The following is a 72,089-nucleotide window of genomic DNA, read 5'->3' as shown; positions in this document are numbered from 1 at the left end:
TATTTTTTGCATGAAGTGTTTTATTTTGTATGACAAGGTTATTTGTTGTTTCTTTTTAAGCCCTTTTAAAGACAGTGCTTTGTAATTTAGATTTTAACTTGGTGTGTGTGTTATTTAAACTCTAATGCAGGAGGAGTTCAAAACACAAATATTAGAAAGACTTGCAACATATGAAGGCCCCGTTTATTTGTTGGAAAGTAGTTTCTTTTTGGAAAGTGAATTCTAGGAAAGTATTTTCCGATGTTTGGTAGTGTAATGAAAAATAAGTTGGAAATCACTTTACAGTGTTTGGTTATGTCATGGAAAATGAGCTGAAAAATAACTTATTAATGTTTTATTTTTTTCAAGTTTATAAAATAATGAGGAACAAATCTTACAAATTAAAAAGTTGAATGAGAATGAAATTGAAAAAAAATATAATTTCATAAATTATCTCAAATAAAATAAATAATAATCAAAATAATAGAGATCAAATAAAAAATAAAAAAATTGAAAGATAAAGAAATTAAAATAATAATAATTAACATTTCATTAATTATTTCAAATAAAATAAGTAACAATCAAAAGAATAAGGATCAAATTTGATAGATAAAAAAATTCAATTAAAAAATGATAAGGGAAAAACAAAATAAAAATGAGGACCAAAGTTAATATAAAAATTAAATTCCAAGGGATGAAATTGAAAAACAAATATTCAAAACAAAAAATATATATATATAGCAATCAAAAGTTTAAGGACCAAATTTGATATAATCGGCAAATAATATGACATTTCTAATTTTTTCACAACTTTCGGAAAGTGTTTTCCGCCCAAAATAAAAGGAAAACACTTTCCTGCAAACCAAGCCAAATTTTTCTTTGACTGTAAAGTGTTCTTCGTTGACCAACTTTCCTAATGACAAACAAACACAGGAAAGTTTGGAAAGTGGTTTCCCGGAAACCACTTTCCGGGAAACAAACGCCCCCCGAAAACAATATTAGCACTAATAATTTAATATAAATTAATATTCAGTGACAAAAAAAGTTAAATATATTATAGAATCTTGTAACAAAATTAGATAATATTAACATCAATTACAAGCCCATCAGAAAGAAAGAAAAAAAAGTCCAAAAACAAAATACAGGTTTTTCCAGTTTTTATGGTAAAAAAACCGAACCGGACCGAAACCGGTCGATTTGAACTAGTTCCAATTTGAATTTTTCAGTTTTTCAAAATTTTATTTTAATTATTTTTTTAGATAAAAACCGAACCAAACAAAAAAATAATCACCCTTAAACAGACCTAATGGTTCTTATGAAGAGCATAGTAAAGTTTCAATAGAAAGGAATCGACTTGGGGATTCGTTGGCTGGAGGTGAGAAAAAAAAATGAATGGTCTTATAGACCAGCAAGCTCTCGAAGATGGGGAAGTGAAAATGAATTGCATTTTTTCTAGGGTGCTTCACAAGAGATAAGGAAAGAAAAATGAGCGGCCTTGTGGACGAGGAACTTCAAAAGATGGGGAAATCAAACTTTTGCTCTGAAAATTATATGCTCTAATTTAAGATTCAGAGGCATCAGGAGGCCATGAAAACTATATGCAAATTATAAGCTCTGATTTAAAATCTGCGATCGAAGCTGCTAAAGAACTGAGACAGCAGGAAAATCCATGGCTCAATGAGAGTACCACCGATTTTATGTTTTCCAATTTAGAAAATGCATTGCATAACATTACAGTTCTTTAGTCTGTAGCGAGCCCCTCCCTGTCTGCTGTCTGTCTGTCCGTTTGGCTGTCAGTAACAGTTAAGACCCTGTCCTTGTAATTGCATAACATTACAAACAGACCGCTAATATAACAAAACAATTCCCAACACACAAAAAACGACACCGTTTGATCTCTTCCCAAGGTCTTCCTAAATCCCTTCACTCGCTCACTCTAGATTTTCAACAGTCATCACTAATCATTTCTGTTAATGGCGCTAAAATTATTTCCAACCCCGTTCCCAATCTTTGCACCACCGTCTCCGAACCCATCCCACCGTCCGTCCACCGAGGTCCACTTCTCTCGATGGTTCAACGCCAATGCAGACAAATTCAACCAACGCTACCGCTCCCAACAAGAAATCGAAGAAGATATCAGCCGCCGTCGCCGCTTCACTTCCGCCAACAACATCGTCACTAATTACGACCCGAAAAACGCCGCTGAAGTAGATATCTCTTTTTTCAAATCCACTGGCACACCTTCCTCTCCTTCCTCTCCTTCTATCCCGGGTAAGAAATCTAAATACTCCAAACCCTTGAAAAAAACCCACCCAGCTTTTCTTCCCAAAATTACCAGAGTGCCCCTACCGCGAAACAACGCCAAACCCCCCATTGACAGGAAAGCAGACATCAAGCTAAGCGAAGACGGCGTCTCCTATGTAATAGACGGCGCACCGTTCGAGTTCAAGTACAGCTACACGGAGACGCCGAAGGTGAAGCCGTTGAAACTAAGGGAGGCGCCGTATGCGCCGTTTGGGCCCATCACGATGCCAAGGCCTTGGACTGGGCGTGCCCCGTTGCCGCCCAGCAAAAAGAAGCTGAGAGAGTTTGATTCGTTTGTTTTGCCCCCTCCGGATAAGAAGGGAGTCAAGCCGGTTCAGGCACCGGGTCCCTTTTTGCCCGGGGCGGGCCCTAGGTACGCAAAGACTAGAGAGGAGATATTAGGTGATCCTTTGACACAAGAGGAGATTCAAGAGTTGGTTGATGGATGCTTGAAAGCGAAGCGACAATTGAATATGGGTATGTTTCTGTGTACTTTTGGTGCCCAGGATGAACCATGCGGAATTCTTTATTCTTTTGTTTGTTTGTTTGGTGTGGGCAGGGAGAGATGGTTTGACGCATAACATGTTGGATAATATACATGCGCATTGGAAGCGGAGGAGAGTGTGTAAAATCAAATGCAAAGGAGTATGTACTGTGGATATGGACAATGTGTGTCAGCAATTAGAGGTGTGGCTCTTCTTCTTTACGTTTAATTTGGTGTTTGATTCAATTGTTTGTTTTGGGATTATATATGTCTTGTAAAATGGACAGGAAAGGACTGGAGGGAAGATCATTTACAGAAAGGGAGGGGTGTTGTATCTTTTCCGAGGAAGAAACTACAACTATCGATTTCGACCCCGCTTTCCTCTTATGTTGTGGAAACCTGTTACGCCTGTTTATCCAAGGTTGATTCAACGAGCTCCGGAGGGTCTAACATTGCAAGAAGCATCTGGGATGCGGAATAAAGGGCGGAAACTGATACCAATATGTAAACTAGGTAGCATGCTCAGTGGTCATAGCTATTCTTTTAATTTGATTTATCATTTAGAGGATGAGAAGATAAATAAAATTGAGCTTCCATGAACATATTGATGACATTACATTGTTTTGTATGGCGTGCAGGGAAAAATGGTGTGTACCGTGATTTAGTGAGAAATGTCAGAGAGGCGTTTGAAGAGTGTGAATTGGTCCGAATAAATTGTCAAGGGATGAATGGAAGTGATTTTAGGAAAATTGGAGCCAAACTCAGGGTCTGTTGAGTAATTATGTTCGGTTGCTTTTTTTTTTCCTTGTTTCTTCAAATTCATTTCTAAAAACTTATGACAAAGATTACCTTGATTCTTCAAATTGCAGGACCTTGTCCCATGTGTGCTGATCTCATTTGAATGCGAGCACATCCTCATGTGGAGGGGAAGAGATTGGAAGTCCTCCTTCACAAAACCAGTAAATGATGGTGATGAAGCTAAGAATTCTAGCATTGACGGTGCAACTTCTGCCACACCACTTTTGGAGGGCCTACAAAATGAAACTTTCTCAGTAAAGGATGCCAGCACACTGAATTTAAAAACGTCCAGGATGGATGCTGAAGATCAAGGAGAGGATCTATCCCAAAAGGACATAGATGAGACATTTGCAGCTAAGATTTTTATTTCAACCTCAACAGAAATCTATGAAAGTAAAACCACACCAGATAATGATGACAGTTCTGCTGTTACCAAGTCTGAAGCCATGAGAATTGCAAGTGGCAGTGAAGTAATATTGGATGATAGAGGGTATATTGATGAAATGCTAATTACCACGTCGGTGGAATCTGATACCACACTGGAAAGAATTGGGAACATGGAAAAGCTCCAAAATGTTTCAGAAGGTTCCCATGTTAGTGAACTGGCAAAATTGAATGAATCTTATACGCAGGGAGTTTTAGAATTGTTGAAACAAGCTGTTGAGATTGGGAGTGCAGTTGTCCTAGATGCAAATTTGGATGCTGATGCGGTTTACCAAAAGGCAGTTGCCTTTGCACAGTCTGCTCCTCCTGGTCCTGTTTTTAGGCGCCAACCCAGGAACACAGTGGTTCAAAAGAGCGAGATGCAAGAAAACGGGGAATTGGAAGTTAAACAAGTCACAAGCTTTTCCAAGATGGGAGGAGGTAGCGAGAGGAAGAGTTCTAAGGTTAGAAGAAAATATTTCAATGAACAATATGTAGATTCTGTACCACAAGGAAGCCTAAGAGTGGATGAACTTGCTAAACTGTTGGCATGATATCTAGCATAACTTTATAAATCCTTGTAGTTATAATTGGCTTACTTGCTAATGCATAGTCATATATATATATATATATATATATACAACCACGCATATTCTACCTCGATGTTTGGTGAGATTGAAACTAGTATTTGATGCGATATTAGATTTTGAAATAGAGCAAAATTTCACAAATCCTTTATTTTGATGGCGGTTTTACTTACCCTCCTGTCCTTTGAAAAGTTTCATCAGCCATCCTCATTTGAATGGTTTGTCCCACAACGGATTTGCATATATATTCCATTACATATGGTGCATTGTTTTTCCCTTTTTATATCCTTTGGTAGGAGTTTGTTGACTTGGGGATTAGCTTGTTATTGATCATTGATCAAGATCAATTGGCAAATCCTATCACATGTTATCACCTTAAGTTGAATATTGGTTTCATTTTGATACTAGTAACTACTCTTTTTCCTTGACAAATAAGAGGGGTTTAATTAGGCTAGTGTACATAGGCAAGAACTTTAGTAGGGAACGAAAGCAACAGATAATTGGTAATTTAGCAGTATAGAAACACTGACATTTCTGAAGTTGAGTTACATTTGAGAAGAATGATAATTATTGCCCCACTTTTGACTAATGGTTTTGACAATGTGCATTCAAATTTGAAATAGAGGCGGCAAAATGCAAGGTTTTCTAAGTGGAACTGCCTTCAAAATGTGAAATTATTAATAGTATATATACATGGACGCTGAACATTCCTTATAGAACATTATCATTAATAAACACCAAGTTTCCTCATTCCGGCAGATCTTACAATCTATACTTGTGATGAGCTCGACCCGTTTCCCACTGTCCTCCAGAACCAGTGATTTTGCCAGTGAAGATACACCTCCTCAATTGGTACTTGCTTTGTTTCTGGAAGCAAGAAGTAGATGAAGGCACTCATGATGAAAACCAAACTACCAAACAGCAAGACAATTCCAAATTTAAGGTGGAAGAGTGAGGCAAGGAATAACTGTGCAATCAAAGCTGGGAAGATGATGTTGACGCAGATCGCAAAACTCTAGCCAGCAGACCTCATTTCCAAAGGGAAGAGTTGACTTGAAACCAGCCATCCTAGAGTATCCCCAAGACCTTCCATAAGCCACTCGAAACAAACAAATGACAATCACTAGGAAGAAGCCAAAGCCTGTGGGGATGGGGGTCCCAATCTCCAAACTCGATGGCCCATGCTACGGCAACAGCAATCTGCAAATTAATGGAACAAAAAAACTGTTAAGATATTTTATGTCCTATACATGTATTTTTTTTTAGAGTTGGATACAAGGGAGTGAGTGAATTACTATACCATGACGCAAATCATTTCAGTCCCAACCTCCAACAAGAAAGCTCCTCTACCAATTTTGTGTACTAAAATTAATGGTAGGAAAAACTTCAAATCTATGTTTTTTTATGGCTCTTTGATGATTTTTGATGAATTTTTAGGTCATGGTTCATATATTAGTGTAAAACAAGTTCTTTTTGTGGAATAAGAGATCTTCAATGCTTAAATTAGCAAAATACAAAGAAAAATATAGTGTATATAAGAGAAGGAGATTGAAGATGTCATTGTCAGAGAATTTAGGATTCTTGAATCGTGTTTTTTCAATGATTTCTGCTTAGAAAGGGATGGAGGTTTTATAGGGAAAATGTGACATGATCCTAACTTCAACACCAAGAAATCCATCAAAGGTTTCATTGGGTCTAGTCACAAGACTTAGAGCAAAAAAGTTCAAGAAAGTAATTAATGGACTTTTCCAAGATACATGAGCTACGAGAACTTTGAGAGGATATCAAATAATGAAGAACAAGCCTTGATTAATTTTATTTATGTTTAAGAATGGCTTGTAGGGGAGCATCCAGACATTAAAGAAATATTAAAATAAAAAGATTTAAATATACCAGTTTTAACTTTTCGGTATTGTTTTGGTCATAACTGAGGCTACATAATGAATTTTGAAGTTGCATTGAAAAGTAGACATCCACAAATATATGATAGACCTTCTAATATGTTAAGAGGAGGGAGAAATATTCATTTGAAGTTGGGCTTCAATTCTGCTAATAGATTATGAAATTCAACTTTGATCTTGTTTTAATTAATTAGGCTATTATTTTTTTATCTTTTAGTTTATTTTAGGGCTTGCAGCATTTAAAAGTTTATTTGGGTTAGGTATTATTTTATTATTTTAAGCTTTTAATGTGTTAAGACCTATTTATCAAGTTGGGGTACATTAAGTCAAATTAAGGTTAACTTAGACTATATAAACCAATTGTTAACATTATTTTTTAGTTTATGAATTTTTTCCTTAAAGTTGTTTCATATTGTGTGCTTTGTTTCTCTTTGTGTGATTTAGTGATTCTCATACTAAGTTCTTGATTGAACTTGCAAACTTTTTGAAGGATTGATCAACTTTGTTGTGATTTGTACTTCTCCTTCGCATCTCGTTATAAGAGTAGGGTAGCGCAGATCAATTACATATAACTTTGGTTCTCCGAGGCAAGGTTCTTGTTGGGTCAAGTTGCAAACTTCTCTTCTAACCTCAAATTAACAATCTAAAAGACATTCCACGTCAAGGTGAATGAGCTAGGTGTTTGATCACAAAAGTAGTGAATAAACATTTTAGGTTGCACTTAAATGAATCCTAAGGGATGTGCTTAAATGCTAAAGCAAACATTGTTTTTGAAAAATAATAAATTGTCCAACGTTTTAGACACATTTAAGAACACGGTTGATATTTTTGGATGAACAATGTCACTTGCCACAACATCAATTTAGTATAAATATGATAGGATATATTCCTTTATTTGAGAAATAAAGGAATATGGGCGATATTGTTTACATTAAAAATAAATGCTCATGTGTCAATCAATTGAAAACAATTATTGTTCATTGTTGTACAAAGAAAGATAAACTAAAATCGATCATTAATAATGTGATCGCCCAAAAAGTCTCATGATCAATTAGAGGCAAGGGAGACGTGACAATGATTGACCATGAGGAAACAATTAACCATAAGAAGGGAGTCCATGCAATTAACTATGATGAATTGATTGACCACAAGGAAAAGGTTCGCGTGAGCAATTAGAGTATCCAAGCTTATGTAGAATACGATCCTCATCCAAGCTTATGTAGAATACGATCCTCATCCAAGCTTATGTAGAATACGATCCTCATCCAAGCTTATGTAGAATAGGAATCCTCAACGTGTATAGCTAATGTTACTTAACAAGTTAGGATTTTAGTGTTTTATGTATCATAGTAAAAGATTTGTCATCATGCCACTTAAAAAACAATCTCATAAAAGTTTCGTCATTATGATTGATGAACAATTAGGCAAGCAATTAACAAAGGTCAATTACATGGTCATGAAGAATATGATAGTTAATCACCAACATAGGGCTAATTGAGTAACCCTAATTAGATGTATTATGCAATGTTCTTCATCATGTAAAAACAAGGAGTTATATATGGACAAAGTCATGGTGCTCCTATACAACCTATACCTTTGCTACCATTCCTAATGTTATTGCCTTCACCAACTTTTAGAGGACACTGATTAGTACTTAAAAGTGCTTTTTATCAAGGTTTTATATCATCATTTTGCATTTGAAGTATCAATAACTCCTTAACTAGAGCATGTTTTATAATAACAAGTCTGATAATATAAGATACCTTTAATTTATGGTAAATTTAAATGCAGGCCTATCACACAAATCAAAGGATTGATTGATGAGTTTAATCACTGAAATTGAGAAGACAAAGAAAGGGTTAAGCTTAGAAAAGAGATGTTGGTTCAGTCCAAACTGGAACACCATTCGGTTATTGGATCATAACTGGAGCTGTAGAACTTGGATTTAGGTCTGGTTTATATGTATGGAAAGCTAAGACATAGGCCTAAAACTTTCATGAAGAGTCCAAGATTTAAAAGTGCCATTTTCGAGTTCAAATGGTAGCAACAATGGAGAAGTCGGAATCTGTCCTGTAGCTTAGACACTATTTAGTGTTCAGCCCTTATCTCCAGTTCTAGAAGTCAAAATGCACCGATTCTTGTTTTTTGGAAAGCTGAGACAATTTCCCAGAACTTTCATGAAGACTATCTGCTCAAATTCTGATGTTAGCAATGACGTTTTCTGCAGACAAGAAGATAATGAGGGTTACCAAGTCAAGAGGTGGCCACCCACTCAACAATTAGTCATCAAATCAATAGTTTCGAATTTTGGCCTATAAAAGGAGGCATTTGCCATGCATTTAGGCATCTTGGTTTTCAGATCAAGATCATGTTCTTGCTCTCTCTTTATATTTTTGTAATGCTTAAGTTTTGCTTTCATTAATCTCTTGTTTATGCCTTTCATTTCCTTTATTATACTTATATAATCATGTTCTCCTCTTGTTTACCTATGTTTGTCTTATTCATAATGTTCAGCTAAGTTTATTATGTCAAGGTGAAAAGGTTACACTAATGGTGTAAGAATAAGTATAGTATAAACTCAACATGGACTTTAATGTTTGATACTAACATGTTTTGTATTTGTTATCTTGTTCACTTTTAATACTTTGCTTGTTAAATGGTTAATCTAGATTTATGTTGTATAACCCTTGGTACAACAAATACTTGACACTTTCATAGCCCAACCGTATGGTATAACCGACACCTGTGCTATGACAAGAACTTGATTTGTTGTTAACATAAGTTATAATCATGAATACCTGACAACATTTACAAGTATTAGCATTATTCAAATAAGATAACTAATGTAATCATGTTAACAATTTATAATCCGATTGGAACCTTCTTTGTGTGTGGTTTCCAATTGAGTAATAAAAAGAGTTTATACTATACTTGTTTGAAATACCATTAGTGGATCCTCTAACCTTAAAAATTATTTTATCCTTGTTTAATCCTTATATCAATATCACATCTCAAAGCTCTCTTCAACTCCTTTTCTGTTATTATCTATTTCTTTATTTGTAGTTTATACAGTTAACCTCCCTGTGGTTCGACCCCGGTCTTGCTGGGTTATTTATTACTTCGACACTCCTACACTTGGGAGAAGACATCAAATCTTTAGTCGTGTCAAGTTTTTGGCGCCGTTGCTGGGGAGGTAAGTTATTATATAAATTATATATTTTCTTTTATATTCACTTTTATTTGTTTTTCTAATCTTTGTTTCTTCTTTTTTTTTTTCTTTCTTCACTTGCATGAGAGTTTAAACACGCACATTAAATGGTAGACTTTTTAGGAAATCCTCATCATTTTCAGAAAACATGGCTGAAGAGAATATTCAGTCACTTCTTAATGAGAATAATGAGAATAATCATGTTAGAACACTGAGAGACCACATGAATCCCACAAGAACAAGTGCACCCTCATGCATAGTTTCCCTCCTGATGCATCTCATTTTAATTTTAAGCCAGATATTATTCAACTTTTACCTTCTTTTCATGGCTTAGATCTAGAAAATCCATACTTGTATTTGAGAGAATTTAAAGAGGTCTGTAACACCTATAATGACTTAAATTGTAGCATGAACACCATCAGATTAAAACTTTTTCCTTTTTCATTAAAAGATAAAGCTAAAATATGGCTACAAAATCTTAGGTCATGATCCATTCGTGCTTGGGATGAAATGCAACAATAATTTTTAAAGAAGTTTTTTCCATCTCACAGAACAAACTTTTTCAAAAGACAAATCACCACTTTCACTCAAAAACCAAGAGAAACATTTTACCAATGTTGGGATAGATATCGAGACTTGCTTAATACTTGCCCTCATCATGGTTTTGAAACATGGAGATTGGTTTCACATTTTTATGAAGGGTTAACACCTAAAGATAGACAAATGGTGCAATTGATATGAAATGAAACTTTTGAAGATAAAGACCCTAATGTAGCAATGGAGAACCTAGACTTGCTAGCCGAAAATGCTCAAAATTGGGACACTACAAGCACTTATGAGGCACCAAGTAAAACTTAACCTCATACATCTAGTGGAGGAATGTACAACCTTAGGGAATATCAGGACCTCCAAGCCAAATTTGCATCTTTAGCTAGAAAAGTCGAGGCACTAGAATTGAAAAAGAGTAGTCAATTAAAATCTGTTAAAGAAATTGTATGTCAACTCTGTGAAACCAATGAACACTCAACAAATGATTGTCCAACTTTGCCTTTTTTTAGGGAATGCCTCCATGAACAAGCTCATGCTTTAAACAGTTTCCAAAGGCCCAATCATAACCCATACTCACAAACGTATAACCCTGGTTGGAGAAATCACCCAAATTTCAGTTGGAAGAGTGATGCACAAACTTCACAGCCACCGTTTTAAGCACACCATAATTTCCAAAATTCTCATAGATATGCACCTCCTTATGCTTCACCTCCTAGAAGAAATCTTGAGGAAACATTGCATGCATTCATTGAAAAGCAAGAGACAATCAACACTCAACTTGCTCAAAGCATGACAGATTTTAAAGATACTCTTGAAAAATTCACATCTGCTCTCAGTTTTCAAGAGAAAGGTAAGTTTCCATCTCAACCACAACAAAATCCCAAGGGGAAATGCAATGCAAATGCAAGCAGCTCTGGAAGCCAACATATGGATCAAGTCAAATTAGTCATCACTCTTCGTAGTGGTAAGGTTATTGAAAAACCCACTCTTGAACCTTGTGAGAAAGATGACGAGTCAATCTCTGAGGGTAAGGAAGGGGTTGAATCTGAACATTGCAAATAAAAGACTGATTCCCCGCCATCACTTTCATTTTCTCAGGCATGACCAAACAAAGAAAAGTCAATCACAACTCTAAAATCTTTGAAACTTTCAAGCAGGTAAGGATCAATATACCTTTGTTGGATGCTATTAAACAAGTACCTTCTTATGCTAAATTTTTGAAAGATCTGTGCACTGTGAAGAGAAAACTGAATGTGAAAAAGAAAGTCTTTTTAACCAAACAAGTAAGTGTTATTCTTCAAAACAATAATGTTTGAAATATAAAGACCCTGGTTGTCCTACAATTTCATGCTTTATTGGAGATCATAAAATTGAAAAAGCTTTACTTGATCTTGGAGCTAGTGTGAATTTACTTCCATATTTAGTTTTTCAAAGTCTCAATCTAGGTGAGGTAAAACCAACTTCTGTAACTCTTTTACTTGCTGATAGATCTGTAAAAGTGCCTAGAGGAATAGTTGAAGATGTGTTAGTACAAGTTGATAAATTCATTTATCTTGTGAATTTTATTGTCTTGGATACACAACCTGTTGAAGCATGTAATTCATTTCCTGTTATTTTAGGACGTTCGTTTCTTGCAACTTCTAATGCATTGATTAATTGTAGGAATGGACTGATGAAGCTATCATTTGGAAACATGACATTGGAGATGAATATTTTTAACATTTGCAAGCAACCTGGAGATGATAATGATTCACAGGAAGTAGATGTTATTGAAGAATTAGTTTATGATCAATTTGAATCCACCGTGAGTAAAACAGAGTTTGACGAATATGCAAATTTGCAAATGATTTATTCTGAAGAAGAAATCGAGGACAAGAAAGGCACTGAAAATGTTGATACAGATCTTTTGTCAAGATTGACAATAGATTCGACATCCGACATCACACAAATCAATGATTACTTTCCTGGCGAATCCTTACTTTCTCTTAGTACATTGTCTTGGTTTGCTAATATTGTTAATTTTCTTGTTTCAGGACAATTGCCAGCTCATTGGAGTACCCAAGACAAAAGAAAGTTCTTGAACGAAGTGAAGAACTTTTATTGGGATGACCCTTATTTATTCAAATATTATCCTGATCAAATATTTCGAAGATGCATTGCTGACAATGAGGTAAGTAGTGTCATTAAATTTTGTCATTCTGAGGCATGTGGAGGTCATTTCTCATCAAGAAAGACAACTATAAAAATCTTACAAAGTGGATTTTACTGGCCCACAATGTTCAAGGACTCACATGCATTCTGCAAGACTTGTGAAAATTATCAAAAGTTAGGATTTATTTCAAAACATAAGGAATCTTTAGGTAATCTTCTATTGACTTTTAGGACATATCCTAGTGGCAATGTGCATTGTGCATTTCATAACTTATGACCCTATTTTCATAAAGAACATTCTCGGCATAGTCTTGGGAATCTGACTATAAAAGACCCTATTTGCTAGTTTTTAAGAAAACTGGATAGGAAGCCTATCCCCGACCCATAGAGGGCGTTTAAGCCGTTCTTGGATGTAAAACCAAGGAAAGATGTGAGCCACAATCACAACTACCTATACATACACATGCTTTTTCAAAATAAATAAATAAAGAGAGAGAGAGAGAGAGAGACTCCAGCTAGCCTACATATAGGTGGTATGATTGCATTTTCAATTTCTCATCTATAACATCCTCTCTTCCTTCCCTTCATTTCTACTCAACCCATACATTCAACAGATATAGAAGTGTGTAGAAATGGCAGGTTCCTCAAGTAATCATATAAGAAATATTTGTGTTTTCGGTGGATCCAGTCCTGGAAAAGAAAAGGAGTTTTTAGAATCAACAAATCATCTTGGTCAGGTACTAGCTGAGAGAAAGATTCATTTAGTGTATGGAGGAGGCAGCCTTGGGTTAATGGGGGTGTGTCAATAGCTGTATTTTTAGGAGGTAGTCAAGTTTTGGGGGTCGTCCCCAAAGCTTTAGCAAAAGGGGACATCATTGGAAAAGCAATTGGAGAGGAACTACAGGTCTCCACAATGTCTGATCGAATGAATGCGATGTTTAACCATGCTGATGCCTTTATTGCTTTACCAAGTGGTCTGGGAACATTGGAAGAGATCTTTCATATTTCCTCTTGGGCCCAACTGCACATTCACCATAAACCTATAGGTTTGTTAAATGTTAATGGTTTTTATGATAATTTGTTGTCTTTTCTTGATCAAGCTATGAAACAGGAATTTCTAACATCTTCGGCACGACAAATCATAATCTCTGCTGCTACTACTGAACAATTGATTGACCAATTACCATCTATCATCCCTGTACTTGATCCCTCCATGAGTCGCATAAATTGGTCAACTATGGAAAGCCGTAAAAAGCTTAAATTGGATTTGAGCCTTCGTTTGTGAAACCTTGTGTCCTTTGGTTTTATTAATAGCATTTTATTTTATTTTGTTATTTCTTATATTTGTTTAAGTGTGTTTCGGGTTTGTTCGCTGTTTCAGGTGATGTCTTCTATACTCTATCTTTCTACCTTAGGACATTGAGGACAATGTCGTGTTTTGGTTGGGGGGAGAGAGTAGTAGTTGACATAATAAAAAAACAAACTTACTAACTCTGTTTTCTATTATTAAAACCATTTGCAAAACTGTTGTTACTAGGATGGCAGAGTAAATGAGGAATTTTAGTGACTCTTGAGACGCATCTTAGAAAACATTTTCCAATGGTTATTTGCAATATTCATAACAAGATCTATCAGAATACTTCTTAAAATATTCAGGTTTACAAACTTTCGCACTATTATCACTTGATTCTGCTCATATATTCATTTAACAAGTATTCTTAAACCTTTATTTTCACACACACTTTAACATATGATTGTGGGTTGCACATTTGATTATTACATTATTTATGTTCTTTTGTTAAAGGTAACAACTGAAGGAAAGGGATAGTATATAATTTGCAAAAAAAAAATTAATAATATTGATGATAATAAAAACGTAGATAAGTTTGGTTTCGTAGCCTCCCTAACCTAAGCAATTAAGCCCGAATGGGTGTTTTAACACCTAATACCCTAAGGTCAACTGATTTGGGAGCTATTGGCCCAAAGCTTGTTACATGGGTTAAGGAGAAAAGCTTAAGGGAATCAAACATTGCACTATCTACGTATCAATATCTGCAACCCGAGTTACTAAGCTCGTAGGGGTGTCTTAACACCTAATGCCCTAAGACTAACTGGTCTGGGAGTCATTAGCTGAAAACTCGTTACATGGGTTAAAGATACATTGTGTTTTAAGTTATATGTATACATATAAAAAAAAAGATAATAATCCCAACTTAAGGAGGTTAACCTTAAACATTAGAAATTTTTTTTGTTTTCGTCCAAGTAAAGCCCCATAATTATGTATTGATTTATTGAGCACAAAAGAAAGGTTTATTAATATCTTGGTAAAGAGGTATTGAGCAGATATATAAATTTAATGAGAGTTTGTTTATCTGAATAGATTAATGGAAGTTGAATGATGAATGCCTTGCTTTGTGGAACTTGCAAATTGTTTTTCTATTTTAACGCTTTGATTACTAGGGACTAGTAATAAGCTGGTTGGGGGGGTGATTAGTACTTAAAAGTGCATTTTTATCAAGGTTTTATATCATCATTTTGCACTTGAAATATCAATAACTCCTTAACTAGAGCATGTTTTATAATAACATGTCTAATAATATAAGATACCTTTAATTTATGATAAATGTTCATCTTAAATGCAGGCCTATCACATAAATCAAAGGATTGATTGATAAGTTCAACTACTGAAATCGAGAAGACAAAGAAAGGGTTAAGCTTAGAAAAGAGATGTTGATTCAGTCCAAACTGGAACACTGTTAAGTTATTGGGTCATATCTGGAGCTGTAGATCTTGGATTTCAATTTGGTTTATATGGCTAGAAAGCTAAGACATAGGTTTAAAACATTCATGGGAGTCCAAGACTCAATTCTGCTGTTTGGAAGTCCAAATCTTAGCAACAATAGAGAAGTCAGAATTTATCCTACAACTTAGACATTGTTTAGTGTTTAGCCCATATCTCGAGTTCTAGAAGTCCAAATGCACCGATTCTTGTTTTGTCAAAAAGCTGAGACAATTTCCTAGAACTTTCATAGAGACAATCTGTTCAAATTCTGACGTTAGCAATGACGTTTTGTTCAGACAAGAAGATAAGGATTGTCACTAAGTCAAGATGTGGCCACCCACTCAACAATTAGTCATCAAGTCAATAGTTTCAAATTTTGGCTTATAAAAGGAGGCATTTGCCATGCATTTAGGCATCTTGGTTTTCAGATCAAGATCATGTTCTTGCTCTCTTTCTTTATATTTTTGTAATGCTTAAGTTTTGTTTATATTAATCTCTTGTTTATGCTTTTCATTTCATTTCCTTTACTTAGTTAACTTATATCTTATTTATGTTCTTATCTTGTTTATTTATGTTTCTCTCTTTCATTATGTTTAGCTAAGTTTATTATGTCAAGGTGAAAAGGTTACATTAATGGTGTAAGAATAAGTATAGTATTAACTCAAAATGGACTTTAATGTTTAATACTAACATGTTTTGTATTTGTTATCTTGTTCACTTTTATTACTTTGCTTGTTAAATGGTTAATCTAGATTTATGTTGTATAACCCTTGGTACAACAAAAACTTGGCACTTTTATAGCTCAACTGTATGGTATAACCGACACCTGTGATATGAAAGGAACTTGATTTGTTGTTAACATAAGTTATAATCATGAATACCTGACAACATTTACAAGTATTAGCATTATTCGAATAAGATAACTAATGTAATCATGTTAACAATTTATAATTCGATTGGAACCTCCTTTGTGTGTGGTTTCCAATTGAATAATAAAAAGAGTTTATACTATACTTGGTTGAAATACCATTAGTGGATCCTCTAACCTTGACAATTATTTTATCCTTGTTTAATCCTTATATCAATATCACATCTCAAAGCTCTCTTCAACTCCTTTTCTGTTATTATCTATTTCTTTATTTGTAGTTTATACAGTTAACCTCCCTGTGATTCGACCCCGGTCTTGCCGGGTTATTTATTACTTCGACACTCCTACACTTGGGAGAAGACATCAACTCTTTGGTCGTGTCAACTTGCTCATTGTGTAAAACATTTCTAGAATTTTTCATGAATAGTCTATGATCAGGTGACCTTCCCATGGTTGAAAATGTTTTGGAGACTATTTTTTTAAAAAAGAGACTTGCCTCATGGTTTGGAAATGACTTACTTAGCCATTGAATTTAGCCAATGATGTCCTAATTGTATGGTTGAGTCTGAAATTGTAAACCCCGGGGAAAAATAAAGGTTGCTTAGATTGCAAACTAACTACATTAGAAATAAAAGTGAAGAAATTCATGCATATGGTTAAATATAAACGGGAATTTAGAAATTTTTGGATATAAGTTTCTGGACGAAATATTTCGAGACATTATAAATCAACCCGAAAATGTTGAGGGTTGGATTAAATTAAAGAAAATAAACTGAACTAAAAGTTGTGGGGTGAAATTATAAGAAATAAAAATTGGTATAACTTAATTATAAGAAGAAGAAAAAAATGTAGGGGCCTAAATGCAAATAAAAAAAATTATAGGGCATAAATACTCCTATTCTCATCAAAATCTGCAGAAATCATAAGGAAAGAAAAGAGGGATTTTTTGTATTCATTCTTGCAAAAAATCAAGAGAGAAACACCAAAATTTCAAGAAAACCATCCAAGATTAAGGGTTTATAGATGGAAAAAACACTTGTGGGCAAGGGATTAACAAGGAAATTGAACAAGAAGAGAAGATGAAGGGCTGGCTATCATTAGATAAGAAAGGAGGGAGTTGAAAAATCTTCAACTAGTTGAAGATCAAAACCTTAATTCGTACCGGGTAAGGTGTTCTAAACATGATCTTGTAAGTCCTTTGAAATTCGATAATGAATTGATGCCTTGATGTGAATTATAGATTAGGGTTCTTAGACTTGAATTGGGGGGAAAGTATTTGTTGTTAAAATTAAGTTAATTTATGTGTGGTATGTGATTGGAGACGTGAAACCATGATAATTTACCCAGAAAATGTAGTTTGTGAAAGTTATGTGTGAAGGGAAAGGGGGTGACGAATCTGGACAGATTCATCTCCTGACTTTCAGTAAGATTTCGGATAGGAGGATGAGGGAATTAGAACTAGGTTCTCCTTTGTAAATCCCGAGAAAAACCAAGGCTGAATTAAATTAAAGAAAATAAACTAAACTAAAAAGAAGTGGGGGCAAAAACGAATACACTTAAAGAAAATGGGGCCTAAATGCAAATAAGAATAATTATAGAGCATAAATACTCCTATTCTCACCAAAAATAGATCTGCAGCTACGTAAAGAAAGAAAAGAGGGAGTTTTTATATCTATTTTTACAAATCAAGAGAGAAACACCAAAATTTCAAGAACCCATCCCAGATTGAGGGTTATAGGTAAAATAAACCCTGGTGGGAAAGGGATTAATAAGAAAAAATTGAACAAGAAGAGAAGAGGGGAGGGTCGGCTGTCATTAGAAAGAAAAGGAGGGATCGAAGCCTTGATTCGCACCAGGTAAGATATTCTAAACCTGGTCTTATGAGTCATTTCAAGTCGATTATGAATTGATGACTAGATGTTAATTTATATATTGAGTTCTTAGACTTGAATTGAGGAAAAAGTATGAGTTGTTAAAGTAAAGAACTTCATGTGTTGTGTGTAAATGGAAAGGTTGATGAATCTGGACAGTTTCGTCTCTTGACCTTCAAGGAGATTTTGGGTAGGAGAATGAAGGAATTAGGATCAAGTTCCTTCATAGAAATTGTAGTTTTGGATGTTTACTAACTAATGAAATTGGTCTTGCTCAATTTGGAGTCATAGAACTCCAGTTATGGATCACCAACCGAGACTGGGTCATGACAGACCCTATAGGGTAGGAGGTCTGGTTCATTGATGAGCAATTTTGACTGTCTTAGAGGCAGAAATGGGTTCTCTTTAAAACATAGAACTTGTAGCCTCATGTCTTACCTTTCAAACGCCATAAATTTCACTTGAATCGGAGCTCTATAACTCTAGATATAGTTAAAACTCTGAGGAGAGGTCAGACAGTAATAGTTCAAAAATGGACAGTAACAGTTGGACAGTAACAGTCCAAGTGTTTGTTGATGAGCGATTTTGACTATCTTAGAGGCATAACTGGGTTCTTCTCAAAACATAGAACTTGTAGCCTCATGTCTTACCTTTCCAACGCCACAAATTTTGCTTGAATTGGAGTTCTATAACTCTAGATATAGTTAACAATCTGAGGAGAGGTCAGATAGTAATAGTTCAAAAATGGACAGTAACAGTTGGACAGTAACAGTCCAAGTGTTTGTTGATGAGCAATTTTGACTATCTTAGAGGCAGAACTGGGTTCTTCTTAATCATAGAACTTGTAGCCTCATGTCTTAGCTTTCCAACGAGACTAATCTCGCTTGAATCAAAGTTCTATAACTCCAGATATAGTTAAAAATCTGAGGAGAGGTCAGACAGTAACAGTTCAAAAATGGACAGTAACAGTTGGACAGTAACAGTCCAAGTGTTTGTTGATGAGCGATTTTGACTATCTTAGAGGCAGAACTGGGTTCTTCTCAAAACATAGAACTTGTAGCCTCATGTCTTACCTTTCCAACGCCATAAATTTCGCTTGAATCGGAGTTCTATAACTCCAGATATAGTAAAAAATCTTAGGAGAGGTCAGACAGTAACAGTTCAAAAACGAGGCAGTAACAGTTGGACAGTGATAGTCCAAATATAAAGAAAGGAATGATAACTAGGATTGGACAAAGAACGACAGTAATAATGAGTGAAATGAGAAAAAACATAAAGTACTAAGAAATTACTGAAAGAAAGACTTATTGGTTGTTGATATGGTTATTATAAAACATATCCTTGAGTGAGGAAAATTTATGAGATAAACCTGTGATTTGCAGGAGGGACCACAGGCGTGGTGCAACAGCAGCAGCAGAGGAGCACGAGTAGAGCTTCTATTGTAGGTAGGTGATTCACACCTATGCTTTCTAGTTAAATTCCATGATTTAATATATTATTGATGTGAAATGTGAATTACTGAATGTATGTGTATTCAAGGTGAAAAGTTGTTATGTGAATTGCCAAGTGATGAAATTATCACTGACAAAGGAAATATGAGAAGTGTGATTTGAGGCATAAACTAGCATACATTGAGTGTATGTTAGGATCCCGGGTAAGGGGATCACCATGTATTAGCTAGCATACATTTAGTGTATGTTAGGATCCCGGGTAAGGGGATCGCCACGAATGGACTAGCATACATTTAGTGTATGTTAGGATCCCGGGTAAGGGGATCACCATGTATTGGCCAGCATACATTCAGTGTATGTTAGGATCCCGGGTAAAGGGATCGTCTTACATCGACTCCTATGGGGTGGTGATGACGATACCAGTGAAATTGGTATCGGTAATGTGATAAGCAAAAGTAATCACGTTGATCTTATAAGGTCTGGAATGAAGATTGATAGTGGCAGAGGGAACAGTTATTAATAGTTTGAATAAGGAAGAGATTTTAATAAAAAAAAACTAGAAGGGAGAAGTAAATGAAATATGAATGCATGTTACCCTGTTGAAATTATTAGATATTCATATTGTTATATTTATTGTGATATTCACCTTGCAATAATATGTATTTTGTTTTAGGATCATCGCATGCACGACAAGAGTAGATCCTAGCTTATGTTCCCTTCTTGAAATCTAGGTTCTAGGGAGTATACCCTTGTATTTTGTAAACATGAAAATGTTTGTATAACTTAATTTGTATAATAAATGTTTAAACTTGATTGGATGAATTTAACGCTGTAGTTCATATAACCATATTTCATATCTATGTATTTATATTTATTTAATTATCCATCCATAATGATATTTTGTTATATAATGCATATCATAAATATTATGGTTGATAGGTGTGAGTATAATTGTGGAATTGAAACCCAGGATGATTGGGTCGGGGATTAAGTTATGAGATGCGAACTGTTAGAAGTGTAAACAGGTTACATGTCGGTAACTTGGGACCTTCCGGTATAGGAGGGACTCCTTCGAAATTCCGGTAGATGTTAATACGAAGACCATGAATATATATATACAAAAAAAAAAAATTAACTACTATGTTTTTCTATTGACATGAGATTGTTGTTTTATCCTAGAAATGGGGGATGTTACATCCTTAATTCATAGCGCTTGTATCCTCATGTCTTAGCTTTCCAACGAGACTAATCTCACTCGAATCGGAGTTCTATAACTCCAGATACAGTTAAAATCTGAGGAGAGGTCAGACAGTAACAGTTCAAAAATGAGACAGTAATAGTTGGACAGTAACAGTCCAAGTGTTTGTTTATGAGCAATTTTGACTATCTTAGAGGCAGAACTGGGTTCTTCTTAATTATAGGACTTGTAGCCTCATGTCTTAGCTTTCCAACGAGACTAATCTTGCTTGAATCGAAGTTCTATAGCTCCAGATATAGTTAAAAATCTGAGGAGAGGTCAGACAGTAACAGTTCAAAAACGAGACAGTAACAGTTGGATAGTAACAGTTCAAGTGTTTGTTGATGAACAATTTTGACTATCTTAGAGGCAGAACTGGGTTCTTTTTAATTCATAGAACTTGTAGCCTCATGTCTTAGCTTTCCAACGAGACTAATCTCGCTTGAATCGGAGTTCTATAACTCCAGATATAGTTAAAAATCTGAGGAGAGGTTAGACAGTAACAGTTCAAAAACGAGACAGTAACAGTCCAAATATAAAGAAAGGAATGATAACTGGGGTTGGACAAAGAACGACAATATTAATGGGTGAAATGAGAAAAATGTAAAATATTAAGAAATGACTGAAAGAAAGACTTATTGGTTGTTAATATGGTTATTATAAAACATATCTTTGAGTGAGGAAAGTTTATGAGATAAACCTGTGATTTGCAAGAGGGACCACAGGCGTGGTGCAACAGCAGCAACAGGGAGCACGAGTAGAGCTTCTATTGCAGGTAGGTGATCTGCACCTATACTTTCTAGTTAAATTCTATAATTTAATATGTTATTGATGTGAGATGTGAATTAGCGAACGATGGATATTAAAAGAAAGGAGGAAGAGTTTGCGTAATGATGCCGATATTTTGGATAGTATTTTGAATGTATGTGTATTCAAGGTGAACGGTTGTTGTGTGAATTGCCAAGTGATGAAATTATTGTTGACAAAGAAATATGAGAAGTGTGATTTGGGGCGTGAACTAGGATACATTTAGTGTATGTTAGGATCCCGGGTAAGGGGATCGTCATGTTTGGACTAACATACATTTAGTGTATGTTAGGATCCCGGATAAGGGGATCAATTATGTATTGGCTAGCATACATTTAGTGTATGTTAGGATCCTGGGTAAGGGGATCACCATGTATTGCCTAGCATACATTTAGTGTATGTTAGGATCCCGGGTAAGGTGATCACCTTGCATCGACTCCTACGGGGTGATGATGATAACAGTGAAATTGGTATCGGTAATGTGTTAAGAGAAAATAATCATGGGTGGTTTTATGAGATCTTGAATGGAGGTTGATAATGGAAGAGGAAGTGGTTTTTAGTAGTTGAAGGAGAAAAAGTCTCCAATGAAAACCAAAAGGGAGAAGTGAATAAAATATGAATGCATGTTTGCCTTTTTAAATTGCTGGATATTTGTATTACTATATTATTGTGATATTCATATTTCAATAATATGTATTTATGCAATAACATTATGCAATGATTTAGGATCAGATGATATGCATCCTCACCTGGTTTGAAATATAGGCCTCTGTTTTCTTTGTCATCTCTCTATTGCTTGATGGATGATGTTTGTAATTTCTGAGATGAGTTTTCTTGATAGCTTAACTCTTCAATCTCCTCAAGTTTTGCCCATGTGATTAATGTGTCTGACTTCCTCTTTATCGCATAGCCTGGACCTTGTGCAACAAATAAAGCTCTACTTAGTTGATCATTCATTGAGAAGTGACAAACTCTCTTAACCATGATGTTTCCCTTTGGTCGGACAATGCCCCTAAATTATGGTGTTCTTGCCTCATTTCCCACTCATTATTTATTTTAATGGAGAAGCGATGCTCTATTACTCTCACTTTTTGAAGGAGTTTATCAAATCATCTATTGCCAATGACCATTTCAAATTGCCTTCAATTGATCTGATTGTATGTATCTTTTTAGCATTCATCAAAATGCACTTGTGTGATAACATTTTTATTAGGTACCATAGCCATCTTGCAAAAGGTAAACCAACCCTGAGTCATGAACATTCCTCCCAATTCTATAAAAACTGCCTGACATTATTTTTTTCTTTTTACCAAAATAATTGGCTTAACTTTATATTTATCAGGAATCCTAAAAGCCCTATAAATAAAAAATATCAATTTTCTTCTTAAATAAAATCCATATATTATTTAAGGATAATTTTAGAAATTTAATCAATCAAGCCCCTACTTAATTATTCTAGGACTAGAATTATAATCACTGAATTAAATACATTCTAGTGCTTAATTTCTATTTTTTTCTTCAATTAATTCACACTTGATTAATTATCCCAGTTTAATTTCCAACTAATAGTTCTTAATGTGTGTTACCCATTAGGTTCCTAATATGTTGGTCCAAATATAAATTATATTTCTAAATAGATAGAATTAAATAAATTAAACAATTTAATTTATTATCAATTCAACAATTGATTAATTTATATTTGAAGATCAAGTGCACCGTCTAGCAACGTGTCATGATCCCCAAAATATTAGGAAAGTCATAAGTGGTTTAACTTAATCTTTCAGTGAGTTGTAATTATTATCCCTTCATCAATAATGTTTCAATTTAGATATTTTAGCATGGAGTGTGTCTGTCATGTCAAATCATAATTGTTTGCAACATTATAGTCATCAATTATTTGAATAAGATTTGAAACTCTTTTCAAATGTCATTGCACCTCACGCAAGGATTTAACAATCAATACTATTTAAGAACATGTGGAACATTTTTCCTAATTTACCAAGGGTGATGACTCATCTCTTGATCACTCAAATATCTTCATATAGTCATGTTACATCCAATGTCTGACTATTTGTTACATTTACCAAGATAACATGTAACAAAATCAAAACATAACACTCCCTATATAAGATAACTTAATGATATCAAGTCTAAGGATCACTTACCCTACCATCACAAAAGCCTTTCCATAAACATAAATGATATTTTTCGTAAGTTTACATGTCATTTGACAAGCACCTACATATTAGCTCTAGGAATCCTTCATATCTTAACTGATGAGATCAATTGCTTCCTTTGATAAAGGAAAGAACATTATATATACTAGTATCAATAACTTTAATAAATGTCCATTATTAAGAGAGCATTGACCAGAAACATTTAGAAACAATACTTTGATGCAATAAGAATCCTATAATTATAACATTTTTATAATTTTATTTGCAAAGTGTTTTTGTTCCATGGACTTTATCTTTACTCTAGATTCATTTATCAAACATTAAATTTATAAATTAAATATAAATGAATATTAAAGATAAATAATGCCTTTTTTAAATAAAATTAAATATGTTTTACATGAATAAAATAGTTCCACATGTAACCAATTGATTGGCTATAAGACATATAAACTAACAATCTTCTACTTGCATTAAAGCCAATCGGCCATGTATCTGATACTATATCCCTTCATATGGTGATCATGCTTCAACTAGGACAATGTCTTAGTGAGAGGATCTGTAAGATTCTCTTTAGTGAGTACTCATTCTATCTTTACATCTTTCATTTCTATGATTTCTCTAATCAGATGGAATCGCCTAAGTATATGTTTGGATCTTTGATGAGACCTTGGTTTCTCTGCTTGTGCAATGGCTCCATTGTTGTCACAATACAGGGCTACTGGATCAACAATGCCAGGAACCACACCAAGTTCAATGATGAACTTCCTAATCCAAACAACCTCTTTTACTGCCTCAAATACATAGATGTATTTGGCTTCAGTTATAGAATTTGTTGTGGTTTCTTGTTTGGAACTCTTCCAACTCACAACACCTCCATTAAAAGTAAAAACATATCTTGACTAAGATTTGCTATCATCAATATGTGATTGAAAACTAGCATATGAATAACTATGAACTTCTAGTACATTTCCTCCAAAGACCAGAAAAATATTCTTAGTTTTTTTTTAAAGTATTTAAGAATGTTTTTAATTTTTTTCCAGTGATCCTCATTAGGATTTGATTGGTATCTACTCATTATGCTTAAAGCATACGATACATTTGGTCTAGTACATAGCGATAGCATCACATACATAATGAATCCTATAGCTGAAGCATAGGGAATCCTTTCCATCCTATCTTTCTCAATCTGTGTTTTAGGACACATGTCTTTTGAGAGATGGATCCCATGTGAAATTGGTAAGTATCCTTTTTTGAATTCTTCCATGCTAAACTATTTTAGCATCTTGTAATGTACATGGATTGGGAAATCCAAGCAACTTTTTATATTTATTTCTATAGATCTTAATTTCTAGTATATAGGTTGCCTGTCTCATATTCTTCATGAAAAAATTCTTGGACAACCAAATTTTTACTAATTGAAGTAAAGGAATGTCATTTCCTATTAGTAATATGTCATTTATATATAAGATTAAGAAAACGACACTGCTCCCACTAATATTTTATGTAAACACAAGGTTTATCCATAATTTTTATGAAATCAAATTGTTTGATTGTCTCATTAAAACAGATATTCCAACTCCTCGAAGCTTGCTTAAGTCCATCAATAGATTTTTATAGTTTGCATACTTTGTTGGAAAATTCTTTATATTCAAAACCTTCAGGTTATGTCATATACACATCCTTGTGAAGATTCCCATTCAGGAAGTATGCAACTATAGCATGCAAAATCCTTATGGATTTTAACATAACTATCAGTGAGAAGGTTTCATCAAAGTCAACACCTTGTCCTTGTCTATAACCTTTGGCAACTAGTCTAGCGTTGTATGTTTGTACATTACCATCCATGTCAGTCTTTCTATTAAAGACACACTTACATCTAATGGGTTTTATCCCTTCAGGTGGATCAACCAAAGTCCATACTTGATTGGTGTACATAGAATCCATTTTAGATTTCATAGCTTCAAGCCATTTTTTATAATCAATATCAGATGTTGCTTCATGTAGTTGGTGGGCTCATCAATCATGAGCAACTCATCATTCTCAACATCTATGAGAAGTTGATATCTTAATGGTGCATGACGTGTCCTACCAGATCTAGTAAGTTGTGTTTCTTCAACTTGAGACTAATAATCCAATAGTACAACCTCATACTCATGTTTCACTTGGATGTTAGTTTATAGCTATTGAACTTCTTTAAGTTTGACGCACGTGTACGGCGTCACGATGATTTCTCCACTTTCAGGTATATTGTATCTATCTAGCAAATATGGGGAGACAATAAATTCTTGTCTTTTATCCGTGAAAAGCAGGAATGGGAGTCGCCAACTAGTATTTTGGTTACTAGAAACCCTAACTGGTCTTAGAGATCGGGCACGGGGACTGGTTGCATAAAGGGAAGGTATTAGCACTCCGAATACGTCCTACCTAAGGTAAGCTGCATTGTTTAATTGTCTGATATATGTTAAAAGGTTATTACATTTCTAATTGTTGGTCCATCTATGGTTTAAGAAAAGTTCTCCTCGGTAAGGAGATCCTATTCTTATTGCGTTAAACCTAGCCATTCTAACGTCAATAAGAAAACTATCATTTTAATATCGAGAATACGTCTTACGTATAAGCGCGAAATCCTTAATATTAAAAGAAATAAAATGATTTTTTTGGAGTTTTTGAAATATTGGCCTAGTTCTCATGACCTTAATAAACTGATTATTAAAGGCAAAATGCATGTTAAAACATATTTTTTTAAAATTTTTCGTGCTATGAAAATACAATATGATTTTTTTCGAGAGACTTGGTCGTATGCAAGAAAGCAAGACATTTTTTTTCTTTTTGCAACATTTCAGAGAAAGCCGGGTATTTTAATACCGGATTTGTATCTTTACGGTATAAAAATACAAACCAATATTAAGTAAAATTCAGTAGAAAATACGCGAAAAAATCACAAATTTGTTTGAAATTCTTAAAATATTTTTTGACTGGGTTGGACCCGGCCCAATGCATTTTGGTCTGGGCCGGGTGGACCGGTGTTGCCCGGCCCAGTGAATAGTGGATTACACTCCACTGTTCACATGGAACGTAAAAAGTGGATAGTGAATTAATTCACTCTCCATTGTTCACTTGTGGAATAGTGGAGCACCTGACGAAGAAGAAGAAGAAGAAAGGGAAGGGGAATGAGGCTGACCTGCGGTTGCTCACGGTTCCAAGCGGCGGTTGCTCCTCTTTTCTCTTATGTTTATGTGGTGCTTCTTCCTCCTGTTTCTGTCACCTTGCTTCTCTGTTTCTTATTCTGTTTCGGACGCCTTGCTTCTCTATTTCTTGTTCCATTTCTGACGGTGGCGGGGCTGTTGTCGATGGTGGCTCAGGGCAGTTCTTGTGGCGGCGACGAGGAAGGGAGTCAGTGGTGGTGGTGTTGTTAGTAACCGAGGGAGATAAATTGTTTTTTTTCTTTTCCTCTATTTTTTGTCCTTCTGCGTTTCCTTTTCTTTCCTTTCTTCCTCCCTTTTGTGATTTCCTTTCTCTTTTGTTTCCCTCCTTCTCTCTGTTCTTTCTACGTTATCCTCTCTATATCTTCCTCGTCCATTGTTTCTTTCTCTCTATTTTTTTTTGCTCCTCCTCCTTCACCGTCCCTTTTCTTTTCTTCCCCCCCTCTCGGTTTTTCCTTTTTGGGCGGTATTTATAGGGGTAGGGGGAGCGGGATCGACCCTATCCATGTCCCTATCCTAGCGGATGGGGAGGGAGGCCACCTGGTGCTGGGTAAACTGGCTAATGGGGGTGTCGCTTGCAGGGCACGACTCCCTAGTTTCTCATCATGAGGGGGTGTGGGTGGCGTCGGGCTTTAGGTTTTGATAGAACAGGTGAGGAGGGGGGGGGAGGTAGGAAGAAACAAAGAAGAAAAAAACAAAAAAAACTTCTCTTCCCGTGTTGCACGTCTAGGGGAAAAAGAAGAAGAAACGGTGTTGCTTAAAGCGGCATTGTTTTGTTTTCTCTTTTTTATTTCTTAAACAGTGCATGAAACGGTGCCGTTTTGCCCAAAAGGCTCCAAAACGTTACTTTTTCAAATTCATCTCTCTATTTGCGTGCTTTTTTCTGTTTGGTCTTTGGTTTCGGATTTCTTCAATCAAGTCCCTAATTGGCCATCAAACTTCAATATTTATGCAATTAAGCCCTGATTTGACCAAATCAACTCTTAAAAATTATAATTTGACCCCAGAACTTTAATCTCTTCCAATTAAAGCCTAAATTGATTTAAAAATCCATCTTAATCAAACCCTTTATAAATTCAATTAAACCTTCAATAAAATTTAATTGAGTCTATAAACATTTGATTTTGGACATTTCTTCCTCAAATTGAATTGTCTTTGTCAACAGGGCTCTCATCAGTCAACGATATACTATCAAATTCCAATCTTTGTAGTTTTGAACCTCCTCAACCAATTTTTAGCCATTTTCTAGGCACTCTAGCATCCTCTTTTCACTGTTATTTTTTTTTATTTCTTCCGAATATATATATTTTAATTTTTTTTATTTTCTCCTTTTTTGTGTAGGGACCTAAAAATGGGTTACAACAGATGCCTCATCTTTACAATACTTACAGATCAAAGACTTTGCGTAGTAAGTTTTGTAAAGATAAACAAAACTGATCTTCTCGAAGTTTGGTTGATCTGAAATTCTGTCTTTATATCAATCCCCTTCAACTCGAAACTAACGATCAAAACTATATGCAACTTGGTCATCTTGAGATTCCGATCTGGCAATCCTCTGAATTCTATCTTTGATTGGGTTAACTTGAAATCATATCCGGTGATTCTCTTTAACCAGAATTAAAGTTTGTGTAGCTCGGTCAACCTGAAATCCCATCCAGCGATTCCCTTTAACCAAAGTTAAATTATGTGTTGCGGTTAGGTTAACCTGAAATCCCATCTGGCAATCCCCTTTAGCTAGAACCAATAGCCTCTGTGTGGTTGGGCTAACCTAAGATCCCATCTGGTAACCTCCTTTAACCAGAACTAAAATCTTATGCGTGGTTGGGCTAACCCGAGATCCCATCTCGCGATCCCTTTTAACCAGAATCAAAGTCTGTGTGTGGTTGGGCTAACCTGAGATCTCATCTGGTGATCCTCTTTAACAAGAACCAAAGTCTATATGGTTGGGCTAACCTGAGATCCCTTATAGCGATCTCTTTTAACCAGAACCAAAATCTTGTGCGAGGTTGGGCTAACCTGAGATCCTTTCTGGCGATCCCTTTTAACCAGAACCAAAATCCTCTGCGTGGTTGAGCTAACCTGAGATCGCTTATGGCGATCCCCTTTAACCAGAACCAATATCTTCTGCATGGTTGGGCTAACCTGAGATCCTATCTGGCGATCCCCTTTAACCAGAACCAATATCCTCTGTGTGTGTGCAGCTCGGTTAACCTGAAATCCTATATGGTGATTCCCTTTTACCAAAGCTAAAATATGTGTCGACGATTTGATAAACTTGAGATCCCATCTGGCGACCTCCTGGCAATATGACTTGGCTGGAGAAGTCATGATAGGATAGGGCTGGAAAGCTTGATGCTTCCTGATTGCAGGGTTGACTTGAAGACTCCTCCTGTTGACAAGGTTGATCTTCTCATTTCTTTGAGATTTTCCTAATGGTAGGGTTCATCTCATCTTCTTCCCGTTCTGGGGGCACAACCATGATTCTCTGTTTTTATCAACTCAATGATTCTTTCTTTGTCCACAATCTTGCTGGATTTCATTGAGGATTTTCTTGTAACAAATCAAAAATATGTGTGCACCCTTACCTCATTTGAAACATAGGTCCCTTCAGTTTCGTAAAACTCTCTCTTAGCAGGAGCTTGTTCCTGTGTTTAAAGTCATATGTTGAATTATGTTTCTCACGCTGTCCGCCTTACCCATCACATCTCAGGGAAGAAATCCCCAATTTGTTTTTTGTTAGGTGACCCTTTTCCAAAAATGCATGATTTGTCATTGCTTTTTATCATGCTCTTATCAATGATTTAATTTGTCTTTCTCAATTTAAGGGCTTTTTGGTTTTGTTCCATCACAAAAATCTTTCTAAGAAGAAAATTCTTTAAAAGCCTTAACTTTGTTCATGACAACTAAAACTTTCAACATACGTATTGAAGATTCTTTTAAGCAACTCCCATTGAGGGTTTTATAGGTTTCTAGAATGCGGCTTGTCTTTAGGTCGAGCTTTTACCAAAGGTGACCTTGTGTTTAATCTTTTCGAAAGGTTTCAAGTATCTACTTGAAAAGGCTGTGTAGAAAAGGGGATTGTCTCGTATTAGCGTTTTTCTTGCATGGATAAAAGCGGATTATCACTCCTTTATCAAGTCGTGTGAATCGTAAGACCAATATCTATCAATCCAGGTTATGCGCACTTGATTAGAAAGGACTTTTAAAGACTTGTAATGTAGGCTATATCTATGGGCTATAAAGGAAAAGGATGCTTTAAGGCTCAAAAGTGTTTGAGGGTTTAAAGACCTAACCACTCTTCTTCTATCTCTTGTTCTTGTGAAGTTATCTCATAGGTTGTGTTTGGAGAAACTTGCTTAAGGGTCCTCCTCTCAAACCATCATTTTTTTTTCATCTTTCCACTTTCATGTTGATGCCTCTAAGTGTTGGGTTCTGACTTTCAAAGATCCAAATGTTCTCTTTTTTTGGGTAATTTGCTCAAATTCCTTCTCCATTTTATTCTTAGCCTTTTCTCAATCATTGGGCTTCCATTCTTAACCCTTTCTTACCATTGATTCTACCATTGTCTTCATCTTTTCTAACAAAAGATCTCTCATTGGCCCTAGTGTGGGGTGTGGTCCTAGTCAAGGTTTTCATAAAAAAGAAACTCGTTCCGGCTCAAATGGGGACCACTAAGGATATAATCTTTAGAAAGTGAAGGGCTAACAAAGATGACTTTTCCTCATTTCAAAACGCATAGTTTAGGATTGATAAACTTTGTTCTTATCCTGAAATGAAATTGCATGTGATTACAGAGTGATTACCCGGCCATTTTATCTATGCAATTCAAAATGCTACCAAAAACAGGGTTTTATATTTAGCTTTGGTTTGTTTGGTTTGGTCACCTCTTTACTGGGAAATGCTTAAATTTCATCTTTGAGCATTTTATGATACTGCCTTGTAATCATGCACAAAGCCAATTCTTTCAAGATTTTCCTTTTTAGAAAATAAACAAATTAAGTGTTGTGAGATCAATGCAATGAAAACAAAGGGGGTTCTTTACATAAAAGAAATCATGGCCAAACTTCACTTTATTGATTTTGGGAAAAAACTGAACACATTAGACATAATATCTCTTTACAAAATCAGAATTCACATGTCTGGCTAGACCTTCTCCATCCATTCCAGACAACTTCAGAGCTCCTCCTGAGAAAGCCTTCTTCACTACATAAGGACCTTCGTAATTTGGAGCCCATTTGCTTTGATCTTCTCCTGGTAAAGAAAATAGTTTCTTCAGCACAAGATCTCCTTCTTGGAACATACGAGGTCTGACTTTCTTGTCATATGCCTTGGCCATCCTTTTCTGGTAGAGTTGATGATGACAGATTACAGCTATTCTCTTTTCACTAATCATGTTTAACTGTTCATATCTCACTTTGGCTCATTCAACCTCTTCTAATTCTTAATCCATCAACACCCTTAACGAGGGGATTTCTACTTCCAAAGGCATCACCGCCTCCATTCCATATACCAGAGAATACAGAGTAGTTCCTGTCGAGATTCTTATTGCAGTTCGATACGCATGAAGAGCAAATGACAACATCTCATGCCAATCCTTGTAAGTGACTACCATTTTCTGAATAATTTTCTTGATGTTCTTGTTAGCTGCTTCCATGGCACCATTCATCTTTGGCCTGTAAGGTGAGGAATTTGAATGCTTGATTTTCCATTTGGTACAGAGCTCCACTATCATTTTGTCATTGAAATTCTATTCATTATCGGTCACTATCTCTTCTAGAGGACCATAGCGACAAATCAAGTCTTTTTCTATAAACCTCTTCACTACCTTCTGTGTTACATGGGCGTATGAATTGGCTTCTACCATTTCATGAATTAGTCAATAGCTATGAGGATGAATCTATGCCCATTGCTGGCTTTTGGGTTAACATGCCCAATCACATTAAATCCCCACATAGCAAATAGCCAGGGAGATGCTAGATTAAATAGAGGAGTCGAAGGCGCATTGACCTTATCACTATGTACTTGACACTTGTGACATTTCCTGACATAGTCGATACAGTCTTTCTCTAATGTCATCCAGAAATAACCAGCCCTTTGTATTTTCCTTGCTATCATCTACCCATTAGCATAAGTTGAGCAAGTCCCTTCATGGACCTCTCGTAAAGCATTTCTAGCATCTATCTCATTCAAACACCTTAGCAAGGTTCCGTCAAATGATCTTTTATACAGAATCTCTCCGTCTAAATAGAAATCCATGGCCAATCTTGTTAGGGTTTTCTTATCCATCTTCGAAGCTCCCATAGGATATTCCTGATTTTGCATAAAATTCTTAATATCGTAGTACCAAGGATTTCCATCTATCTCTCCTTCAACTGAGCAACAGTGAGTTGGGTTATTTCTGATGTCAATGTGTAAATGTTGTACCTTATGCCCGAGATCAATCATAGCCATAACAGCCAACGTGGCTAAAGCATCCGCAAAATGGTTCCCTTATCTTCCTAGATGGGTGAATTTTATCTCTTCGAATTCTTCTGACAATGTGGATAAATATTCCTGGTACGACCTTAGTTTTTCTTCCTTGGTTTGTCATTCTCCTTTCACCTGACAGATAATCAACATTGAGTCACCATACACATCTATCTTTTTTTATCTTCAGTTTTAACGCAGCTTCTAAACCGAGGATACAAGCCTCATACTCAGTTGTATTGTTGGTACATTCAAAATGCAATTTAACTGAAACCGGATACTGCTTTTTATCCGGATAGATTATAATTGTGCCAGCCCCATTACCATACACATTCACTGCCCCATCAAAAAACATGGTCCACCAATCTGTCTTCTCTTCTTCTTCCTCTATTGATAGTACATTTTCATCAGGCAAATCAAAATCCAATGGCTCATAATCTTCAACAACGTTATCAGCTAGGTGGTCAGCAATCGCGCTTCCCTTCACGACTTTTCTTGTCATATACACTATGTCATTTTCTGATAACAAAACCTGCCTTCTTGCAATTCAGCATGAGAGATAGGGCTTGTTACAAATGTACCTCAATGGATCCACTTTTAAAATCAACCAAGTGGTGTGATACAACATATAATGTCGTAATCTTTTTGTCATCCATACCAACGCACAACAAATTTTTTCTATCACCGTGTATCTTGACTCACATTCGGTGAGCTTCTTACTTAGGTAATAAATAACCATTTCTTTCCTCCTAGTTTCATCATGTTGACCCAGTACACATCCCATAGCTATTTCAGTTACTGTCAGATATAGTATTAAAGGTCTTCCTGATATAGGAGGAACAAGCAAAGGTGGACTTTGCAAATAATGCTTGATTTTATTGAATGCCTCCTCACACTCCTCATTCCAAGTCCTAGGATTCTTTTTCCTCAGTAGCCGAAAGATAGGTTCACATGTTGTGGTTAGTTGAGCTATAAATCGGGTAATATAGTTCAATCTTCCCAAGAATCCCCTCACCTCATTCTCCGTCTTTGGGGATGGCATGGATTGGATGGCCTTCGCTTTATCAGGATCCACCTCTATACCCTTTTCACTTACCACAAATCCTAGCAGCTTTCCGGACTTAACTCCAAACGAACATTTTGCAGGGTTGAGCTTCAGTTCATACTTCCTCAACCTCTCAAATAACTTCTTTAAAACCTTTACATGATCTTCTCCCCTCTTGGACTTGGCAATCATATCATCTACATACACCTATATACCCTTCGGGAAACATGTGATGTTACATCGTAGCTTCGAAAAGAAACGAGCCATGTTTTGTCTACTTAGATAAGGACTATTTTATAGGAAAGAGATATTAGGGTTTCCAATGTATCGCAAAAAAGAATGTAAAAAATCAGGGTTGTTACAATAGTTATTGAAACAATTAAGTATAAATTATCTACTTAGGTAAGGACTATTTTATAGGAAAGAGATATTAGGGTTTCCTATCAAATAAAAAGCAAGAGAGAAAGGAAGAGGGGGCGACCAACCAAGAGAGAAAAAGCGCACCTTCCTTTAAAAGAACCTGAAATCATGCATTCTTCTTTCTTTTTGATTAGTTGTTCAATAGACATGCAAGGCTAAACTTTTTTTCTTGGTTGCAAGGACACAGAAACCTTCAGATTTCAAGAACTGTGAGATTTATTTTATCTTTTCTTTTCAGTTTATATGATGAATGAATATGTTTGTTCTCCTATGCCTATTTTCTATGATTGTTTATTTTAATTGCTAGAGTGGACTCTAAGTTATTATTGTGAACAATCTAATGCTAAGTTTGCTATCAAAACCGGAGTTGTGGGTATATAAACTTGTGAAGCAACAGAGTTTAATAATTGTGGCGGATCTACGTTATTAATCTTAGGGAGAACATTCGAACAAATCAAACATGAACTACGGACAGTTATGTTGTCTAGATTAATCAATTTATCTAGTTCTTAAGGTTGCCATTGAATTAAATTACTAGTGCGGACACTATGGTTGTTTGATGGTTAAAATTAGTTATACAGTGGATCTGTTAACTAATCAACATAAAACAAGATAAATATTCAAAGTATAAATTGACATTTCATTTCCATGATCAGTTCTGATTTCTGTAGGTGGACGTTTGCTTGTGACCAAGTTTTGTTTTCTTGATAAATTTTGGTTTTCTTTGATTTAGAATTGATTGTTTCTTTTTGTTTACTATAGCATAGCATAGATAACTTCAAACTCCTCCCCTCCAGTTGCATATCAAATAGCATAAAAATTTGAACTAAACCTTCCTCGTTGGATTGACCCCTTGCTTGCTTTATACTATCTTGTTTATTTAAGTTAGGCTAATTAATTTGTGTGACCGCGACATCTCAATATTATGACTGGTACAAGTGTGTTGGCCAACGGTTGAAATCAAGAGAGGGATCAACTGTTTTTTTAACATTAAGAGGGAGACATGCGATTATTGGTTTTGTCTTTGAAAGGGATTGTCCACACTAGTGATTGAAAGGGCCAGAATGGGTCGGCCACTAGAGGTTGTTGTTAGCGCTGATTGGTAGGTCTTGGTGCAGTGGTTGTGGAGAGAGCTTCAGTTGTCAATGATGAGAATGGATGGTGGTTGTGATGAAAGGAGTTATGGTAGATGTTGGCTATGTTGGAGGAGAGGAAGCAATTGGTGGTTTTTATATTTGACAATAGAGATGATGGACTTGTGGTTGATGTTGGGATGAGATGATGGGTCACAATTGTTTTTTTGTTAAGACTGTTGTGGGATGGGTCGCGATGTTTAGTGGACAAGAAGGTGTCGATTTGCTCGGTTGTTTGGTGGTGTTGTTAGAATGGGCTTTCGGTTGGAGGTTGAAGGCTGTTTGACAACAATGGACTGTTTGTTGGTTTTTCTAGTGTTGGTTAGTGGACATGAGAGAGGCTGTGAGTTGTGTGATAACAACTAGTAGAATGGGAGAGAAGATGAATGCTTTGAAAACAAATTTTAAATTTTAAATTCATTCAAAAAGACATTGAAAATGATGTAAATGCATCAAACATAATTGGATTTTTTTTATTGTTTTTCACTATTTTTGGATTGTTTTGAAAAATATTTGAAAAAGAATGTCAAAATTGGGTTATGACACGTTCCATGATATTTTAATACATCCTTCACTTACTCTCTCTCTCTCTCTCTCTCTCTCTCTCTCTCTCTCTATATATATATATATATATATATATATATATATATATATATATATATATATATAATGAAGTTATTAACAATTATAAACTACAGAGTTCGCATAAAAATATATACCTAACAAAAATTGTACAATAATAACATCTAAATCAACACTACCGTGTTGTATATGATGAACCTGCATGAAAAAGTAACATTATAAGAAATATTAGCTAACCATAAGACACATATACATATTTGCTAAAAATAAGATTTAAACATGTTTATTATAACCTTTATCACCACTTCCCATCATGAACAATTCAATTTAAATGACAAATTTATAATTTCACATAAAACATTAGTACTTATTTCATATATATTCTTATAAGTCACAGCCCAAATGATTGACCTTGAAACAAAGTATTTACATTACCCTTCAACCAACTGAACGATTATGATACTATGAAATCAACAATCCTTTAGTTGTCATTAACGACCATCTAAGTCTATAGTCCCCAACACAGAGACTAACTATGTAATCAACAATTCTTTAGTTACCATACCCGGCTATCTAAGTCTGTAGTCCCCATCATAAAGGTTGATTATGTAATCAATAATCTTTTAGTTGTCATCGCTGGTTAACTAATTACATAATCCCTGCTGACTATGTAATCAACAATTCCTTAGTTGCCATCCCCAGCTAACCAAGTCAATAGTTCCCAACACAAAGGCTTAATTAATTTTATCGAGAACTTAATTGCAAGAAAAATAAGTTTTTGAAGTCAATTTGGGTGTTAATTGGAAGATATTGAAGTTTGGGGACTAAAATTAGACTTTGAAAAGTTTTAATTGGTCAAATCAGGGGCTTCATTGTGAAAAAAATCAAATTTTGTAGGCCGATTAAGGACTTAATTGCATATTCCCGAGACTAAGAACCAACTTATAAGTGGCGCTCAATTTCGGGGGTAGAAATTGGTGAAATAAGGGACCAAATTGAAAGGAATTGAAATTTTGGTGGTTAATTAAGGACTTGATTGCATAACCCCATGCCTATGAAATTATATGTTTGCACCCCAATTTTTCCATAGAAGTCTCCAACATCTTGTCCCCGATCAACTTTCCTTGCATTTTGAAATTCTGAGCTGATCAAGTTGACATAATTAAACGAATGAATGTGAAGCTACAAACCTTCAAATTGAGAAAATTTGAATCCAAACAAAAGGTATGCACCTTCTCTACCAACTTCAGGTGGTTTTCGATGACATTTACATCAGAGTTGCTCCGGCGAAGCCTCGAAAGTAATCAACCTAATCAGTCTTGACTGCAACATCCATTTTTCAAAAACAACCTATTTTTTCCGTGTGTTCACACTTAAAGCTTCTTAAAGGGTTCTTATCAATGGCTTTAAAATCTCCCTCTCAAGATCAAAAGTCCAAAAATAGCTTTTTGCCCTATAAGTCTAGCCAAACCACCAAGTACCTCTAAAACCAAAACCAACATAGTACAAGAGCTTCTAGTTGTTAGCTTCCGTCCATAACCCTCTCACTTTGATCAAAGGGCTAACCTTTAATCAATCTTTGAGGGAATCCATAAAAAAAACTTAGAAAAACCCTATAAATACCCTGGAGAGGAGAAAAGGAAAAAAAAAGAGAGAGAGGAAAAAACATGGGGAATACTCTGTTAATATACCTTATTGTTAAGGTTTAAGAGCCTAACATAGAAGGTCTAACAAAGTTTGAGAAGAAAGAGAGTGAAAGGGAAAAAAAGAAGGAAAAAAGAATATAAAACAACAACCTATAGTTGACAAGCTTGGAGAAAATATAACCATGTAAAAACTCAAGGGTAGAGTCCATGTGGCCTGCCTATTCATGCTTTCTTAATGTTTAAACCTTTTTTTGATGTTTTTTCAACTTGTTTTAGTGTCATGATGTTTTCTAGTTTTGTTTTGATTAATACATAAAATTATTTTTTTATTATTTAAATCTTATTTGGAGTTGCTATTGATGCTATTGAGTGTCAAGATAATATGTTTATAACTGATTTTGATAAAATATGATAGTTTTGAATTCTGCTAAAAGGTGGCAGTGGTGATGTCAAAAGGCGGTTTAGGTTTCAAGTGTTCAAATAGTTAGTTTTGAATCAAAATTTGATGTTTTTGTTGGCTGTTATTGGGGTTGTAGTTATAAAGTTGGAATTTAATGCATGTTTATGATGATTTGATTTTTTTATTAGTTCTTTTGATTCAACTATGCTTGATATTGACAATTTAGGTTATGAGGATTAAGAGCAATGTGTTTAGAGGCATAAAATGTTTATTTCTTGGGCTTGGCAGTGCAAGGCAATGGCTAGGTTTTTGTTAGGTTTCTAGGCAATGTTCTTCATGTTCTTGGAAAGAACATTGCTTTAGCCCCTGGATTTGAATCAATTTTGGTCAATTTCTTTACACAAAACCTTTCTTTATACTTGATTAGTTAATAATCTAGGGTTTCTTATCATCAATAACATGTTTTTTTTTTTAATTTCATCCTTTAATGTTAGGTTGGTTAAGAATTATGTTTCATAATTATTGTTACTTTTTCTTATATGGGGTTATTTCAATCTCATATCTCGGGTCTCGGGCTCGACAAGTTAACCCAAGTGAACTCAGTTTTTTTTCTCTATAACTTTTTTTTTCCAATTTTTCCCTTCACTATTGGGATGGTTTAAGAATAGATTTTTATAGTTTTATTTAATTTGATTTTTTATAGGGTTATCTCAATCCCACAACTAGGTTGAGGATTTGACAGGCTAACTCAAGTGGACTCAAGTTGGTTTTTTTTGTACTTTTTAAAAATTAATTCTTTTTAACAATGTTGCCTTTTAATATTTTGATTTTGTTGAGAATTGAGCTTCAAATATTTTTTTTTTCATTTTACTTTCTATAGGATTATCAGGTTCTTATTTATTTCTTTTTCTTTTTATAGAGACCTTTTAAAAATATCAAGGGATATCTTTGATGATCGTTCTCATTTATTTGTTTTTCTCATCTATAATATTGATGATCGTTCATTTTTACAATTAATCATTGCCAAATTTTTTGTTTTGTTTAGTTTATTTATTGTCGTTCATGTTTTTTTAATTATATTATTAAATTAATTGAGTTTATTAAACTCAATCGAGTTAATATCCTGAGTCTTGGATTTCTTTTTCTATTTCTTTAAAAATTTTACCCACGCAAATGCAAGCCACCAATCTAAGTAGCCATTTAAGGTTGTGGCACAACTTCTGGTTTGCCCCCAACTTGTGTTTTATAGTGTTTAGTAAACACCCAAACCTCAGTTTAGAAGTGGCATTACCCATTAAAACTGAGGTTGAACCTTAATTATTGAATAATAACAAATCCATACTTTTTATGCCATTTGATTCAAGTTTTCAATTGCATTTCAATTGATTATTGTAATTTCTTTTTAATTAAAATAAGACCTTAATGTTATTTTCTATATTTATTATATATTAATAATGACATCCTTCTTATCTAATTTAATTATGAAATTAGTACATGTCATTTTATTTTGAACAATAATTTTAACCAAATACTTATTTTCATCCAACTCTTTTATGTAAAAATATTTTTTAAGAATCTATTTTTTAAAACACAAGTGCAAAAAGTAACACAATATCAAACAAACCCTAAGTAGCAAACTAATTTGGACAAACAATTCCAAAGAGCAAAACAAAAGAAAAACACAAAGTACTCACAAATACAAGAGAAAGGGCTATGGAAAATCTACTCTTGCACAATAATCACATGTACAAAGAAATTTTTTTTTAAAAAAATAAAAAATATGATAGTTTTTAAACTCGACCCAAGATAATGACCAAGTCACATGTCAATTCGGTTAACCCGGGTTGAAAGCTTTTGGCCTTGGTTTTCTACTAAAGAAAACCAACCACTAACCCATAATTCATGGTGTAATGGCATTCACTCAAACACATAAGCAAAAAAACAAAATCATGCCACCAACCACTCAAGAAGCAAATGACCCACATCTCATCTCATTGTCACACTCAATTGCTATCTCACCTTCAAATGCAAGTTACATGTATGAAATTAGCTTTAGGCCTTGGTTCTGCAAGTTATCTTAATGTAATGAGGTTTTCTAAGCCAAGCCACATTATCACTCATCTCTTTCCCATACTACCTCGACTTGTTTCCAATAATCACATAAACAACTTCCAAGCACCAAAAAATGCCCTTTCTTCATCTTCTCTCTCTTGCCACAACTTTTGCAAGTGTATCTTCTAGTTACCTACAAAACAATTTTCCTTTTGCTTCTCTTCTTCTCATCATCTGCTCTTGATTTCATTCTTGCCTTTCTAATTTGCTCGATCTAACGATCTATCACCGCCCATGAATATAATGACTTGTTGCGATGTCGCGGTCGTATAAATTATTTACCCTAACTTAAATAAACAAGTTAGTATAAAGCAAGTAAGGGGTTGATCCCACGAGGAAGGTTTTGAAGTTATCTATGCTATGCTATAGTAAATAAAAAGAAACAATCAATGCTAAATAAATAAATAAAACTAAAATTTATCAAGAACACAAACCTTGGTCGCAAGTAAACGTCCACCTAAGAAATCAGAACTGGTCATGGAAACGAAATGTCAATTTAAACTCTGAATATTTATCTTTTTTATGTTGATTAGTTAACAGATCTATTGTATAGCTAATCCTACCCATCAAACAATCACAGTGTCCACACTAGTAATTTAATTTAATGGCAACCTTAAGAACTAGATAAATTGATTAATCTAGACAACATAACTATCTGCAGTTCATGTTTGATTTGTTTGAATGTTCTCCCTAAGATTAATAACGTAGATCCTCCATAATTATTAAACTCACTTGTTTCACAACTTTATATACCACAACTCCGGTTTTGATAGCAAATTTAGTAATAGATTGTTCACAATAATAACTTAGAGTCCGCTCTAGCAATTAAAATAAATAATCATAGGAAATAAGCATATGAGAACAAACATATTCATTCATCATATAAACTGAAAAGAAAAGGTAAAATAAATCTTAAAATTCTTGAAATCCAAAGGTTTCTGTGTTTTTGCAACCAAGAAAAAAAGTTTAGCCTTGCATGTCTACTAAATAACTAATAAAAAAGAAGGAGGAATGCATGATTTTGGGTTTCTTAGAGGAAGGTGTGTTTTTTCTCTTGGCTGGCCACCCTCTCTTTCCTTTCTCTTTTTCTTTTTATATCATAGGAAACCCTAATCATTTTTCTATAAAATAGTCCTTTATTAAGTAGACAATTTATACTTAAGTGTTTCAATAACTATTTTCCTAAAAAAAAGAGAAATAATCTTGCATAAAATCTTCAAGCTTTGAGTTTTGACTTAGATGAGCTAAATTGTTGAAATAAAGACTTGATGTCGGTTTGGATGCTTTGAGAAGTATTTTGGACTTGTTTCTTCACAAAACCTGTCTGCTGGCAAAATTCATATGTCATCTTAGAAAAATCATATCTTTCTCATATAAGCTTGTCTTCTTCTGACATTTGGTATGGTGATAGGTCTTCGAGTCAGGAATCCAACCAAATTGAGTTTGCATCAAATGGACTTCTGTAGCTCAAGATATTCAAGTCGAAATGGCTGAAAGTCAACACAGGCAAAATGCGATATTTGTCTGTGAAGGCTACGATTTCCATGCTTTTTTTTTCTTGCCATATATTTATAGAAAGGTATGGATGTTAGCTTTCTAATGCCACTTGAATCACTTCGTTTTGACCTCTAGAGCTCAAGTTTTGCACAAAACATCAACTGAAGGTCAAATCTGTCAATTATCTTCAATTTACTTCTTTTTGAATCTTTCATCCCAAAGTGCCTTCAAAACATAAATCAAAGAATATCAAGGTATTTTATGTATAAAACATAGGCAAAACACTAGGTAAATGTGGGTAAAACTATCGAATAATATGGTTGCATCAAATACCCCTACACTTAGCTCTTGCTCGTCCTCAAGAAAGGATAGATAAAATCAAACTTAAACTAAATTGATAAATAACAATGACCAATCTCTTAATCTCCCATCAATGTCCAAGAGTACAAGCATTATAAACAAGAATACAATCAAGAAGGATAAATAACATGAATTTTCATGAATTTATTTACATACAAACTTCAAAACTCAATTAATCATTGAGATTTAAATAAAATCTATGTCATGCCAAAGTAATAGGTCCTTTCATTGATATACACTCCAACACTCACGTGTTTAGGGCTTATGTATTTAAATCTCTCAAATTCAATCAATGAATATGTTCTACCATAAGCTTGCTCTTCAATCTCATCTTCATTACTAAAATATTACAAGCAGTGCATGAATCAAAAGATCTTACTTTTTTATTGTAATGGGGCTAAGGTTAAGGTGAGGTAAAAGAAAGGAAAAGAAAAGGCTAAAACCAAAGGAAGTAGAGCATTCTAAAAAAAATGATTTTTGAAAGAAAATATCCCATCAAAGCACACAAATTTTCCATCTTTAAGCACCAATACTTAACTTTATTTGATTTCAAGCTCCATCAACATAAAATCTTAAGAACACAAAGGAACACTTTTCTTGTCTATTCTTTTCTTTTCTTTTTCTTTTTCTTTTTCTTTCACCTTTGGCAACTTTGCCCATCTTTTCATCAAGCATCACTTTTTTTTTCTTTTCACATAATTTCCAATCATAATCCATGAGATATCAACAAGTATATTCTCTATTAATCCTTGGCCAGGGGAAAAGGAAAACATATAAAAAGTTAAGGCTTACACATGGATAAAGCAATGAAAAGATGAACTCAAACGGAGTTCACTAAGGATAATATGCTTTAGGTTGGCTTTTTGGCTCAAGTGGTTAAATTTTTTAATGTCTTTATCATCTTCATGTACGCATGTAATGTGAATGTAATCTCAATAAGATATGAAGCAAGTTCTAGAGATACATATCATTGAAAGAATGCACAATCAAAGAATACAATATTGAAAGCTTAGAAGCTTGCATTGGTATAACACTATAAAGTCAATATGACATATTTTCAAAGTCAATCCCTAGACTAATTAAACTTTCAAACTTGCATGCACACTCATTCATTCAATTTATATTTTCATCTATCTATCTCAACTAATTCTCATACATAATACTCATATTCTTATAAACCAATGAGAGTTCAAAGAGAAAAATTAGATTTTTTTTTTGAAAAACAACAAAGAAAACCAAAATTCTAAAAATAACAAAGAAAATCAAAATTCTCTTAATACCCCCACACTTTAAACACAACATTGTCCTCAATGTTGAAATAAAAGAAAAGGAATATAAAAGAATGACAAAAATAAAGTAAAATGCGAAAAATAAATGATAAGGAAAAAAAACAAATCTAATTTTTTTGTGTGCTGGGTTGCCTTCCAGTAAGCGCTTTTGTTTTATGTCATTGGCTCGACACATCACATGCTCATGCTTCATAGATTGATTCAGCTAACTCCACAAAAGCGGTGAGTTCTGCCGTCCAACCTTCATAGAAAGGTTTCAAGCGATGCCCATTGACCTTGAGCACTTTGTTTGTTACTAAACTTGTAATTTCAACTGCACCATAAGGAAAAAACTTTAGAAACAACAAAGGGTCCAATCCAACAAGAGCACAACTTTCCAGGAAAAAGTTTCAAACGCAAATGACAAAGAAAGACTTTGTCTCCAACATGAAACTCCTTTCTTGTAATCATTCGGTCATAAAGACTCTCGATTTTTTGTTGTAAATCCTAGCATTCTCATAAGCATCATTTCGAATCTCTTCCAACTCTTGCAATTGCAACTTTTTTGCAATCCCAACAACATCATAATCTAAGTTAAATTGTTTAATGGCCCAAAAAACTTTATGTTCAAGCATTTGATCCATGAATGGTAATGGAAAATGATCTTTGCGTGTAGAAAGATTATGTTTTCTATAATCAACACACATTCTCCATCCACTTGAGATGCGAGTAGGGATGAGTTCATCATTTTTGTTCTTTACCGACATGATTCTGGTTGTTTTAGGCACCACATGGATTAGCGCCACCCATTTACTATCCGTGATGGGGTAAATGACTCTTGCATCTAATAATTTCAAAACTTCAGCTTTCACTACCTCCATCATAGGCGGATTCAACCTCCTTTGCATTTCCCTCGTTGGTTTCGCATTGTCCTCCAATAGTATGTGATGCATACACATCGAGGGACTAATGCCTTTGATATTGGTTAAAGTCCATCCAATGACCGCTTTGTGATCGTACAACAACTTCACAAGTTTTTCCTCTTGCACATTTGTCAAACATTTGCTATGATAACGAGAAGTGTATTGTTGTTGCCAATGAATACATACTTCAAATTATCGGGCAAAGGTTTCAATTCTAACTCGGGGGCCTATAAAATAAATGGCAAAAGCTTTTTATGTGAAAGTACTAAATCAACAAAGACATTACCATGGGAACGACTTGCAAAGCCAATGCTGATTCTTGCATATTTTGGGGAACACATATGTGTCTCTCCATCTTTTCTATATTGGTAAAATCATAGCCATAGCTCAAAGCCACACTTAATTCATCTTCATAATAAAAATCAAAAACTTGTTGCACACACTTATCAACTTGGCCATAGCATGTGATAGAATAAACATTGTTGTAAGGATATTTCATTGCATCATGAAAATTCAATTCAATTTTTTCATCACCCACTTCCATAGACAAAGTATCCTTATCACAATCAATTTTTATATTGGCAGTTTTCAAGAATGGTCTTCTAAACAATATAGGAGTGTTATTATTCGAGGAATCACAAGAAACACGTTCCATATCAAGAATATAAAAATCACATGGAATAACCAAACTATCAATCTTGACTAGGACATCATCTATCACTCCAAACAAAACTATGATCCGCAAGTTATATTACATTACTAGTTTTATTCAAAGGCTCCAGACTAAGAGAATCATAGACATGTTTAGGCATAACACTAATGGATGCACCTAAATCACATAAGGCCCTTTTAAAACTAGCATTACCAATAACACATGGGATAGTAAATGAACCTGGGTCCTTTTGCTTCAAAGGCAGATTCTTTTGACCAACAACATATACAACTTCACCCATACTTACCGTTTCGTACCTTTTCAGCTTATAAGCTCTCTTGGTAGTACACAACTCCTTCAAGAATTTGGCATACTTGGGAATTTGCTTGATAACATCAATAAAAGAAATGTTGAGTTCTACTTTCTTGAAAACCTCTTAAATCTCTTTTTCTTTATCCTCTTTCTTAGACCTAGAAGAACTCACAGGAAAGGGGGGAATTTTCTTAAAACTGGAATTCATTAAATTAGGACTTACCTTTGGAGTATTGGTCGTTGTTTTAATTTATGGAGGTGGAAGATGTTTCTTCTTTATACTCAATTCAGTTTCTATCTCTTTTTCTTTCTCCATCTCAATTTGTTTCGACCTTTGCTCTTCAAGTTCTTTCCCACTTCGCAGCATGATCACACTAACATTCTCTTTTGGATTCAATGTTTAGGAGGGCAATTTTCTATTTATTTGTGCCTCCGATTTCCCTACACTTGAAGCTACTTGCCCCATTTGCTTCTCTAAGTTGTGAATACTTGACCTTGTTTCGTGTTAAAAAGACATGACATTTTGTTGCAAGGTCACTGTGTTAGAAGCCAAGGTTTTCATCATCTCACGAAGATCTATCACTCGATGACCCCATAACATTGGAATTTATGAATGCAGGGGGCTGTCTCGCTTGACAATTCTGTTGGGGATGAAATTGTCGGCCTTGATTGCCTTGTTAAGGCGTGTTCCCATAGCGTAAGTTAGGATGATCTCTCTATCCGGGATTGTATGTGTTGGAAAAGGGATTATACTTACGCTAAGGTATAGAAAGGTATGAATGTTAGCTTTCTAATGCCACTAGAATCACTTCATTTCGATGTCTACAGCTCAAGTTCTACACAAAATATCGACTGAAGATCAAATCTGTCAATTATCTTCAATTTACTTCTTTTTGAATCTTTCATCCAAAAGTGCCTTCAAAACATAAATAAAAGAATATCATGGTATTTTATGTATAAAACATAGGCAAAATACTAGGTAAATGTTGGTAAAACTATCGAATAATATGATTGCATCATGACTCCTTCATTATTAGATGTAATCTCTTCCCATCTCATTCTCTTTTGCATGCCATTCAATTATTATATTTTGCATTTATTTTTAGTGTTTAGTTCTTGGATATTTTAGTTTTTTATTATTGTAAATTTGAGAGTTTTCTAAATTATAATTGAAACTGTTAAATTTTTGTATGTTTTGATTTAGAGTCGGGTCTCACTCGAGTTTTTCTAAGTCCAAGAAGTCTAGGTTTTTGTGTTAACTAGGTTGATTATGTTTTGTTATTTTTATATTAATCCAAATGAATCTAAATTACAAGTCACTTATATTTTAGATGTACTCACAATACCAAATGAGTTTTAGAAGGTGTTTGGAAGTATGGTGGTTATTGTTTTTCAAAGTGTTTTTCACTCAAAAATACATCAAAATAATATTTTTAAATTTGAAATGTTTTTTGATATTAGCGCATCAAAATGATATGTAAACACAAAAAAAAAATATTAATTTGAAGTAAAACTAAAAATAAAAAAATTTAAATTTTTTTTTAAAATTTTTTTAAATATAAAAATAAATATAGCTTTAAATCTATGAGTTTTATACTGAATAATTATAATTAAAAAAAAATCAGCACCTTTCTTTTTCTTCAGCTTTTTTCTCTCACCTCCTGTCTTATCTGTCACTGCTCTGTGTTCAAAAACTCGTTACGGCATAAGGTCTGATCATCATTCACTAGTCTCGATTCAGGTGCTTTCTTTCTCATTTACAAGTGTTTTCTTTTATGCTTTTTGACAGTTGTAACGTATGTATAGATTCTTTATATACTTATCTCTGGTTTATTGCCATGAGCAAAATCTGGATTTTTTTTTGTTTTTTCTTGAATTAAGCTTGGTTTAGGAGCTAGTTTTGAATCCTAGTTTTGGGTTTTCTTTGTACGCATGAGTTTAAGGGGTTATTGTAAATTTCCTCAACTTTTTACCTTTGCTTGCATGATTGGATGATACAGAGATCTGGGTGTTCTTTTATTGTAAATTAGGTTTAGTTAGCTGAGCGACCAAGTTTTTTGTACGGGTTGTTGTTTAGTGTGTTTTGTTTTTGTGGGATCATTCATGAGAATTGGGAATTATAAGGTTTTGATTTATCTTTCGCAGTTGGTCATGAGTTGGCTGGTTTAATGAAGTTTTAGAGAGTTTTTATGGTTTCAGTGTGTGGGACCCTGAAATATTTTTTTCAAGGCTTATAATGTTCCATTTCTTCAACAAGCCATGGCTTTACCAAAATGAAATATCCTTTAGATTAAGAGATGCTAGATGACGTAAAACTTATTCCCTTTTCTGGAGTTTAGTCTAATTAAAAATCTAAAAAAGTGACCACAGCTTTCAATGCTGTTCAAAAGTATGAAATAGAAGAATTTGAATAATTTCTATATGAATTTCTTGTATGTTTGCAAGTTCACCATTTTTATCACATACTGTTTACTTTGCAATGTAAACTTGGCGGGGCTTAAGTAACAAGCAAATCTAAAATCATTTCTTATTTTCAGTGATTTATATATTTCTTCCCTCCTTTTTATATACTGCACATTTTCATTGAAACTGATTTCTCTTTCCTGTCTTGTTTCCTTGAGCAAGATCAACTTTCACCGAGGCAGGTCATTTGGAGATGGCTACCTATTGGTTCCGGGGTAGAATGTGAGGGATGGTGTTTGCGAAAGAGCTTATTCGAAGAGGTTATAACTTCATCAGATTGTCATCGTCCATTCCTGAATATGGAGGATGAGAATGGGCTTGAGCTTAGTTTGGGTCTAGGTTGTGGTGGATCATCTTCCAAATCCAAAGGTAAAAATGGCAGCTCTTCAGATACTAGGATGGATAAAGGTGATAGAGGCAACAAATTGGTAGATGATTTTATAAATTTTCTTCATGGTACTCCTACCCAGAAGCAAGATTCAAGTGCTAGATCTCAAAGAAGTGATTCAGTGAAACCTCAAGAGAAGTTCTTTGATGACCTTACCAAGAACAATGCTGAAGCAGATGCTTCTATTAACTTGAACAGTAGGGGGCTGTGGGTTTCAAGCACTAATAGATCTGCAGAAAATGTTGAAGAAAAAAGACCAGACCTGGGTAACAAGCGTAAACTGTTATTTGATGAGTTAAATAATCAGAAGAAGCACGAGAGAGATGCTCATCATGCTGATTTACATGACAAGAAATCACATATTTTAATAACCACAGAAGATGGCTCAACTGCTGAAAATGAAGATGTGGCAGAGTCTGAAGTTGAGGGTTCCACCTCAAGGTTGGCTTCTCACCATGATAATGGTGCGAAACAGTTTATTGGAGTTGGAGGTCCACCTGAGGCTACAAAGGAGGTTCGTGGATTTTCTGATTCAAGTGTTGTGGAGTTACAAGGACAAAGGAGGCTCAATGGTTCTTCAGAAAATGAATTCAAGCAGGGAAACTTAAATTATGGAGTTCCATTCTCAGTCCAACCAGTAAGCATCATGAATGTGCCTTACTCATTTCCTGTGAATAAGTCTAACTCTGTAGGTGCGCCCAGCACTTCAGGCCATCCAATAACAGGCATGATTCAGGTGTTGCCTACTTCAAATGGTGAGCAGCGAACAGGGAACCAATCTGTGAATACTGGAAATTTGCAAGTTATGTTTGGCTATTCCCCAGTCCAGCTTCCGACATTGGATAAAGATAATTCCTGGGGCTTGATCTCTCATATTCAACAGTTCCCTGCTTCCTATGCTGGCAGAGCTCTGTCAAATGCAGAGAAGCAGAATGATGGGCTGAAGATTTCTCAAGGTCATTCTTTTCACTATATATCGTTTCTTTAATCTTTTCAATTCTTAAAGAATATGTGGTGGGAATCTCTAATTTAGAAATGGGTGGGTGAGATTTTAATGCCACTCTTTCTATCTTCATCACCATGCACAGAGTCCTGACCTTTCCTGCACATGATCAATATGTGATTTTTTTTTTTTACATTTAATGCCTATTGATGGCTTTATTCCTTTCCTAGGAAGACAGATTGATTAGTCTTATTAAAACTATTGAAGATGTGGAAAACTGGGACATGAGTGTCTGTGTGTGGTTATGTGTAAAATTTAACTAGTCAATCAATATCATCTTTGCATGAGACCCCATATATAGTATGGCAAGGACAATAGATTGATTGTATTGACTTTTCAGATTTAACATGAAAGATTATTATAATTGTTCTTTTTCTTCTAAATTATCCCTGCTATATAGTCATTACATCTTGTATGCTTGATTGATTCATTGGCTGCTGATATCGATACTATCCCACTATTTCTCATTGTAATCATGATTTTAAGTCATTTTATGCTGTTTGTGGATTATGATTTATGATTCAAAATGAATCTCTTTTAGCAGCCATGCAAGCTATTGCTCGAAATTTGACTGAGGTTGAACAACATGAAGGGAGCACATTGGGACAGGCCAAAGGCGACGGCAAACAACTTATTGTAGAGGTAGGCTCCTCTTCTCATACTGAAGATGATGCAAAAGGAAGCACCATGAACCTTAGGCCAAAGGATGCACCCAAACAATCAACAGCAGAAACACTCTGTTTTGATTTTTCAGCCATAAAGCCAGGTATTGGCCCAGCCATGAAAATTGGGGGATGTGGTTCGTATCCGAATTTGCCATGGGTATCTACCACATTGCCTGGCCCAAATGGCAGAACGATTTCTGGTGTTACCTACAAATACAGTGCAAATGAAATCAGGATTGTATGTGCCTGTCATGGTTCCCACATGTCCCCTGAGGAGTTTGTTCGACATGCAAGTGAAGAAAATGTTAATCCAGGTAATGGCAACGGGTTAGCAACATTCCCAGGAACCAATCCTGCTGCCTCTACTCAGAGCTGAAGTGTACCATTTTGTCCACCCAGACAAATGACCCGTTGTGAAGCATAGTCTGCAGATGACTCTGTATACCTCTTGTGACATCAGCCCATGTTTTTGCTTTACTTGATCACTGATTTATTTTCAGCTACATTGGTTACTGCAATCAAATAGTGCAGTTGTATGATATTCAGTGGTCTTCTTTTCTTTGTCCAAACAGTACGTTAAATTACCTAAATTTAAATTTCCCTTCGTTTTGTCTAGGAAAATGTGATCCTTGTAATTAAGACGCGTAAATCTCTTGGCAAAACTCTGATATAGTCCTGGCCGTTGAAAGGGTATCTCTCTTATCAAAAAACAGGATTTGAACATGGGATCCTCGTTTAACGAGGGTAAATGTAGTGTATGATAAAGAACTCCTAGTATTTGTGAAACATGCATGCTTGCCTGTGAAGGAGCATCAAGGAGTGTTTGATGACCCTTGTTAGTTGTTTGGTCTTGCACATCAAAAGTCAAACAAACTGTTTTCCATTTAAAAACCCCATCTCTTGTAGGATCTTGAACATGCGCATTTCCAAACTAATGGAAACAAAATGGACTCAGTTCTCTTGAAAAATATAAAAATAAAATTGAGGGTTTTATGGCTAACAGCAATAAAATATACAGATTGATGTTGAATAAAGATTATGTAGATTCATTTCCTGAAAGAAGGCTACGTATATATATGCGCTTCTTTAAGATATTGCTGTAAACATCAATAACCTTGTTCTTTCTGGTTTAATCCGTTCTTATATAATAAAACAATCGTTTAATTGTAATTATACTTTAATTTTATAATCTATCATTCTAGCGAGATTTTTAAGCTAATTTATCTGATGGTCATGGTTTCTATAAACCAACCCCATTTAAAAGATCATCGCACGAAATCACAACCCAAGATGGGGCAATGTTTTTTTTTTGTGCCCAACCTAGGGTTGGGCCATGACATGCTCGTACCCAACTCCAAGTTAGGTAAGGGCACATTCGCGCCCAGCCCCACGACGGGTCAGGAACGCGTCCCACCCAACTCCACATTGGATCATGGCACATCCGCGCCCAACCCCACGATGGGCCAGGGATGCGTTCCCGCCCAGCCCCCTATTGAGTCAGCGACGCAACCGCCCCAACTCCATGTTGGGCGATGGCGCGTCCGTCCCTAACCATTATTGAATACAGTCACAAGCTGAACCCAACTCCTATTGGAAAAGTGTTAGAGTTGAACCCAACGCCTCTCAGGTTGAGTGCACGGCTGAAAGGTAACTCCACATTGAGTTTCTCATACTCTGGGTTTGAGTTAGTAATTATGATACCCATCACATCCTATTAAATATGAACAAGCAATCCATGCTTATATTAACTAGATGTGATTGTACAAGCAGTAGAATAATATTATTTTACTATTATGAGATTACATCTCTACCCCTCCTACGTTGTATGAAGTAGGTCAAGTCAGGTAATATAAAAAAAGAGTGAAATATACAAAAAGGGGTTCGAAACCTTATACTTTGAGACAAAAACACATTCTCTGCTTCTTCTTCCTTAATTCTACATCTTCTCTCCCTTTCTCTTCTCTATCTTTATAAAAGCTCATTAATACTTTCATTAATGTCTTTTGTTACATAAAAATACCTGGTAATGACTTGACCTTCGGAGGGTCCCCCACCAACACCCCAGAGGATTTTGTTCAAGTATTTATTCAGGAAGAGATTGACATCCCTGAGGAGATCTATTAAAGAAGAAGCCACCACACATAAAGTTGTATTAAGACAATTTTGTATTTAAAATAATTTTTTAATCGTTTTATTTATGCGTAGATATTAAAAATAAATTTTAAAAAATAAAAAATAAAAATAAAATTATTTTAATATATTTTCAAGCAAAACATTCTTTAAAAAACAACCATTACCACAATATCAAAACACTATTTGCATGATAAAAAATTTCAATGCCACCACGCATAAAACTGTATTAAGAGTCTATTCGGTATTAATGTAGTAATTATTTTTCATTTAGAAATGTATTGAAATAATATTTTTTTTATTTTTTAAAATTTATTTTTGATATCAATATATTAAAATGATAAAAAAATATTTAAAAATAATTAAAAAAAAAAGCAATAACAAACAGTTTAGTTTTGCATTACTGTGTGTGCTATTGATTCCCATAATTTAATGAATAAACTATTGTTGGTGTCAGGAAGGACAGGAATTATAATTTTGTAGGATGGATGATATTACATTTCTTTATAATGTAGTGTTTCTGCACAGGAAGATGAGAACCAAGTCAGCGGCGGATTTTGTGGTATAAATTAGAAGCCTCTCCACCTTGGTCGTCACTACTGAATTTCAAAGTTTAAAAATTTAAACTACAGTATAACATGGTTTATGAAATTAGGACAAATCCAGGATTGCTTTAGAAGAAAACCGCCAAACTAGATAGATACTGGGATCACACCCGTCTTGCTAGCCTCAAAGTAGTTTTCTAGACACAAGATACACATTTTTTTCCAGTTCTAGCAGAATGTTTGCAGGAAATCATCTAAAATTAGTTTTGAGCCTTTGATTTTACCATGAATCAATCAAGTTTGGTCATTCTGCATCTCCTATTTGTGCTCTTCTGAGCCCAAGCACAAAATGGCTTCACCCAAGAGATTGGACCTTCACAGGATGCTGTCTCCAATTTCCGACCAAGTCTTCTTATAGGAATTCTCTGCATCATGTCTTCACTAACTTTTATCCTCCTTATCTATGAAAAATCTTGCCACAGGGGAGGTTCTGATCATGGTGATTCAGAAAATGGTCCTCCACTGCTAGATCAGCATCTCAATTCTCTGGAATCAATAAGACGGTAATAGTCACTTCCTTTCTTCAGATTTTCTTCTCTTAAAGGATCAAGAGAAGGGCTTGAATGTGCTGTCTACCTCTCAAAATTTGAAGATATTGAAATTCTCAGGTTGCTACCTCAATGCAAACATGCCTTCTACATTAACTGCGTGATCAGTGGCTTGAAAAACATTCAAGCTGCCCTCTTTGCAGGAGCAAGGTCAGCCCTGAGGACCCAACAATCTTCACATATTCAAATAGTTTGCAATACTGGGGGAATCAATCAGAGCTACAACTAGATTCGATTCAGACATAGAGTTGTTTGTCCAGAGGGAGGAAATTCATCAAAGGTCGTCGAGATTTAGCATTGGAAGCAGCTTCAGTAAAATTGGAAAAGTTAACAAGGAAGAAGAATCATTGATCAAGAAAGAAGCTGAAGGTAGTGGTAATGATCAAAAGATCTTCAACAAGTAAAGCACAAGATAATTGTATCTGATGTTGTCTTAAAGAATAGATGGAGTATTGCTAGTTCTTCAGACCTGATGTTCTTGAATTCAGAGATGCTCTATGATTCGTCAAGCAACAGATTCCTTTCTCTGGATTTGAAAAACGAGGAATCAACAACTAATAGAGCCATAGAAGATGAGCAAGTTTTGAAGATGAAGGAAGAAATAGAAATGAAGAGATTGTTTGAAAGTAAGGTTAGTCCAATCAACAAAAACGCTCCAATTTCAATTCAAAGTCAGCCTTCAACATCATAATCAAAGGGGATTTCAAGTCACACATCAAGGATTATAAATTCAACTGACAGAAGATCAATATCTGAGATCACTGCTTTTTCAAGATTTAGAAATTTTGGTCTCAAGAACACCATTAGAGAGTCCTCTTCAGATGGAAGCAATATAGAGGCAGAAAGACAGAGGCAGCTTTGGTTGCCAATTGCCAGAAGAACAGTTATGTGGTTTGCCAATAGAGAGAAGGATTCGACCAGCTGAAAACACAAGACAGACTTTAGATGCATAAAAACATTAATCTTTCTTTATTTTTAGCTGCTGTGTTTTTTTACTCTCTATTTTTTTCCTTTCTCTTTCCACAAGTTTTACACGTTTCAGGTTCTTGAGTTTTGGTGAGATTTGCATATAATACATATAAGCCAATGGGAAAGGTTCCATTGAGGTAGCGAGCGAATTGTGAGCTGGCCCTTGATTAATAGCAGTACACATGAATTTCTCTTTATTTATTTTCAATTTCATTGAATTCACATGCACTCCAGCACGGATTGCTAGGTCAAATCATAAATGAGTATTTTTTTTTTCTTCTTTTCATAAATAAATGATCGATGTTAAGCCCATCTTTTTTTTACCTTTAAAGGTCCCATCAATGAGGCTATAAAAATTATTATCATCGTTAAAGAAAGAAAAAAATTATTATCTTTTCATAAATAAATGATACTTGGATTAGATTGCAAGGTAAAGGATAATGAATTCTTTCTTCCATGCATAGGATGGTTTGTTTGTGATTCTAGATGCGATTGGGAATTGTGATTTTTGGTTAGTGGTAACGTATGAATATTTTAAATTTTTAAAAATTTAGACTCTTTTATAAAACAAAATGTGAGGATGTTAGTGAAGATGCGAAATAAGGCTAAAAGATATTCATAATTACAACAATGCATAAAAGATTTTGACATCATTTAGGCATTTAGGAAAGCGTTTGACACCATTAGGCATTTGAGAAAGAGTTTGAAAATATGGTTGACCGTACTTTTCTAAAAGATTTGATTTTTTTTTTGTTTAATTTCTTTTTACGTTGTTGAATTGTTTTTATAAACTAATGCTAAAAATAAATTTTTAAAAAATTTTTTTAGATATATTTTCAAATAAAAATTATTTTAAAAAGTAATTATTATTGCAATATCAAAAAGTCGCTTAATATTGTTACTGCATCACATTAATTTGTAATTATGGGCAGCTTAGGAATTGTCTAATTACTTTATTTTTAACTTTACTAAATAGATAATCCACGCTGCGTGAGCAACCATTAAACTATTCAACAAATTCTATACTTTTAACATTTTATTAGTGTAGCTCGCAAATTAAAATAACAATGCATGAAATTAAATTCAGTATCACAAACCAATTCACAATTGTCCAATTTGTTTTATCCACAAAGCAAAGGCAAAAGCCAAAGATAAAGTAAGAAGTTATAGTTATCAAAAAGTAACAGTGGTTTAGCCATCCAATAACATGCCAAGAAGCCAGCTGATAGAATTAATTTAAGGAGAAAGAAGGAAGAAGGAAGACAGGGGAGAGAATCGTGATAATTGGATTAATTTTCTGCATAGTTCTATTCAATTACCAATTGGCATTTATAGCCATACATAACAGGAATTTAAGAAAACAGAATTAACAAAACAGAATGACAAACAATTAACAAGGAATTAATTACACCACTAATCCATTACTACAGATCACGTTGTCCACTCTGCAGTAATGCATGAATTATCCTGCATGAACCCACGTTCCTGAGACAACACTCTGGTCGTGAACTCCCTGCATGAACCCCTGCATGAACCCACGTTCTTGTACCCATATTCTGGAGATGTTAGCCACGTTTGATGACTGGCCACGTTTGTATCCATATCATTCCCACCCGCTTAAGAATCCTTGTCCACAAGGATGAAGGAAGGATAAGACTTACTGAAACGCCACTCGTTCTCCCAAGTTGCATCTTCTGCAGGAGCATTCTTCCATTTGACTAGAATTTCAGACTTGGGGCGATAATTTCCCTTACGAATGGTTCTGCGATCTAAGATTGCTTCAGGCTCTGGAAGACAAGCAGAGGCATCAGAATGCAAGGGAAGCTGCGGGGAAGCCTGAATACCTGACCCGTGATACTTTCACAGCAAACTGACATGGAACACATTATGGATTTGGGAGCCTGCGGGCAATGACAATTTATAGGCAACCGGACCAATTTTGCCAATAATCTGATAGGGACCAAAGAAACGGGGAGAAAGTTTCTGAGATAAGCGTAAGGCCACCGAAGTCTGCCTGTAAGGCTGCAACTTCAAATACACATAATCCCCCACATTAAATGAGATATCGCGCCTGTGTTGATCTGCTTGACACTTCATGCGATTCTGAGCCAGCTGAAGATTATGCCTTAAATCTTTTAAAATGGCATCGCGATCACGTAAACACTCATCCACGGCTTGAATACGAGAAGTACCTGGAACATACGTCAACAAGGTTGGAGGTGGAGTTCCATAAACAGCTTCAAAGGGGGTTAATTTCGTGGACGAATGAGTAGCAGTGTTGTAACTGTATTCTGCCCATGAAAGCCATTCCACCCACTTTCTTGGTTGATCACCAGTAAAGCAACGAAGATATTGCTCCAAGGTGCGGTTCATTACTTCAGTTTGGCCATCGGATTGCGGGTGATAACTTGAGCTCATGCATAGTTGAGTACCCTGTAATTGGAACAATGCCTGCCAAAAAGAACTAAGAAACACCTTGTCACGATCACTAACAATCGACGTTGGAATTCCATGCAGGCGAACCACATTGGTGATAAAAGCTTTAGCCACGGTTGCAGCAGAAAAAGGGTGTTTTAATGCTACAAAATGAGCATACTTTGTCAAACGGTCGACAACAACCATGATAACAGAATACCCGTTAGAGGATGGCAAGCCTTCAATGAAATCCATTGAAATATCAGTCCATATTCTGGTAGGAATTGGCAAAGGTTGAAGCAAGCCTGACGGTTTCATGCTATCGTTCTTGAATCTTTGACAGACATCACATTCTTTCAAGTAGTCTTTAACCATCCCACGCATGCCAGACCAGAGGAAATTGTGTTTAATACGAGCAAGAGTCTTGTGATATCCAAAATGGCCACCGACTGGAGATGAATGACCATAGGCTAATACCTTGGAAATGAAGGAAGAAACAGGATTCAAGAAAACCTTGCCTTTCTTAAACCATACACCATCCCGCAGCTGTAAGGACTGATTGAGTGAAGAAGAGCCCTGCTGCAGTAACTTTTGATAAAAAGGATCTTCAAGGACCTCATGTTGCAGCAAGGACCACCAATCTGCCAAGGGTAAAGAAAGAGACAAAAATTGGAATTCCACGACACGGGATAAGGAGTCTGCACCTTGATTTTCAAGTCCACGTTTATATTCAATCTTGTAATCATAACCAAGCAACTTTGGCAGCCATCGTGTCTGAGCAGGAGTAGTAATTCTTTGTTCCAACAAATACTTAAGACTCTTCTAATCTGTGCGAACAGTAAACGTCTTCCCCAGCAAATAAGGACGCCATTTCTTAACAGCTTTGACGATGGCTAGCATTTCCTTTTCATAGGTGGATAATGCCAAGGCTGACCCTTTTAACGCCTCACTGAAATATGCCACTGGTTGATTATTCTGAGTCAGAATGGCACCCAGACCAATTCCACTTGCATCACATTCCACAACAAATTGTTGGGTGAAATCAGGAAGGCGCAAAACAGGTGGTGTCGTTAATGCCTCTTTGAGTTGTTTGAAGGCCTGTTCTGCTGCCGCTGTCCAGTGGAAGCTGTCTTTATGCAAGAGCTGTGTTAGAGGAGCTGATATCCCACCAAAGTGACGTATAAATTTACGATAATATCCAGCCAAACCGAGGAAGCCACGCATTCCTTTCACAGTTGTTGGTTTCGGCCAATCCAGTACCGCCTGAATTTTCTTGGGATCAACTGATACCCCTTGTGCAGAAATTTGATGCCCCAGGTAGTCCACCTGTAAAACTCCGAAACAGCATTTCTCCGCCTTTGCAAACAAGGAGTTAGTGGACAATATATTAAGTACAGTTTGCAAATGCATAAGGTGTTCTTCCCATGATTTTGAATATACAAGAATATCGTCAAAGAACACCAAGATGAATTTTCGAAGATGAGGGCGAAAAAGCTCATTCATGAGGCTTTGGAATGTTGCTGGCGCATTGGTGAGGCCAAACGGCATCACTACAAACTCGTAATGACCTTCGTGAGTGCGAAAAGCTGTTTTAGGAACATCTTCCTCGCGTACTCGGATTTGATGATAACCGGAACGCAGATCCAATTTCGAATAAATTTTTGATCCATGAAGTTCATCTAATAACTCATCAATCACCGGAATAGGATACTTATCTTTGATTGTAATATCATTCAAAGCACGGTAATCTACACAGAACCTCCATGCTCCATCCGGTTTCTTCACTAACAAAACAGGAGAGGAAAATGGACTGTTGCTTGGTCTTATCAGTCCAGTCTGTAGCAGCTCTTGCACCATTTTCTCAATTTTAGTTTTCTAATAATAAGGATATCTGTAAGGTCGGACACTTACTGGCACAGTTTGTGGTTGTAGTGGAATTTGATGATCATGCGTCCGTGGGGGTGGTAATCTTGTAGGGGCTGCAAAGACTGAAGAATATTTAGCTAAAAGTGAGCTCATGTCAGGCGAATAAGAAGGTTTCTGAACATTGCTTGCAGTTGGTGTTATTTGGAAGAAAAAACCAACACCCTGCAAGCCATAAAGTTCCTTTTCAGTCAAGGCTGCGATGCTCGTTGGTTTGATTCCATGGAAAGTATGAGATACACCATCTTCTGTGAAAGACATGGTCAGCTTCTTATAGTCCATCTCCACAGGACCAAGGGTTTCCAGCCATTGCACTCCAAGCACGAGTTGGCATGCTGCCACAGGAAGGATGTAAAAATCAGCAGTGACTGGATAACCTTCAATGTTGATGGTGAGTGCCCGACACTGCCCCACACAATCTATCTTCTCTCGATTAGCCACCATAACTTGAAATTTCTTCTCCCGGTTCACTGGCAAACCAAACTTAGAAACAATAGCTTCATCAATGAAATTGTGAGTACTGCCTCCATCTACCAGCAACATTACCTTCTTATTCTTCAGCTGCCCTATGACACGCACAGTTTGTGGATGATCGGTTCCAGTCATGGCATGGAAAGAAATCTCAGGAATGATTTCATTTTCCACTTCTAACTGGTCGTTAGCCATCTCGTTAGTGCAGGAGTCAGGAGAGTCCCAAATCATAAACAACTATGGACGTTGGCAACGATGTCCTGGAACAAAATTTTCGTCGCAATAGTAACATAAGCCCTTCTCTCTACGATCTCTGGCCTCTTGATTAGTAATCCTGCGAAAAGGTGTTGATGATGGGTTGGAACTTGAATTAATTCTTTGGCCTTGTGGTGGCCCCAACACTCCAGCTGTGGGGTTAAGTGATGCTTTTGTTATCACTGGAATTGGTCCTGCCCTTATTGGAAGAGGGGCTCTCTTGTGCAACTGATTTCGTTCCTCAATCAACCTCGCCACTCCTATTGTCTCTGCCAGGGTATGAGGTTGTTTGATTTTAACATCCAAACGAATCTCATCCCGAAGTCCTGCAATAAAACAACCAATTAAGAAATTTTCTGGCAGACCATCAACTTGATGTGAGAGTCTCTCAAAAGCTTCTTGATATGCTGCCACCGTTGTGTTTTGTTTAAGACGAGTCAAAGCTTCTGATGGGTCTTCATAGTCTGTTGGACCGAACCGTTGTTGTATCGCCTTGGTCAACTCCTCCCACGTTAGCGGCCCGCGAAACTTGGTCAACCATCTATGCCACTGTAAAGCAATGCCCTCTAGATGGAAAGAGGCTAACTGAACCTGCTGGTTTGGCATAATGTTTTGGAATTCGAAATATTGCTCTGCCTTGTAAATCCAACCGATAGGATCATCTCCACCAAAATTTGGAAAGGATAACTTGAGATTGTGATGTTGATGATGGTTAGCTGGTTGAGAGTGAGTTGGTTGTTGTCGTGAAGACTCTTCATTAGCAAAGGGATTAATTTCAGGTGAATTACTACTGAGGTTGCGGGTAGTACGAAGAGCTTGGAGCTCTGTCAATACTGCTTGAAGTGTAGCATTAACTTGGTAATTGGAGCTCTGTCAAAACTCGACTCGTGTCGAAGTAGGATTTCATTAACTTCGTTGCGAAACTCCGCATTTGACTTGTCGCGAGTATCCATGATTGAAGCTATGAGAACCTGGCTCTGATACCACTGATAGAATTAATTTAAGGAGAAAGAAGGAAGAAGGAAGACAGGGGAGAGAATCGTGATAATTGGATTAATTTTCTGCATAGTTCTATTCAATTACCAATTGGCATTTATAGCCATACATAACAGGAATTTAAGAAAACAGAATTAACAAAACAGAATGACAAACAATTAACAAGGAATTAATTACACCACTAATCCATTACTACAGATCACGTTGTCCACTCTGCAGTAATGCATGAATTATCCTGCATGAACCCACGTTCTTGTACCCATATTCTGGAGATGTTAGCCACGTTTGATGACTGGCCACGTTTGTATCCATATCACCAGCCACTTGGATGAAATAAAATGTCAAAAGGAAAAGATGCAAGGGCTGACCATCGAAGTTTGGATTTCATATAATGCAAAAGGGCTGACCAAGCAGCCTAAGTTTCGGAAAAAAAAAACAACAAAAAAAATGCACACCTAACAACCTGATCAGAATCTCATTACGATAAATTAACAGCCTCGAGAACCTAATGATGAGAATAAAAAAAGGTCAAAGCAAATGAAAGGACAGCATGAGAAAGACTGAAATGCAAAGTAGAACGAACGTAAATAGTGTAAAAAAGAGAGGGTTGTTGAGGCTTACCAGAATGGTGGAGAGAATAAAAGCAACATCCTAGAGAGCCTAAGAAGGAATTTATGGCAATGCGAAGCACACCTTAAAGAAACTGGATAATAGAGTAGTTGTAAGTAGCAAAGGTAATGGCACATTATAGGGAAAAAAGGCGTGAAAATGAACCACATATAAAGAAACCAAGTGAAGGTAGTAGAAAGGAGAGTTTAAGAACGAAAGGAGAGGGTAACAACCATGGCAGCAAAGCAACCAATCTGCAAGGAAAATAAAAAAAAGTTATGTCATGCAAGGCATCAAGTAATGTAATTTATTCATGTGTAAATAAAAAAAATTAATCCAAGTAAAAAAAAACCCAGCATAACCAAAGCAAATAAATTAGCAACAGACGTAGACGCAATAATCAAACTCGAGGTGTTGAATTGCATAACACATGTCCATTTTATACAGCAACAAACAATGTAGATTCAAACTCACCAAAAAAGCATGGTTTGACTTACTATGGTTCCTGTAGCGTTAGATTCTAGTCTGTATTGCAATATTGGAATAGCTCTCTGCGAGATCTCAAATCTGTATTGCAATATTTAAAGGTAAAAAGCATTCATGAGGAAGAAACAGAGTGGTGAACCACAAGAAAAAGGCCAAAAAAAAAAAGATTGGTTAACTGAGTAAACAAACACCGTTGTGCATTGGTAATATAGCGAAAACCGTGCACTATAGGTCTATAGTTAGGAAAAAAAGATGCAGAATTAATAAAAAAAAATCTTAAGCTACAATCCACAAAGCGTGAAAGAATGCATAGACAACTTCCATAGATCCATGAACATACTGAACAATAAGAAGAAGACCATCAGCACCATACCTAGCGTTAAAAGTGAGAAATTGTGTGCAAATAGACCAGCTTAACAACTAAGACCAACACAAACATCTTAGAAATGCAATAAAGTAAAGCACAACCTAGAATTGCTCCTTCGCATGCAAACATCCATAATCCCATCAACAATAACACCACATCCACAATTCACGTTCAACCCATAATCTTCCTTGCATAGACACTGAACTAATCATAAGACTAAAGTAGGAATAACTATTTGAATCGATATGGCCTCGTTATAGCTAATATTTGAAAGAAATGTATAAAAGTATATGGTAGTTGTGGCGAAAAGCAAATCCAAAACCTCAGCGTGCCATTCTTTTTTTTTTTTCACTAACTAAAACCTCATTGAGGGTTCTATCCAACACCTATCTTGACAAACCAATAGCAATGTTGAACAGACCTAATAAAGCAGGGTAGGTGGATAAAACAAATGACAAACGACACTGTTTGTATGCTTAGAAAGTGAATTCCGGGAAAATAAATTATTTTTTGATATTTGATAGTGTCATGAAAAGTAAGTTGGAAAACATTTTCCAGTGTTTGGTTATGTTATGGAAAATGAGCTGGAAAATAACTCATTAATGTTTTTTTTTTCAAGTTTATTAAAATAATAAGGAACAAATCTTACAAATTAAAAAGTTGAATGAGAATGAATTTGAAAAAAAATCTAATTTCATAAATTATCTTAAATAAAATAAATAATAATCAAAATAATATAGATCAAATCTAACAAATATAAAAATTGAAAGATGATAAAATTAAAATAATAATAATTACAATTTCATAAATTATTTTAAATAAAATAAGTAACAATCAAAAGAATGAGGACCACATTTGATAGATAAAAAATTTCAACTTAAAAAATGATAAGAGAAAAGCAAAAAACAATCATAAAAGTAAGCACCAAAGTTCATATAAAAATCAAATTAAATCAAATTTTAAGAGATGAATTTGAAGAAAAAAAAAGATTCAAACAAAATATATAGCAATCAAAATTTGAGGACCAAATTTAACATAATCAGCAAATAATATGATATTTTTAAATTTTTCACAACTTCTGGAAAGTATTTTCCGCCAAAAATAAAAGGAAAACACTTTCCTGGAAATCAAACCAAATTTTTCTTTGACAAGAAAGTGTTTTTCGTTGACTGTAAAGTGCTTTCCGTTGATCAACTTTCCTATTGACCACTAATCTCTTGGTGTTTTCTATCTAGACCACTATAAGACTAAGAGGCTAAGAAAATCTTGTGCCTCACACATCTCTCTTAGCCAAATATAATATGAAACAATAGCTACACCCAAATCAATTTTTATAGACAATCAGGGATATCCAAGCCTCACCCTGTATCTCTAGTTTATATAATGAATGAATATGTTTGTTCTCATATTTTTTATGATTGTTTATTTTAATTGCTAGAGCGGACTCTAAGTTATTATTGTGAACAATATATTGCTAATTAAGTTTGCTATCAAAACCGAAGTTGTGGTATATAAACTTGTGAAGCAACTGAGATTAATAATTGTGGCGGATCCAAATTAATAATCTTAGGGAGAACATTCGATTGATCAAATCAAACATGGACTGCGGACATTTATGTTGTCTAGATTAATCAACTCATCTAGTTCTTAAGGTTGTCATTGAATTAAATTACTAGTGCGGATACTGTGGTTGTTTGATGGTTAGAATTAGTTATACAACGGATCTGATAACTAATCAACAAAAGAAAAGATAAATATTCAGAGTATAAATTGATGTTTCGTTTTCATGATCAGTTTTGATATCTGTAGATGGACATTTACTTGCGATCAATATTTGTTTTTCTTGATAAATTTTAGTTTTCTTTGATTTAACATTGATTGTTTCTTTCTGTTTACTATAGCATAGCATAAATAACTTCACAATCCCTCCAGTTGCACATCATATAACATAAAATTTGAACTGAACCTTCCTCGTGGGATCAACCCCTTACTTGCTCTATACTATCTTGTTTATTTAAGCTAGGGTAATTAATTTGTGCGACCGTGACATCGCAACACCAGAATAACGGTCAAAAGGGTCATAACTTTGGATCACGCTCAAAATTTTATAAGAGTTTCAAGAGCTTGTTTTTCTTGAAGTAGCTATGGAATCACTACTCGATGAAGATGAGGTCTAGGCCTGCCAGACTAAAGTAATAGCTCAAAAGGACCATAATTTTTTATCCGACCGTTGGATTGCTCCCAAATTTTTACAAGAGTTCCTGAAGGCCATTTTCCTCCATCGCGACTATGTGAATAGGAGGTTAGGTCGCGCCAGACCAAAATAACAGCTCGAAAGGACCATAACTTTTGATTCGAACGTCGTATCGCTCTAAAATTTTTACTAGAGTTTCTTGAGGTCGTTTTCCTTGAAGTAGGTATTAAATCGCAACTCGGTGAAGAGAAGGTCTAGCCGAACTAGACCAGTGTAACAACCCAAAATGATCATAACTTTTTTTTTTAATCAGAATGTAAGTATGTATTAAGATCAAAAGAAACCATGCTAGTTAACAAGCAAGTTCATATACATGTACAAAAAGTAATGAAAAGCAAAAGGGAACAGACTTCCAATCAGAACCAAACCAGATATAGCCAGGTTATACATACATAGGTCAACTATCCAGGAAGTAGAGAATGAGAAGCATATATATGATATTCAGTAAACACAATGAGGGAACATGCTCCCAGCAAAAAACTAGTCATGCAAGGCCAAACATTCCATAGTGAGCAAAGGTTAATGAAGAAACCAAACAAGTATTGGAGATGTGAAAATTAACCCAACTAGCATCAAAGCAGACGTACAAAAGCAAGGCTAAAACAAAGAGCAGCAGTACCACAAAGAATAACGGCAAAAGGAGCATAGCACCAACAGACCATCAGCAGCCGTTGACTTTACACAAGAACCACCGAATCAGCTAGGCCAGATGGCAGCAGGGGGGAAACAGAAGGAATCCTGACTCCAAGGCAGCTAACGGCAAGGCTGAACTATCCAAGGCTGACAAAGCCCAGCAACTACACCACACCATGCATGAGGAGCAGCATATCCGCATGAGCAGGACAGAAGACACAACAGAAAGGATGTGCCAACAAAAAAGACAACAACAAAACAGCTACAAGGGGCATCTAGAGGGCATCCAAACCAGCAAGAGTCAAGGATCCCAAGAGAGCTGGCGATACCGATAGGAGGCAGGACAAGATGAAAATAGCATATTTTCAAACCAAACAGTAAGAAAGAAAGACAGCAACAGGCACCATGGCCAAAGGGAAAGAAAGACAACAGATTCTCTCTCTAGCCGGGACTTAGCAAAGCAGTGCACCATAGAATGTAGCAGCAGCCCCCGTGAACAAGGAAAGATCAAGATGTAGCAGAACAGATCACCAGCGCAATAATCTTGCATTAGCAGATAGCCAATTACCAAGAAGGCAGAACCACCATTTATGATAGCAAAACACTGGAGATAGAGGACATGCCAGTACCATTGCCACATATCCCTCCAGATCACCAATAAATCAGAGAAACAAATCAGCTGATTGAGAGCTCTTTCTAGGAAAAACTCGCCAGAAGCTTTCATAGAAACTTGAGCAACAAAGGAAACCTTGTAACAGCAGTGACCAAGCACACAGCTCTGGACCATCCAAGGCAACAACAGGATGAGAAGACTTAGACTCCAGACATCACAGAGAACAAATATGATTCATCCTACATTGAGAGAGAAGTGATTTTGTTCATGAAATTGAAGAATCATGTAGAATATTACTTGGAATTTGAGGAAAATAACATCCACCGGATGACAAGTATTGTCAAAGATCCTCTTGTTCCTCTCCTCCCAAATCAAATAGACGACAGTACCCAGAGATACTCTTCTCATTCTAGCTTCAAGGACCTTTTTTCTTGGGGTTAATCCCCTAACGGCACTGTTCAGAATGGACATACTCCTTGTTATTCTTAGCCAAGTCTTTATTTTCCCCCATAGAGAGGTCCAATGACAAGCAAGCAAAGAATAAGTGGTTGTTGTGAGTCTCCTCCTGCCTACAAAACACACACAAAATATCTGATGGAATAATTCGGAGCCTATCTCTAGTTTACAGCTTGGCCATAATAGCCAGCCATAGAATAAAAGCATGTCTAGGCAAATACCAGTGCTCCCATACCACTTTCTCCCAAAGAAACAGGATTAACTTTAATCCTGAGATATTCATAAGCAGCAGCACAGAGAGGCTCTTCACAGTTGTCCCAACTTGCCATCATATTGATAGTTACAGCCTCCCCCCACAAGTCTCCACCGTATGATTTTTAAAAGATATAATGGACTTTCATAGAAGAGATGATGATTTTTGGAGTGGAACATTGTAAATCCATTGGATCGCTCTTAAATTTTTACAGAAGTTTCTAGAGGTTATTTGTCTTGGAGTAGCAATGGAATCGTTACTCCGTGAAAAGGAGATCTCGTCGTGCTAAACTAGAGTGACGGCTCAAATGGACCATAACTTTTGATCCGACCATTAGATCACGCTCAAATGTTTTTTAGAGTTTCTGAAGGTTGTTTTTCTTGTAGTAGCTATGAAATCGCTACTTGGTGAAGATGAGGTTTAGCTATGCCATACCAGAGTAATTGTTAAAAAGGGCCATAACTTTTTATCCGAACATTGGATAACTCCCAAATTTTTACAGGAGTTTCCAGAGGCCGTTTTTCTTAGTGAAGAGAAGGTCTAGCCGAGCCAAACCAGAGTACCGTTCAAAAGGGCCATAACTTTTGATCCAATTGTTGGATTGCTCCCAAATTTTTAAAAGAGTTTCTGGAGACCATTTTCCTTAGAGTAGCTATAGAATATCTACTCCATGAAAAGGAGGTCAGGTTGCGTCAAACCAGAATAACAGTTCAAAAGGTCATCACTTTGGATCCGACCGTTGGATTGCGCTCAAAGTTTTACAGGAGTTTTCGGAGATCGTTTTCTTTGGAGTAGCTATGGAATCGCTACTCTGTGAAGAGAAGGTCAAGTCACAACAAACTACAATAATGGTTTTAAAATGCCATAACTTTGGATCTAACCGTTGGATCACGCTCAAAGTTTTACAGAATTTTCTGGAGGTCGTTTTCCTTGGAGTAGCTATATAATCGCTACTTAGTGAAGAGGAGGTTTAAGTGTGCCAAATCAAAGTAACAACTTAAAAGGGCTATAACTTTTGATCTGATCGTTGGATAACTCATTAATTTTTACACGAGTTTCCAGAGGCCATTTTCCTTGAAGTAGTGATGGAATCACTACTCCGTGAAAAGGATGTCTCATCGTGCCAGACTAGAGTAACGGCTTAAAAGGGTAATAACTTTTAATTCGACCGTCAGATTGCTCCCAAATTTTTAAATGAGTTTCTAGATGTCGTTTTCCTTAGAGTAGCTATGGAATCGTTACTAAGAGAAGAGGAGATCTGGTCGCGCTAGAATAGAATAACGGCTCAAAAGGGCATAACTTTGGATATGATAGTTGGATCGCACTCAAATTTTTATAGTAGTTTTCAGAGGTCGTTTTCCTTAGAGTAGCTATGGAATCACTACACGGTGAAGAGGAGGTCTAACCGAGCTAGACTAGTGTAACGACTCAAAACGAATAATTTTTTATCCGACCGTTGGATCGCTCCTAAATTTTTATAGTAGTCTCTAGAGGCCATTTTCCTTAGAGTAGATATGGAATCGCTACAGTGAAGAGGAGGTCAAATCGCGTCAGGCCATAGTAACGACGTAAAAGAGCCATAACTTTTGATTTGACCGTTTCATTGCTTCCAAATTTTTACAGGAGTTTCCGGAGGTCGTTTTCCTTGGAGTAGCTATGAAATCGCTACTTAGTGAAAAGGAGGACTCGTCGTACTAGACTAGAGTAACGGCTCAAAAGGCCCATAACTTTTTACTCGACCGTTGGACTGCTCCTAAGTTTTTACAGAAGTTTCTGGAAGCCGTTTTCCATGGAGTAGCTATAGAATTGCTGCTCGGTGAAAAGGAGGTCTAGTCGAGCCAAACTAGAGTAACAGTTCAAAAGGGCCATAGCTTTTGATCCGATCGTTGGATCACGCTCAAATTTTTATAGGAGTTTCTGGAGGTCGTTTTCTTTGGAGTAGCTATGAAATTGCTACTCAGTGAAAATGAGGTGTAGGCGGGCCAAACCAGAGTAATAGATCAAAATAGCCATAACTTTTGATCCGACCATTAGATCGTACCTAAATTTTTAGATGAGCTTCCATAGGCCATTTTCCTTGGATTAGCGATGGAATCACTTGTAACATCCCCCATTTATGGGATAAAACCACAATCTCATGTCAATAGAAAAACAGAGTAGTTAATTTTTTTTTTATATACATATTCATGGTCTTCGTATTAACATCTACCAGAATTTCGACAGAGTCCCCCCCTATACCGGAAGGTCCCAAGTTACCGACATGTAACCTGTTTACACTTCTAACAGTTCGCATCTCATAACTTAATTCCCGACCCAAACATCCTGGGTTTCAATTCCACAATTATACTCACACCTATCAACCATAATATTTATGATATGCATTATATAACAAAAATATCATTATGGATGGATAATTTAAATAAATATAAATACATAGACATGAAATATGGTTATATAAACTACAACGTTAAATTCATCCAATCAAGTTTAAACATTTATGATACAAATTAAGTTATACAACCATTTTCATGTTTACAAAATACAAGGGTATACTCCCTAGGACCTAGACTTCAAAAAAGGAACATAAGCTAGGATCTACTCCTGTCGTGCATGCGATGATCCTGAAACAAAATACATATTATTGCAAGGTGAATATTTCCATAAATATAACAATATGAATATCTAATAATTTTAACAGGGTAACATGCATTCATATTTCATTTACTTCTCCCTTCTAGTTTTTTTTTTATTTAAAAATCTCTTCCTTATTCAAACTATTAATAACCATTCTCTCTGCCACTATCAACCTTCATTCCAGACTTTATAAGATCAACGTGATTACTTTTGCTTATCACATTACCGATACCAATTTCACTGGTATTGTCATCACCACCCCATAGGAGTCGATATACGGCGATCCCTTTACCCGGAATCCTAACATACACTAAATGTATGCTGGCCATTCCATGGTGATCCCATTACCCGGGATCCTAACATACACTGAATGTATGTTAGCCAATACGTGGAGATCCTCTTACCCGGGATCCTAACATACACTAAATGTATGTTACTCCATTCGTGACGATCCCATTACCCGGGATCCTAACATACACTAAATGTATGCTAGACAATACATGGTGATCCCCTTACCCGGGATCCTAACATACACTCAATGTATGCTAGACAATACATGGTGATCCCCTTACCCGGGATCCTAACATACACTCAATGTATGCTAGTTTATGCCTCAAATCACACTTCTAATATTTTCCTCTTTCAGTGATAATTTCATCATTTGGCAATTCACATAACAACTTTTCACCTTGAATACACATACATTCAGTAATTTCACATTTCACATCAAAATATATTAAATCATGGAATTTAACTAGGAAGCATAGGTGTGAAACACCTACCTGCAATGAAAGCTCTACTCGTGCTCCCCTACTGCTGCTGTTGCACCACGTCTGTGGTCCCTCCTGCAAATCACAGGTTTATCTCATAAATATTCTTACTCAAGGATATGTTTTATAATAACCATATCAACAACCAATAAGTCTTTCTTTCAGTCATTTCTTAGTACTTTATGTTTTTCTCATCTCACTCATGATTACTGTCGTTCTTTGTCCAATCCTAGTTATCATTCCTTTCTTTATATTTGGACTTTCACTGTCCAACTGTTACTGCCTCGTTTTTGAACTGTTACTGTCTGATCTCTCCTCAGATTTTTAACTATATCTGGAGTTATAGAACTCCGATTCAAGCGAAATTTATGGCGTTGGAAAGGTAAGACATGACGCTACAAGTTCTATGTTTTGAGAAGAACGCAGTTCTGCCTCTAAGGTAGTCAAAATCACTCATTAACAAACGCTTGGACTATCACTGTCCAACTGTTACTGTCCATTTTTGAACTGTTACTGTCTGACCTCTCCTCAGATTTTTAACTATATCTGGAGTTATAGAACTCTAATTCAAGCGAAATTTGTGGCGTTGGAAAGGTAAGACATGAGGCTACAAGTTCTATTTTTGGGAAGAACCCAATTCTGCCTCTAAGGTAGTCAAAATCGCTCATTAACAAACGCTTGGACTGTTACTGTCCAACTGTTACTGTCCATTTTTGAACTGTTACTGTCTGACCTCTCCTCAGATGTTTAACTATATCTGGAGTTATAGAACTCCGATTCAAGCGAAATTTGTGGCGTTGGAAATGTAAGACATGAGGCTACAAGTTCTATGTTTTGGGAAGAACCCAATTCTGCCTCTAAGGTAGTCAAAATCGCTCATTAACAAACGCTTGGACTGTTACTGTCCAACTGTTACTGTCCATTTTTGAACTGTTACTGTCTGACCTCTCCTTAGATTTTTAACTATATCTGGAGTTCTAGAACTCCGATTCAAGCGAAATTTGTGGCGTTGGAAAGGTAAGACATGAGGCTACAAGTTCTATGTTTTGGGAAGAACCCAGTTCTTCCTCTAAGGTAGTCAAAATCACTTATTAATAAACATCCAAAACTACAATTTCTATGAAGGAACTTGATCCTAATTCCTTCATTCTCCTACCCAAAATCTCTTTGAAGGTCAAGAGACGAAACTGTCCAGATTCATCAACCTTTCCATTTACACACAACACATGAAGTTCTTTACTTTAACAACTCTTACTTTTTCCTCAATTCAAGTCTAAGAACTCAATATATAAATTAACATCCAGGCATCAATTCATAATCGACTTGAAATGACTCATAAGACCAGGTCTAGAATATCTTACCTGATGCGAATCAAGGCTTCGAACCCTCCTTTTCTTTCTAATGACAGCCGACCCTCCCCTCTTCTCTTCTTATTCAATTTTTTCTTGTTAATCCCTTTCCCACCAGGGTTTATTTTACCTATAACCCTCAATCTGGGATGAGTTCTTGAAATTTTGGTGTTTCTCTCTTAATTTCTAAAAATAGATATAAAAACTCCCTCTTTTCTTTCTTTACGTAGCTGCAGATCTGTTTTTGGTTAGAATAGGAGTATTTATGCTCTATAATTATTCTTATTTGCATTTAGGCCCTATTTTCTTTAAGTGTATTGGTTCTTACCCCCACTTCTTTTTAGTTTAGTTTATTTTTCTTTAATTTAATCCAGCCTTGGTTTTTCTCGGGATTTACAATCTCCCCTCCTAATAAAAATTTCATCCTTAAAATTCAAGTTACGTACCTATGTCGGAGAATAAGTGCGGAAACTTTTCCTTCATCTCGGATTCTCTTTCCCATGTTTCTTCTTCTATTTGAGAGCTTCTCCACAATACTCTCACCAAGGGAACTCTTTTATTCCTCAACAATTTCTCATCTCGATCTAAGATCTTGACGGGCTTAGTTTTCATGGTTAGATCCCCTCTAATCTTCATAGGAACTTGTGGCAATACCCGTGAGGGGTCTATCTTGGCCTTTCATAGCAATGATACATGGAACACATTGTGAATCTTATCCAAGTATACAGGCAATTCTAATCGATATGCAACTGGCCCGATTCTTTCTTTAATCTCAAAAGGGCCAATATATCTCGGGGCTAATTTCCCTTTTACTCCAAATCGAATGATGCCTTTCCAAGGAGCCACCTTCAAAAATACTTTATCCCCTACTTGGAATTCCAACGGCCTTCTTCGGCGATCTGCGTAACTTTTTTGTCTATCCTGGGCTTCCTTCATTCTCTTTTTGATCACCCTCACCTTGTCAGTTGTCAGTTGCACCATTTCAGGTCCCAAAAGCTTCCTTTCTCCTACTTCCTCCCAACAAATTGGGGTACGACATTTCCTCCCATACAATGCTTCATATGGAGCCATACCAATAGTAGTTTGATGGCTATTATTATAAGCAAACGCCACCAATGGCAGGAGATCCTCCCAATTCCCTCCAAACTCCAGCACACATGACCTCAAGAGATCCTCAAGAGTTTGGATGGTCCTTTCAGATTGACCATCCGTCTGAGGATGAAATGCCGTGCTCAGATTCAACTTTGTCCCCATTGCCCTTTGTAAGCTAGGCCATAATCTTGATGTGAACCTTGGATCCCGATCCGATATAATTGAAACCGGCACTCCGTGAAGTCTGATTACTTCATTTACATACAATTTTGCCAACTTATCCACCAAATCAGTCTTCTTCATTGGCAAAAACAAAGCAGATTTTGTTAGTCGATCCACGACCACCCATATGGCATCATTCCCCTTCTTTCCCCTGGGTAATCCCGTCACAAAATCCATAGAAATATCCTCCCATTTCCATTCCGGAATTGATAATGACTGTAATTCCCCTGCAGGTTTCTGGTGTTCTATCTTTACTTGTTGACAGATCCCACAATTCGACACAAATTCTGCTATTTCCCTCTTCATATTTGGCCACCAGTAGTTTTCCTTTAAATCCCTATACATCTTTGTACTCCCAGGATGAGTAGCAAATCGAGATTCATGAGCTTCTCTTAATACTTCATCTTTCAAAATCTTATCCTCAGGCAAATAAATTCGCCTACCCATAGCTATTAGCCCATCGGATAACAATTGAAATGATGTCTCTATACCCTTGTTTACCCTCTCCTTGATCTCTTTTACTTTCCCATCTGCTTGTTGAGCCACCAAGACCCTGTCTCGAAGCACAGATCGGATCTTTAACTGAGCTAACAGTGATCCTTCGGGCCCTACACTTAGCCGCAAGCCCATTTTCTTTAATTCCACTATACTTTCTTGTTCCTTAAGCTCCATATCATTCATCACTGTTTTTCCCTTCCTACTCAAGGCATCGGCTACTACATTAGCCTTACCAGGATGGTAATCAATAACACAATCGTAATCTTTTATTAACTCTACCCATCTTCTCTGCCGCATGTTTAACTCCTTCTGTGACATCAAATACTTCAAACTTTTATGGTCTGTAAAGATTTGAACTTGTGTCCCATATAAATAATGTCTCCATACTCTCAAGGCAAACACCACCGCTGCAAGTTCTAGGTCATG

The 72,089-nt window shown here is 35.7% G+C and overlaps 3 protein-coding genes and 1 pseudogene across 7 annotated transcripts; 3 read left to right on the top strand and 1 right to left on the bottom strand.

The window, feature by feature from the left end:
- Positions 1-1,850: 1,850 nt before the first annotated feature.
- LOC18111101 (CRS2-associated factor 1, chloroplastic) lies at positions 1,851-4,594 on the top strand. The gene is made up of 5 exons (XM_006389394.3): positions 1,851-2,760; positions 2,843-2,970; positions 3,055-3,280; positions 3,406-3,533; positions 3,637-4,594. Exons 1-5 carry the CDS (start codon positions 1,953-1,955, stop codon positions 4,540-4,542), a joined length of 2,196 nt encoding a protein of 731 aa, XP_006389456.1. The 5' UTR covers positions 1,851-1,952; the 3' UTR covers positions 4,543-4,594.
- A 27,301-nt stretch (positions 4,595-31,895) lies between these two features.
- On the bottom strand, positions 31,896-33,483 carry LOC112327981 (uncharacterized). The gene is made up of 3 exons (XM_024603740.1): positions 33,262-33,483; positions 32,466-32,778; positions 31,896-32,245 (listed from the first exon to the last, which is right to left on the bottom strand). Exons 1-3 carry the CDS (start codon positions 33,481-33,483, stop codon positions 31,896-31,898), a joined length of 885 nt encoding a protein of 294 aa, XP_024459508.1.
- A 12,717-nt stretch (positions 33,484-46,200) lies between these two features.
- On the top strand, positions 46,201-49,736 carry LOC18111103 (ninja-family protein mc410). Of its 5 annotated transcripts, none has more exons than XM_024604314.2 (3): positions 46,201-46,306; positions 47,222-48,403; positions 48,992-49,736. In XM_024604314.2, exons 2-3 carry the CDS (start codon positions 47,359-47,361, stop codon positions 49,489-49,491), a joined length of 1,545 nt encoding a protein of 514 aa, XP_024460082.1. In that variant the 5' UTR covers positions 46,201-46,306; positions 47,222-47,358; the 3' UTR covers positions 49,492-49,736. The 5 variants fall into 5 exon arrangements, with proteins under 5 accessions (XP_024460082.1, XP_024460083.1, XP_024460085.1 ...); XM_024604315.2 differs by having other exon boundaries at positions 46,203-46,337; positions 47,242-48,403; XM_024604317.2 differs by having other exon boundaries at positions 46,203-46,337; positions 48,995-49,736.
- Positions 49,737-50,647: 911 nt separating this feature from the next.
- On the top strand, positions 50,648-53,394 carry LOC112327980 (E3 ubiquitin-protein ligase ATL42-like; annotated as a pseudogene).
- The last annotated feature ends 18,695 nt before the right edge of the window (positions 53,395-72,089 follow it).

The sequence above is a fragment of the Populus trichocarpa genome, chromosome 6 (genome assembly GCF_000002775.5).
Source record: "Populus trichocarpa isolate Nisqually-1 chromosome 6, P.trichocarpa_v4.1, whole genome shotgun sequence".
Classification (NCBI taxonomy): domain Eukaryota; kingdom Viridiplantae; phylum Streptophyta; class Magnoliopsida; order Malpighiales; family Salicaceae; genus Populus; species Populus trichocarpa.
Note: the sequence above shows the minus strand (reverse complement) of the source record. Positions and strands in the feature narration are given on the sequence as shown.

What these genes read in the sequence shown, in the direction of transcription:
- LOC18111101 (XM_006389394.3), top strand. Translation starts at nt 1,953, where the DNA reads ATGGCGCTAAAATTATTTCCAACCCCGTTCCCAATCTTTGCACCACCG. An exon ending in ATGTGTGTCAGCAATTAGAG is followed by an intron (nt 2,971 to 3,054) that starts GTGTGGCTCTTC and finishes TAAAATGGACAG; the next exon opens with GAAAGGACTGGAGGGAAGAT. An exon ending in AAATTGGAGCCAAACTCAGG is followed by an intron (nt 3,534 to 3,636) that starts GTCTGTTGAGTA and finishes TTCAAATTGCAG; the next exon opens with GACCTTGTCCCATGTGTGCT.
- LOC112327981 (XM_024603740.1), bottom strand. Translation starts at nt 33,483, where the DNA reads ATGATTGCCAAGTCCAAGAGGGGAGAAGATCATGTAAAGGTTTTAAAG. An exon ending in CCCCAAAGACGGAGAATGAG is followed by an intron (nt 32,779 to 33,261) that starts GTGAGGGGATTC and finishes GCAAGAAGGCAG; the next exon opens with GTTTTGTTATCAGAAAATGA. An exon ending in TACAACTGAGTATGAGGCTT is followed by an intron (nt 32,246 to 32,465) that starts GTATCCTCGGTT and finishes CGGATGCTTTAG; the next exon opens with CCACGTTGGCTGTTATGGCT.
- LOC18111103 (XM_024604314.2), top strand. Translation starts at nt 47,359, where the DNA reads ATGGAGGATGAGAATGGGCTTGAGCTTAGTTTGGGTCTAGGTTGTGGT. An exon ending in TGGGCTGAAGATTTCTCAAG is followed by an intron (nt 48,404 to 48,991) that starts GTCATTCTTTTC and finishes AATCTCTTTTAG; the next exon opens with CAGCCATGCAAGCTATTGCT.